This window comes from Pipra filicauda, unplaced genomic scaffold (assembly GCF_003945595.2).
Source record: "Pipra filicauda isolate LSUMZ 115617 unplaced genomic scaffold, ASM394559v2 scaffold198_size2598500_pilon, whole genome shotgun sequence".
In the NCBI taxonomy this organism is placed as follows: Eukaryota; Metazoa; Chordata; class Aves; order Passeriformes; family Pipridae; genus Pipra; species Pipra filicauda.
Window position 1 is genome coordinate 1,940,584 of NW_024104307.1, and position 72,089 is coordinate 2,012,672.

A 72,089-nucleotide genomic window follows, 5' to 3' on the forward strand; every position below is an offset into this window, starting at 1 on the left:
AGGAACGCGGTGGGGGGGCGACCTTGGCTTTTCCCCCCTCGCACTGCTGCCAAGGTGGCAGCCTGAGGCAGTGGCACAGAGGCCCTGCAAGGAGCTTGAATCTCCTGGAGATACCAGACCATCACGAAGCCCCCTGTGTCTCGTGATATGATGTGGTGAAACGACCTTGTCTGGGGTGAACGAAGCCCACGGAAGACCCCTCGGTTGGAGGCGATGGAGCCTGGATACCTCCCTCGTGAGTGCTGGCAGAGATCCAGCTATCAGCTGCTGCATGCATGTGAAGAAGACAGACTGCTGCCTTAGAAGGTGCTGCTGCTTAAGGACTGGAAGGGATCTGTCCTTCTTTCCCTCCTGGACTTTTATTTGGAGGGGAGAAGAGATCTGATCCATTGTAAATACATATGTCATGGTAGAGATAGTTGTGATCGTGTGTATAATGTGTTATAGTATTTATTTGTACAGTCATTGTAATATATTCCCTTTCCCCCACTTTGAGTCTGGCGTGTTTTGTCTGGAAAAACCCATCTCACATTAGGTTGAGATGTGGGAGGGGGCTTAGACTAGGGGATTGGATTTTGGGACTATCTCAAACCATGACAGTAAGTGAAGAACAAAATACACAAGTTATAATTTCCATCATAGCAGTTTGTTGTCTAAATGAAAAAGTTGCAATGGCAGAGATAAATACAGTAGAATTCCTATCTACTACTAAGACATCCTGTCATGCAACTTACAGTGCTCTGCTGGGTATTATAAATGATGTACCTTTGCCAGCTCAGATGCAGCCTGGGAGTTTTGCCTCTTACAAAATTTTGCCAAAACACTTTAAAGTGCTGCAAGTATTTTCTGTATCAAATGGTGACATATTTTAAAGTCAAGGACTGAATTCATCTGTCTTTTTTTTTTTTTTCAGTTCTCATCAAGTAAATGTAAACTGTTGGATGATTCTTAAGCATTACAAATTTGGGTTCAAAGTGATATTGCCAATATCAAATGTTAGAAAAGATGGTAGGCTTTATGATTTTTGTCGTTAATCATATTTCCACTCCTATTTTGTCCTCTAGGCTTAGTCAAATACTTTTATACGTGGGATCCAGATAGTAAAAGAAAAGCTTTGAATATATTTGAGCATTCTGATTGTGAATGTTATTTCAGTCAAATTAGATTGCCAGAGCATGACAGCAATGTCATTAGTTTATTATGTTTTGAAGTCCTTCCCAGACACATTTCAGTTATTTTGTTTTGTTTGTTTCTCCTTTCCTCTTTTTTTTTTTTTTTTTTTTTTCCAAATCTATGCTTCCTGGAAAGATTCTTTGTTTTGGGTTGGATAAAATTCATGCTGCACTGTGACCAGTGTCCCTCTGAGGCTTTGTGCAAATGACCAAATGTTTACAACCCCTAGACAAAACCGAAAATAAAGGGATACAGAGCTATCACATGAAAGGGTAGCAAGTCAGAACTTGGAGGGCTCTATGACATCAGAGCAAATTCTGCTGCAGCATGTATCTTTCCTAATTCAACTGCAATCAACCCACAACCAGAGGTAGATACAGATTGTGGTCCATAACTTACAGCAAAATGCCCCTTTTGTCCATTAAATCCTAAATTATCCTAATACATACTATAAAGTACATTAAAGTAAAATGGTGACAGACTGAACAGTGAATGCATCCTTCAGGCGTGAGAGAAAGAAATGTCTCAGGGAAAAGGTAAGTTAAAGAGCTTCTGACACCTCTGCTATGTGAATGCTTATTGGACTGGAGCAATGAACCAACATTAAGAATAACCTGAGTTATTCTTAACAAAGAATAACTTATTTTGCAGATCCCCCGAAGGTGTGGTGGCACATTCAAGGCAAAGTAATAAACAGATGCTCTGACTGAAGTGACTTAGAGAATTAGGGACCAAATAGAAACTAAAAAATGTCCAGTATGTAACAGGTTTTTTTTTTCCCACTGTTTAATGTCTCTGGTGGCAAGTACAATCTTTTGCTAATGCTGAGCTGTGAGGCTACATTATCAAGGAAAATTAAAGTTTCTGACTTGCTCAGATGAACTGGAGTTGGATTCCAACTTGAACACACTACGCAGATGAATATTCAAGTCTAGTCAAAATAAATTGCAGAGATCTTTTTTTTCTTGTTGAACCTTTCATATTTTTAGAGATACTTAAACCTGAATATGCTAGTCATTTACATGTCAGTCTTTTGAAGAATAATTTTCACTAGCCAAGATAATATTTCTGCTTATAAAAGCACCTGCTTACATTTCAATGACTTCAGAGAGATGTAAGTATGTAAGAAAACAATACAGCTCATACTTAAATAGTTTTTTTCCTCAAGTGAGAAATTCAATTAATTAGTGTTAGATATGTTCAAGAATACAATTAGACATGTTTCTAAATTTTTAACAAATAAGTTAATTGCTCTTTGATATAGGAAAAGGATGCATCACTGAAACTCATCCCTCGAGAACTTTGAAGATTTGTATTTTAGCGTTTCATAATACCAGAGCATTCTGAATATTGAATATGGTTTATACAGCATTTTTCCTTTTATTACTAGAAAGTCTTTATGTTAATTTGAAAAAAAAATCCAATGCTCAAATGATCTTCCTATCAAATCATTCATAAACAAAAAGAATAAAATTATCTTTTCTTTTTTCAAAGGACAATGAAATTTAGGAAAAAAATCATACTTTCTGCTTTTGAAAATATAGAGTGTCTGAGCAAAAGCTGCTTTATGTTATACTGAAAGCCATGAAGATGGCATACAAGGTAAACAATTGTCGCGATCCCAAATGGAAAAAGGGGTTTGCCACTCTCAGGATGTGTGTGGAAAATGGCACCTTATTAAGGGAGTTCTGGTTTTATATAGAGTAGTGATGGAAACTGCTAGAAGGGAAGGTGGGACTAGGGAGGAGCATGCAAATAACGACCAAAAAAGGAAGGTATGGGTTGCAATTACCCATAAATGGAATCATAACCATAAAATGAATTGCTGCAATGCAGCAAGCAGGAGCCAATCAGGAACAGGGGTTATAAGGGATACAGAACTGAGGGATTTTTCATAAAAACCATTTTGGGGTACCAGCAAAGGTAAATAACAATAAATCCCGAAGTGCAGGATGGTTGAACATCTCAGTAACTTCAAAAGGGGCTTTCATTATCAGGGGTGCCACAGATCTCCTGGCAGACCTCCTGTTCTCTCTTCCATTTCCCGTAGTTTTCTTCATCCACAACCCCGACAGACAATAATGCTTATTTGCCTTATTTTATATTCAGGCACACAGTATGGGTTTCACCATTAAAACAAAAAACTGTATTGCTGATGTTTTATTGTGGAACAGTGTGTTTATAGCTGCATGAAGTTCAATGATATAATTTGAAGTTCTCTGAATACTTGCTGTCTTGTAATTACTTATTCTATTTCATTAAATAAAACAAAAATAATCTCTCTAAGTTCCAGTGCTTTTAAAATTATCAAATCAATGAAACATTTTTATTGAGATGCTTGTTCTTAGAGATTAAGATTTACGTGTTTCAGCACTAGCTCTAGAAAGAAAACCTACCCTGTAGTTCAGCATGTGTATTTTTATGTTCATTTATAATCATGCAGAAACATCAGCCTGCAAAACAGTTTTCTTTAAGGTTTTAGTCAAACAACCAAAACCCATGCTTTTTTCTGTGTGTTTTTCTCCAGAAAACACACTAAGGTAAAAATGAAAGAAAACACATGCAAGCAATCCATTGATTTTTGGAAACATTATTTTCTAGTAACAGAGAAACAAAAAGTGTGAAAGTAGTCCATTCTTTTTCTTTTGAGGAGACAGGAGGGAATTTTCAAAAACATTATTTCTTTTGATAGGATACGTCGGTCATTCTAAAATGGCCATTTCTAAAAGCATGCATGCATGTGGGTTTCAGATATGTATTGTTCTACTAATACTGTCATACCTACTGGTAAGAAGGAACTTGACAGCTCAAAAGTGCTAAAGAAATAATTTTGAAGTGTATAAGACTTCAGTTAAATGTAATGAAAAAATAAACTAAAAATATCAAGATAGATCAATATAATTGAAAATACAAATGAGTAAGCTGTGAATCTGTCAACTTCTCTTTGTATGCTATATGACTGCAGATGAACGAAAACACATTTAAATTAAGAGAATAGTAGCTGATTTACACCTGTGGCTGCACTTCACAAGTCATAACAGTAAAGTTTACTGCTTCAGATAATAAATTAATTGGGAGCTGGGATCAAGAGGAAATTACTGTCCATGAAACATCACATTTAAAAGCATTTTGTGGAGGTTATGCTTTATGGTGTTACATACTACAAGAAATACTGTACTTGATTAGGTAGCCCACTTTTTTGTTACAGTCTAGAAATCCCAATTGTCTTGGTAATGGTTACCACAGCCATGATGCTTAGCACTACTATTAGAAAAAGTTTGATAATGGCTTCTTTGCTCTCCTTTCTCTACTCTGCCGCTCTGACATATAAACTGTGGAAAAGTGTGACTCTTGAAGAAACTTCTTAATGCAGTAATCAAACCAGTAGCGTTTTTGGCTCCTAGAATCACTTGATATTTTGTGTAGGCATCTATGACTCCTGGTTTTCTTTTTTTTTTCTTTCACTGAAGTTGTTTCATGGCAAGTAAAGTGCCTTCTAAGGTCTCTACTGAAAGATATTCCTGCTTTAGAATACAGCTTTCCTATCTTTCTCAAAAACAAAGGACAAAAAGTCTTTGAACTCTTAAGAGACTGATGTATATACTTACTCTGTAAGTAATGTGAATATTAATGAGGTGAAAAAATTTGAACCAATCATGTTCCAGTTGAAACAGGAACCTAAGTAATATCTCTCATGAGAAATTAGGAGGCCATTGAAAAACAGACTAATACATATAGCACTCAGAATCAACAAACAAGTAAGAGAAAAAAAATCTATCTGGAAAATCAGAAATCCAAACTACAGTCTCCCAACAGCTGCATCTTGATGCAGTCTCAGATATCAAAACTATCATCCTTTAAACAACTGCCACTCCTCAGTGTCCTTCAGTTTATACTAAAGATGCAGGCATTGAAGGTTGAAACTGGGAAAACAGAAAATAAGACCTTTAAATGTCAGACTATTGGGTTTGGAATACTTTACTCTTCTGGTCTCAGTTACTCTATAATTTTTTATTAGTTTTTGTTAAGTTTCTGCACCCTGGTATAATCCTGTTAGGCAGACCATGGTTATGAGGATACTCATATATCTGTCTGGGATACAAGTTTCTGGTCATTTCTAACACAGGATAAAGCTGATGAGAACCGCAGTCCCAATCAAAATTTGAAATCATTACTACTTTGTCATTTGAATATAGATTTATTTAGACATTTCTATTGAAAAAAAATGGGCTTTTTGTAAAAAGAAAAAAAAAAAAAAGAAATAATAAAATGAAGGGAGGACTCCCTTATGACAGACTTTTTAAAGAAAGAACATCTTGAAAGCATCTCTGACAGCTCCAGTAATAATCCTAACTCTGCCAGCATAGTAGAGATGAATCCTTGTGTTCTCACCAAGAGTTTCTTTTCAGACATGCTGTCATGGGAATTGGCATTGTTAAACTGCAGGTGTTGTGGTGGCACTTTTTCTCCTCTAACTGTCACAGTTCATCCTTATATAAAAGCAAACTCAATGGTTCTGGACAATTACTAAAGCTGAAGAGATACTGATGGCTGTTAATCTATGCTTTCTGTGTGTGGGAGTCTAACCTGAGCTCAAGCCCGGTTATATACACTGGAAAAGCAGTGAATGTTTCTGAAACAAATGCTTTGTGAGTTTGTTTCCCATTACCCTCTGAGGTCATGTTTGTGATTCATGATTTTGAAAGTTAAGGAAACCCAGGCTTGTTTGCATGCCATAAATTAAAGCCATCAGTATACAATCCATGACTCCAGTTTCTCATAGTGGAAAAAAAGGATGCTGTCATTGTTGCTGTCCTTTGCAGACTAAGGTTGATGTGTAACAGCAGGTGCCTTTGAAAGAAATGTTGTTGGTGCTTGTAAAGGCAGATTGCCCAAAACTGCATCTTTTTTTATTTAGGGAAAGGCCATTGTTTCTTTTGTTGTCACTCTGTCAGGGGAAATCTTTGTAGAAGAGCTCAGGCAGATTAAATGGTACAAAAGGTTTAAGAAACATGGCCATGCTTGAGTTCATGGACATTACAGGTCAGCGGTCATATTTAAATATACTCATACTTGAATACTGTCCCCATGATTATCTATATCTAGCAATCCTGAAACTGTAAGATAAGCTTCAGCTTTAATATTGTTTTAGTTGGTGTTTGAGTTTTTGGGGTTTTTTTTAAAATTATTATTTCTTTCATGTTTCAATGCATAGGAGTATTAAAAACTTTTAATATTTTTTATGCAGTTTTCGTAATAGTTACTAGTCATGGTGAAGCAGATGAAAAAGAAGAAAATAGCCTGAAAGAGTTAGCTCTAGGAATCTCTAGTACCAAATATTACAGAGGCTCTTTTTGGTTTTATCTTGAAATTTTGGAAACAAGGTAATGTACATGTCTAGTTACAGTATCTATGATTGTGTAACACTGATAGTTCTCAAATTTGGGAAACAGATTAAAAACCTGTGACACTTCATATGAAGCTGAATTATATCCTCTCATACACTAGAATTTCAATGTACCATTTTGTGGAGATTTGGGGTTTACTCCTGTGTTGAAACTGATGTCTCTAAGCAAGATTCAAGGTAATTATTACTTCTTCATGCTAAATCTGCAAATTGCAGTATTCAGTCTTCTAGGTGGCATCAATTAGAATAAAGTCTGCACGTATTATTTGAAAACACTAATAGTAAGAAAATACTGTTGTTGGTATTTTTTACTTGTGTCACAGCACTTTGTCCCAATAAAATCCTTCTTCACAACCTTTCCAATATGCTAAAATATCACATTTAATTTAAATTATAATCAAATGCAAAACATCAAATTTATACAAGTGCAATTAAATATTTCAGTCACATGAAAATGAAATGTTGTAATAGCTATATAAAATGAGAGATGCTAGATTTTTTTCATTGCTGTTTTTTTATCTAAAATTAACCCATTTAATAGGGTCTTCTGGCAACACTGGAACACTAGAACACAGAAGAATTTTTATGTTTGTAATTTATAGCTTGTCATCTAGGTTATGTAAGTATCTTTGGTGCTAGGTTTTTCAAGTTAAGAGTCTCAGTTTTTATCCTTTTGACTGTACCTTCCGTCCACCATTCCTTTCTGATCTCTCTACATCTTAAATTGTGTTGAAGTAACACACCAAGTATGAATGACACTTCTGATAAACAAAATGTTTAAAGTCAAATCATGGCAGAGGACTGTCTCGTTATACTGGAAGGAGAGTGTAAAACTTAGACCAATTTTTTCTGGATTCTTCTGAATGGATTGGGAGTCATTTTTAGCACTCAGGATTTGTGGAATGTTTTATTCCTTATGCACTGCTGCTGAGCTGCCTCTAACACAAAACTAAACAAAGAATCCTCACGTCTTCCATAATTAGGAGGAAAGTCAAATGTTCAGGCAGAGGGTGAAATATTTACTGGAAATGAAATTGTCAAAATTTTTTGACATCTCTATTTGAACAACACTTAAGTGACTTGGGAGACCACTTCAGAAAGAGGAATACTTTGTTGAAGAAAAAAGAAAACAAAAAGAAAAAAAAGAAAAAGCTCTAATCTAAATTAAACCCTTCTTTGCCTCCCCCCTACATTTGAATATTGAAAGGAGGGATAATTGCAAGATATATTCAATTTGCATTTGATTTGTTTGACTAGCTCCAACCTGCACTATTAAGTGCTTTGTGCTTTCATTCAATATTTCAGCTGTCAGCAGATGTTCAAAGGGAACTGAAGTTCCCTGTACATTGTACTTGACATCAGGGAGTATGTTCATAGCTATGTATAATAATATCAAACGAGAAAGTGATATACAGTGATTGCAAGATGCCCATCATTGCATAACATTAGGCTTTGGGAGACACTGCATTTGCTTGCTGATATATTATACTTCTCTAAATAAGATGACAAACTGTGAGAATTAGGTTGCCTAGTATATGCTAGGGCAAAAAAAAATAGTGAGTGGGGAGGCATTCAGATATCCTTCTTTCTCTGCTAGAGCTAGAAGGGCATTTAAGATTCTTTTTAACACAAGCCTTTTGTTAGTCAGAATAAAACATTTTCTAAAGCTAACTTTTCTCCTGAAAAGCACGTTCCTAGTTGGAATGCTGTTTTTCCTTGTGTAACAACTGCTTACATGTTGTGGCACTTTCCATAATCAGAACTGGACAACAGATTGCCATAATTTTAAACCAAATTCATGGAATAGCTGTACTTTATATCTGAAAGTGTAAAAGGAGCAGTGCAATGAGTCATTGGAACTGCAAAAGCATAGAGCAATCTGTGAGGTTCCGTAATCCAGCTCAGACCACCCTGACCTCACATTTATGCTGTGGTTTTCATTTGTGTTGTTTTGTGTTATATAACACATTATAATCAAACAGAAGATCCGATTTTGTACTTGATATTCCTGCAGTCAAGGAAGACATTCTGCTGAAACAAAAGTTGGAAGAAATTTTGATCTGATATTTTAAGGATATGGAAGTTGACAGCCCCCTGGAATCCACCCTGATGTGCTTAGCACAGGAGGAGTGCTCCTGCTGCATGCACCACTACCCAGCACCTTGACAGGGCAATGACTGAGGCAAACAAACATGGAGGAATTGGCTAAACAGTATTGCACATGTAGACCCAGATAAATGAAAACATACAGAACGTTTTGACACATACTTCAGCATGATCTTAGGTCGCAGCAGCAGAGAGCCCAATCAAATTACTGAAATGAGGGACTGAGATGTTTGATCAGTTTCTGAGTTCTTTCTCAGCTTTGGTTACATGTCTTGTCTTCAGGTACTCAACAGGCTGTGGTGTAGCCCCCGTCACACCGTGACTTTGCAGGCGAATACTGAAGAAAGTCCTGGCTTAAAGTTAGGATAGAACCCTGTGCTGTAGAGATAGACACATTCTTTCTCCCCAGTAACCTCCCAGACTGGGTCTAGTCTTGACTCTGAGGACCTTCGTTGTCTGGCTATTTCAATTTAAAGAAAAGATGGTGAGAAATACAATTTCATGTGTAGCCAATTAATGAAATCCAAGGCTTTTTGTGAATAGTGCTAAACTGTGACAAACTTGAGTTAAAAAACTTACCCATATAAAACAAAGTTCTGTTTACCACTACCACTACTGGAAAACTGGAGGTAGTGCCTGTTACATAGTTTTCACTTCCAGATCTAAATTATAAAATAGCTTTTTATAGTATGTGAGGTAGCATGAAAATATGCATATTGGAAATGTATACATTCTCATGCCTTCTAATGGTTGATGAAGATAAGACACCTACAAAGTATATACCAGACCACTAAGAGATAAAATGAAGAAAGAGGAAGGGTGAAGACAAAGTACTTTCATATGCATTGACTACTATAAATATGTTCTCTCAGATTAGTATTATGTCACCTTGTTATGGCAAGTAAGTGTAGCACAATGTAAAAATTAAGTGTAAAAGTATAGTTAATTTATAAAATAAATATATTAAAATATGGAAAATACTACAGAGACCTATACACAGAAAGAAAGAAAGAGACTCTTGTCTTACTTCTTCTTAAAAACTAGGATGCTGTTCATCATATGTACTATCCAAAAGACATTCCTTCTGTGGCTTTTAATATATCTACAACATTAGCGATTTACTTTTTACATATGCATCACAAATGTCAATGTTCTGGCATTGAAGGGATCACTGCTTTAGGTATGCATATAATCACTTATACTGAATAGAAGGTGAGTTTTTACTCAGGTTAAAACAACAGGAACTAACTAACTAACACCTAATTGATAGAACACCTTTATTATTCCTAATTTCATTGACTTCATAAAACTCATTCTCATATTAACTCTGTAGTATCTTACTAATCTATTGGAACCTGATGAGCTATTTTGAGACAAATTAATACTTTTTTTTTCTGCATTGTACTGTACTTTTGTACAGTTGTACTGAGCCTTACACTTCTTTTGAAATGTAGCCTGATCAACCTTTTTTCAGCCATGTAAATTGGATTCATACATGCAGTTTATTAATTACATATCAGCCAAAACCAGAGGAACTATCTGTTGATCAGTTTGGACAGATGAGAAATTTAGGATAACTGCTTTGTAAAACAACCATTGAGAGATGATATTATGATGATGTTGGTAATTTTTTTTTTACAAAAAAATATTTTTTTCTAAACAATCAGATACAGTGGTGTTCTTAGTCCCACAAAAAGAAAGTAAAACCAAAGAATCTGTTCTCAAATGAAAATTCTGCAGTATGCTATTAAAGAACAACCTCAAATAAAAGGCCATGCTAAATTACCATATTTTATTAGAGAATGTAGCAGTCACATTTTTTCAGAGTCAATTCAATATTTTTGTTCAAGTTTAAACTGATTACTCGGAAAATGAATGAAAAACGTTTTGTAAATTGAATTTCAAGACAGCTGGCTGCTTAACAGGAAAGCTAAGTATCAGACTAGTACTGCTTGAGAGGTTCTCCAGAATCTTGAAAGCATCCAAAAGTATGATGATTATAAATTTCTACAAGTTTTATGTAATTATGCATGACATTTAATAGAAATCTTCCAAAGTGGCTACATGAAGCTTATCTGAACTCAAGTGAAATTAACTGTTAAGAGTACACTTCAAAATGAAATCCTCCTTGTTTTGCACATTTGATATTACAACAGTAATTTTGACAAAGACAGTCAAACTGTAACTAAAACAAACTATGCAATAGAAGGTATTTTTTAATTACCTATTTGGAAGTTTGGTTTAGTTGTATTTTTTTAATCCTCATTTTGTGTTGCTGGAATCTTAGTCTTTAATGTAGGTATGTGTTTTGATGACATTCTCTTGATGCTTTCCTTTCCAAGCCTTTGATAAAATAAAACATGTTGGTCTGATTGGATCATTTTTTTAAAAAAAGAGTTGGTTTATCAGTCTTTGTTTTTGTTGTCTGAATGACAGTGGACCAGAACAAGAGTCTACAGAAATAAGTTTTACATTCAATATGATTAGATAACAGAACCAGAACTCTATTTTTTCATGCACATTTTGTTCCTGCCAAAATCCCACTGGGTGTTTTAAAACAGAGCTTCCTCTATCATAAAAAGAAATCATTTAACCTCAGGCAGGGCCTACCATTTAATGACAGATAGATGCTGCATAAATTTAGACAATGCTGAAAACACAAATAGATGAGAACTTCTCACTGACATCATTCTCTAATTAGATTGAAGCAGAGATTATGTACAAAAAACAGTAGCCTGCGTGGAGTACCTTTGTGAAGATTCTGCACAATCTTCTGTTCTGTTACAATGGAACAAGCTAAACTATTGGAAGTATTTCTATCCTCTTTTATCTAATATTTCCATAGCAAATTCTAAACCTAATTACACAGTGTAACCTGCTTATTAATGCTATTGATATTTCTTGCATTTGAAAAGAAAAAAAATCAATGAGAAAGTTAAATAATCTGACTTCACTCTTCTATTAGACAGTTTATTACCTTTGTCTCTTTAATATCAGCAGTAAACCTAAAGTCAGCAGTTGGAAAACAAAGGAGTATTAATACTGGAAGAGGTTTGAAGGTCCACAGATTGGTTTACTGAAGAAAATCAGAGGAGATTTTATTAAATTGTAACTAGGAATGGACTATAGAAAATATTACTGCTAAATGCTTTGACGTGAGTCATTAATAGAAGGGATTTTTGGTAATTATGTATCTGCACTACAGAGGAGCGCAACTGTGCAATTAGAACAGTTCTTACATGCATAATCATTTTTTTCCTTAGGCCTACTAATAGTAATGTCATTGACAGCTACCCAGCTAAATTTCCAAGTGTAGTGGTGAGGCAACCTCTGCTTGTGTGCACACTTACGCCCTACACATATGTCCAACTTGAGGAATTGCAAGAATACACACCAAGCGTCATAGGACTACAGGGTAAGACTCTTTGCAGAACCCTCCTGTTTCTCTTGTTTCTTTTTCACTCTATTCTTCCATAAACTTTGGTGGAACTCTGTTATTCTGGATATTTTGTCCATCTAACATGAGAATATGTTGCAAATTACAGTTGTGATTCCTACATCTTAAGGCTCTTGTGCTGTAATTTGCTGTAGCAGCAACCACACCTAAGAACAGAAGTTTGTTTGGGGCCTGTAAAAGGGAGTGACTCACATTTTCATCAAGAAGTCTAGAAGCCACATAGAAAACACTGTTCACTTCCAATTCAGCATTATCTTGTCTTCTCAGTCCATTCTCATTGAAGTAAAGCATATTGGGAATAGGGCTATTTTCTTCTTTCAAAAAATTGTTCTTCTAGACTTTGAGGTGTTGAGCCATAAGGACCTGTGAGTGTCAGTTGTTACATTTACCTCCATCAGCATTATCTGCAAGCCTGAATAAGTTTCTTCCAAATTCCAGCTCAGGACTTTGGAGACAATAAAAAAGTGCTTCTGAAACAGTTCATCCAAGGTTCTTTAACGCCTTGTGCAAATTCAAGACAAAGTCTTGAGAGATTAATCAGTGCAACACATATACTAAAGCAACACAATTCACAAGGATATCACTTGAAGATTTGTAACCTTCATTTAAGGTACCACAAATTATTCAAATTTAGCAGCTGCTGTTAGTAAATACTATGTAATCTCACTTAAATTCTCCCTATAATACATTGGCACAAGTCCCAGCTATTTTATTTGAGCCAGGTCTATGTTGTGGTGAAGATTAGCCTTCTAGCTGAACATCCCGGATATCATCCACCTCTCCAGCTGGCAAATGTTTTGGTTGGTGGGTGTTTTTCCAGAAGTCAAACATTTTAAGTTAATGTAATGTTATACTTTCACACTGTAAATTCCTTCCTTGGGGAAACTATTATTCCTTTGAAATAATACGTGCAAAGCTAAAATCTAAAATGAGTTTCATATTTTACAGTCACGTTTACTTACTTTATGCGGAGACTATACAGTCATGTTTACCTACTTTGTGCTTTGTGTAGACTTAAGACTGGAGGAAGACACTGAATAAAGAAAACAGTGGTGACATTTTAATGCCAGCTGTTAGGCTGTGTGATAGTGCTAACTCCAGTTGGAAAATGCAGCACTTACCCTATGTCGAGTCAAATGTAAAACTGAAAGCTTTATAAATGTCAAAATTTAAAATTTAAAACTACAAGGCAGCCTAGTGTCTGTCTGCACACTAATAGTGTGTGTATGACAGCGTGGGAGAGGGGGCAACATATGTGCAAAGAGGGGGTTGAAAACAGAAATCTCAAATTCTGTAAGGAAGACCACTTTCCTATTAAAAACATGCTTCCCTCCGTCCTCCTGTGTTACTGAAATGTATTCTATTTTCTGCCCTAAATATATTAATTTTGTTATTTTGAATGAATGAGTGAATGAATGAATGAACTGAATTAATATATCCCATCACAGTATGAGATTTTCTAGGTTAATTGACCCAGGATCTTTTAGGCTCCCCTTGCAAGAGAAGCTCTCTACTCTAGTGATCATCAGTGTGGCTCTTCTCTGCTCCCATTCCAGGTTGTGCTTATGCAGTGTTTTACAAACAGTGACTGCATTTAACAACACTTCAGTTAGATCATCTCCATAGAGGGAAAAGAGCAGGAGGAGAGTGGGAATAACTAATTCAACCTCATAGCTCATATCAGTGTCCTCTGACTGAAGGTTTCACAGTAGTGGTAAGTAGGCTTGCTAGCAGTGAGCTCAGGTTTAACATTCAGCAGAAATATACCTGACATTCAATACATCTTCCTCGAACATGATGGACCTGTATTATATGCAGCATTCCAGGTGATATATTAGGAGTGCCTGCTCCAATGACATTAATACTTCCATATTTCTTTGTGAAATACCTTGCCTGAAAAATCCTAGGATTGCTTTTGACATTTTCATGGCTACTTCAGGGAGATGGTTCATAGTAATCTTATAATTGACTAATACACCTAGATCTTGCTCTTCCTCTGACATTTCCAACTAATGACTTTCCACGTAAAGGAGAAAATTCTTGTTATTAATCCTCAAATGCATGACCTTGCACTTTGCTATGAAATCTCATTCCATTTCCTTGTTTCAGTCCTCAAGGTCTTTTTCTTTTGGTCAGAGCAAGATTCTGATCATTTCCTACACTGACAGTACATTTACATTACATAATCAACAGAATTATCAGGCTGAATTTAGTACCAAGGTCCTCAATGAGAATTTTTAAGTCAGACCTAAGACCAACCCTTCAGAAGGTTTGTTTGTAACTGTCTTTGAACCCATATACCATTTTTAATGTCAGCTATTGTTGTCTTTCATTTATTTTGTTCCCTTCCTAAGTTAAATAGATTTTCCTAGTCTCACAAATCCTTATCAAAGAAATATCCTTGATTTTTTTCAAAGAAAGATGTCAGACAAATGTCACAACCTACATGTGCTCAAACCATGTTTGCTTTTTGTTCCGCTTGTCATTTACTGATTCTTTCTTTCAACATTTGTTCTGTAGTTCTGGGTACTCAATAAAGAAGTTTTTAAAATCCAAGATCATATCTCTAACCTTTCTAAAACATTCCCACAACATAAAATATCATCCACAGTGTATTTTTTTCTCTAAAAATAGTCTTAGTCAGTTTTGCACAATTGGGTGTTAAAAAACATGAGGACCCAAACCATCTTGGAGATTATTTGCAGCAAAGGTTGCTTTTGTGCAAAAGTCAGGCTGGCCGACTACTAATATCATCTTTTAAGGTAAAAACCCAACAACTTTGCTCAGGTAGTTGTGGCATCTTGTGAGCACTTGAAGGTGGGCTGAGCAAACTGCTTTGCTCCTGACCCCAGGGTGAGTTCCCTTTACTTAAGATGTTTAGGACAAAAATCCCCATTTTTCAGATGTCACAACATGAAATCATATTAAAATTCAACAAGATTTTTGGTTCCTTTAAGAGTCTTGGATGTTCTTGATAGCTCCATTTATTATGCATACAGTTCCTATGTATGCCCAAAGGGAACGTTTTTATGGCAATTAGATTCTTGACCACTCACATCTTTATCTTACAGTCAAAGGAAAAGGAAACTCTGGCCTTAGTCTTATCACATAGAGGTAAATTTAATTGGTCCTTAGATGATACTGCACTAATCAAGATGAAGTGGAGCTTGTTTGCACTGCAGTTCATCTGGAATCATGATATTTGTGTGAAGTGAACCTGAAAACCTAGGTGAAATGTACAGGTTGTGAACTCTAGCTAGTGAGCTCTGAATCATTAAAATAACATCATTTGAAGGCATATATCACATTAAGTTATACTATGCAGGGAACTAACCTACAGTGCTCTTTCTTAGAAATGTCTGTATGCCGTATGTCCTTTGGTGGAAAAAAAAATACTCTGTATTCTTTAACAAGTTATTTTTGTCATAAATAATAACATCAGTTTACAATAAAATTCTGAAGAAACAGCATTTGTAAAATGTAATTAGACAGTAACAGCTATTAAAAATATTCAGTCCAACGCATATATGACATCAGCCAGTGGGGAGAAAAAAAAAAAACACACAAAAAACCCAAAAAACTATATTTCTTTGGAAATCAGGCAACTATGCCTCTTTAGAACTTGAACAGGCTCTAGTAGAGACAGAGTTTCTGAGCAGAATAAGAAAGACCCAAATTATCCCTAATTGTGGCTTGGTATGTAAGTCATTTAAGTACCTAAGCCACTCTTATGGCATAATATGCCTGTTTATGTAGATAATATATTCTTTCTCTAATAACTGCAGTGATATTTCTTAAACATAAGTTTTTTTAACAAGAAATACAATGGAAGAGAGCATATTTCATTACTGTTTTATTTTAAAATGTTAAGAAAAAATAAATAACTATATTCATGGAGCGCTTGCGTTATATCAAAGTACATCCTGAACAGGCTTTCTATTGAATATATAATTTAAATATTTTGTTATTTATTTATTACTGTTGGCTATGAGGCTTTTGTTAAACATCTCAGAAATAAAAACGTACGATTCCCCCTCGCTCCCCCTCCCCATCCGCCCCTAGGCATCTAGAGTTTTTTCCAGGCAGCTATTAGGATTATGAAGAATGACTAAGAAAATTAATTAAAAATTCAATATACACAAAGGGTTGTAATTTACAGCCCATCAGGTTAAAAGTATTTCTTTTAGTTCATAACATGTTCCACATGTGTTAAAATTCAAGAAAATTAGTCTCAGTCCTATATATTATATTTCATTTTTTCATTAAAAAGTTACTTAAATGCTTTCATTAAGTGGAACATTTATTTAGATATTAAGAGAAATTATTTCTAATATGCAAATGATCTATTTGACACCAAAAGGGGAAAGAGGCAGTAACAATTTTAATTAAAAATTCAATCCTTACAGGATTTGCCCTCGTCAACTTAGAAATATTGCACAGACACTTTATTAAATTGCAAAGCATCTGGTTAAAAGCTATTCACAATGTTATGTGACAAATCATCCCTCTCTACACTAGATCCAGTTCCTACGAAAGTCAGTGGCAAAACTCTGACTCTAGAAGGTAATACATTTGATGTATGATATCACAATAGTTTCCTCAATAGCATGAAATGGTGTGTTCTGGGCTTGTTTTAGATATGTCTAGATGGATGTGCAAGGAAGGAAGAGGAATGTGACATACACAGATATATCTGTTGTCCTCTGTGCCAAACTCTCGCTGTCCCTACCAAGGGAGTGTATATATATGACACATATGCTTTTTTCCCCTCTCCAGAGCAGGGAGATGGAGGTAGAAGGTGGAGCAGCTGAAGCACTTGCATTATTTTCTTTTTATGTTGTAATGTGGTTGTTTTGCCTGTCTTGTCTTATGGAAAGGATAATACTTTCTTAATGGGAAAATCCATCAGCAGCATAATGACTTGGAGTTAGGAGAGGAAGTTGACACAAACTGAAGAAGCTGTGGGGACATTTGGAAGCGTTTGAGTTTGCAGAGTCAGAATACAATTAATGACTGAGGCAGGAAGGGATCTCTGTTCCCTCTTGTGTTCAAATACAGCAAATACATTTCGGCTCAGGGTGCGTACCATGTGGCTCAGACTTAAAAAAGCTGCTTCTCTCCCTTCTTCTGTCATTGACCTTGGGGCATGGTCTTATGTAACTACTTTCATCTCTGAGTGTTGATTTTTTTCCTTTCTTTTTTTCTTAGCCTTTATCTCCCTCTCCATTTGAACTGTAAGGTTTAGGAGAAGTAGTGTCTCATGACAGGTGTAGTTACACTGCACAACGAAACTCACTTATTATCTAGGACCTATATAAGGAGCTGTAATATCAATAATTGATAATCATGAACAGTGCCTGGTTACTGATTCATTAAAACTAAAATTTATCCTAATTTTAACTAGATCCTGAGATCCCTGTAGACAGGCCATACAAACCTACTTACAACCCTGCCAGCCATTTGACTAGTTCATATTATCATTGGACTTAATCTTTCCAGAACTAAATGACCTCGTGCACATCAGCAAAGGAAATAGATTGACATTAGCAAAAACTAGGGCAGTGTGAGCTGTACCTGAGCTGGTAAAAGATCATCTTAGGAATTCCCAATTCCTATAGCAGTTTGTAATGTGGCATAAATCGCATAAAATTGTGACAGAACGTGGAAACAATTCTCATTTTTGTACTTTGAAGGGATGAACCTTTTTTTCTATACTCAAGCAGCCTACATATATAGTGTTAATGTTTCTTTTTGTCTAAACTTCTTAGGAGTAAACCTAAGAGCTAAGAAACAGTGGAACAGAGAAAGAATGTGGATATCTGAATCAGGTCATCTAACCAATCCTCCAGCTCTTGACTTGGGGAAAACTAATTTAATTTTTTGCCAATTCAAATAGTTTGAATAGTGAGAAACCTCTCCCCTCCCTCTTTTCCCAAGTTCCCAGCTCGCAGGGCTGTTTCTCACCCGGTTCTCCTCCCTCAACCCTGGCTGCCAGGCAGCGTTTTGCCCTCCCTTGCCCAGGCTTTCCCCGGGGCTCTCTCCCGCCCGCCCGTGGCTGAGGGGCTCAGCCCTGCCCTGCGCTGTGGCCACTGGAACCGGTGGGGTCCGGGTGGGGCACCCCGGCCGTCCCACACAGGGACACCCCGGCACAGCCCCCAGTGCTGCCGCCACCGCCGGGACACCTGCGCTCGATATAAAGCAAGACTCAGAAAAAGGTGCAAATCAATTGTCTGACAGCGTACTTTGGATAAGAACCCCAAATTTCAGAAAATTATATTTAATGACAAAACTCATTGAGGTTTTGGAGATATGGGCTTTGTCTTTTTTCCTTTCTTTTATTGGAGGCTGTTATTAAAATACAAGTCCCTTTCCTTTTGACTGCTTTTTATTTGATCTTGCTCTGTGGACGGTTTTAACATTGGGAAGGTCTTTTTATCTCAACCCAAGGAAAGGGCAACATGAAAAAGTATGTGTTTGTTCCTTTGAGCAAAGCCTGTGCTATCGGGAGCTCTGCCTTTTGGGAGATAACCCTGTCTTTGCTTCTTAAACTCCATCTGAAGGGACAGTGTAGAAGCCTGTGGTTTTACATGAGCTCAGCTTGTGCAGGCAGGGAGTATTCCCTCAGAGAGATGCATGTATGCCTCGTTGATACTGAGGTAGTGGAGTTGGAGAGCCAGTAACTATCTGGAACAAATGTGTGTATTTTGTTTTAGCTATTAAACTTGTCCTGTCCTGTCAGAAGGAGTCCTGAAGTGGCTGGTATTGTTTTCCTCAAGAGTGTAGCATATAAGCAAAGCATAAAACACACACAGAAAATAAAAGTAAAGAACAGAAAAAAAAAAAAGAAAACATAACAAAAGTGCCAAAAATAGAGCATGATTCCCCACTGTGCCATATTTTTGGGCAATAATTTACATTGATGCACTTTGGATTTAATTTTCAGGAGCTCAAAGCAACTGGTTCTCTAAGTAAATATCTGTAGATACCTTTTGTCTGAGAATTTTTGAAAACAGAGCCAAAAGAGAGCAAAACAATAAGCCTAAATACTGTACACTTACTTTGTAATACTTTTCTCTAGTTTCAAGTGCTATATGCAATACAAATCAGAGATCATTAAGGTTTTTAATAATTTAGTGCTTTGGTGCTTAATATGTACTAATTGAGACTGAGGAAATGGTTGGCATTACTTACCATTCTTTTTCTTTATAATTTTGTAAAATTACACTGCGTAGAAGGCTTCTAAATTTACTAAAAGTCCTGAGTTTCTTAAAATTCAGATCAGAAGTAAAAGAACACTGGTTTAGATAAAAATGACCTCTAGCAGTTAATAGAAATATGATCCTTTTATATTCCAGTATCCAAACATATATCTTAGTATTTCTACTATTTTCCTTTTTATAGTCTAACTGAAACAAACAAACAGTACCAAAACTTCTGTTTACTCCTTTAATATTTCTTTGGATAAATTGGATCTCCTAAAAGAAAAAAATAAAATTTGTGGCTTTTGTTCCTCACATAAACACCATTGAAATTCTGAGCATTTAGAGATCTTTATGCTAGTGCTTATTAGAGCTGGTCAGGCATTTGATAAATGTTTAAGAAGAAAACCAGAAACAGCAAAAAGTAACTGTCAGTGCAGTACAGCCATTTAGCTGTTGTTGTTGTTGTTCAGTCTTTTTGTAGCTTCAATTTCAGCGTTTCGAAATGCATTTTCATTATGAACTGGAATGAAAAGATAGGATTTGGAAAAATCTATTAAAAGTTCAGAGATACATTTGCTGAAGGCATGAAGAATTTTCATTTGTGTCAAGCTTAAACCTTATTTATTTATACAGTATTGTATATTAATGTAATAAACTTTTATTAGAATAAAAGTTAAATTGTAAGTAATTTAAACTGTGGATTTAACACATGCACTAATCAAATAAAACAATCATAATTATTAATTTGGAGTTTTTCCTACAAAATATTTAATCAAGATGATGATCAAAAAAATCACATCAATGTGATAAGTCTTCGGTGTTCGACTCTTCCTTCAAGAATATCTCAAGCTGCAGAAGCACACAAGCAGCACTTGAGGATGAGAATGGCTTGGCCTGTGGGAAGCACCTTGCTTCATATTACTGAAGCAACAGTGGAAAATTAATGTCATTCTCAGCAGTAGCCCAGTCAGCAACATGTGCTCTAAATGAAATAGAAGGAAGAAAGGAGTGTATGCCATGTATCACGCTGATTGCACTTTTGTGTAATGACTCACTTTAACCCCTGTGCTGAAACCAACATACATGAAATCTACCACAACTGAAATGGACTTTTCTTTCTTTAATACTAAACTATAATTACACTATCTGAGCCTGACATTATAATTACAACAACTCAACTCCCTTAGGAAAACCCATTCATTTTGACTTCAAAATGAAGTTCAATGGAGTTAACTTCAACAATGAACAAGAAGGGAATGAGAGAAAACTGAAAGGAAATGTTAATGTCACAGGGGTGTGTAGGGGAGGTTAAGGTTTATTCTGTTGTCAAAAAATAGCTAACAATTTTGCGTGTTTAGGAGTACCTAACCAGTAAATCTGTTGGGTTTTAAGGCTTTTTTTCCAGTGTTGTATGGTTTCAAACATATTGTAGTCATTCCAGTCATGGATGATCGTTACAAGGCACCAAACAATGAGAAAGAAAGGTATATCTGCACAGTCCTCTGCATGCTGATACATGTAGTCTGGGGCTTTCCAATGCAGATGAGTGTGAGTCAGCTCAAAATCCAAAGTCATAAGCCATTTTTAGAAAGATGCAGCTTGCTTAGCCAGGCTGCTTCTCCCCAAATACTGTGTGCTTTCGGAGTCTCTAGACAACTTGCTTACTCTGCCTTTTCTGAGAGCAGGACATTGGGGATGACTGGGGAAAAGGCAGGAGAAATCAGAGCACTCTAAACTTTCTTTGTTCTTTAGCATTTTTCTTAAGACTGTGCCTCTTAGGGGAATATGCAAGAAGAGGGAAATATTGCGCACTACTTTTCCTTTGCTTTCCATGTTCTTGGAACAGTCTGAAAGAAATTGTTCCTCCCTAATGGCTCCAGCAGAGGCAAGATGGTTATATCCTACCCTTAGACAGATTGTGACTCTGAATCTAGCCCATACTGGACAGTTTTGGAGATTTTAACAGACAGATGTAGACTTTGAAAAAAATACTACCTGCAGGGGCCAAAACTCATAAGGTGTAACAGGTTTAAACTACTTAACTTTAAGGAACAGTGATAGTTTTCCACATTTGAGAAAAGACTTAGGATTTGTAGCTACCTTAGTAGAGCACATGAAATCAGTTTTCCTGAGTAATGTTAAGTGGATGCGAACCGAGAAATGCAATGTTTATTTTCTTCCTAAACGATTGCAACATTAAGCACTAGGGATAGCTTCCTCACCTCCAATGGCTCCTAGCAGTTATACAGAGTCTGCATAGAGGTATTACGTTATGCTGTCTTTTCCAGCTGTAATGTCAAGCCCTTCCACCTACTCAAAGTTATCTATATATTGAACTCATGCCAGAAAAAAAAGAACACACAGAAAGGTAGTTGAAAGCCATGTTTGATTCCTCTTCCTCAGGCAGTGCTTCTGTCGTGCCAAAAGAGGTACAATAGGGTTAATGCTGTTACCACCACTGTAAGCAATCTTCAGCTGAGGCACCACAATGAAAAAAACAACTGTTCTGTCAAAAAAGTGAACACCTAAAATGGTATTTCAGTTTTCCTCATTTCTGCTAATAGTCATGAATTTTGAGGTATGTTAATATTGTTTAATGTAATTTAAAATAATAAATCTGTATAATCAAGCACCATATTTCCATGGCATTAGATTGTCTGGTTATGCTTTTATCACTAGCAAAAACATTTCACTCCCATAGAGAATGTAAGCGAAAAGTTTGAAAGGCCGTGCCATTTTTATGTTATTTTTTAGATTATTTTGGAGCCAAACATAGGAACACATCTGTTTCTGGGTGATAAACATATTGACTTTCTTCCCTTCTGGTTATGCCAATTCTTTAATCAGGTGACTCTTTCACATCATATTTCTTACTTCTTGTTAGTCTAATGGGGACAGAATTATTTTTTAATACAATTTTAATACAGTTAATTCTTTTAATAAAATACAATACAATATTTCTGTAATAGACAAGTTTACGATCATCTGTGTCTCAATATTTATTTCTCCCTCAAGTTTCTTTTCACAAAGAAATGTAGTATCTTGTTGACCTTCACAATCATTCAGGTTTTTATTTTGTCTTCTGCACATTTACTTCTGACATTTGTTCTGCTTAGTACCTTTGCTGTTCTTTCTGTTTTCTTTGTTCTCTTTCTGCCCCCTCTATATGCTTATGGCTTTAGTGATCTGGAAAAATGCTCATCTGCAACATTCCTAAAGCTTATACTGACGTTACAATTCCTCTTACTTTAAGATTTTAGGAGTTTAAAAAATTTTAGGAGGGATTTGCACATACATTTTTAAAACAATTTTTTCAGATCTCTCTTTGCCATGTTCCCATTAAAAGCCATTCTTCTATTTCTTGGATCACCACTCATTTTGGTTTTTTTTTTGGGGGGGGTTGACCTCGCTACATAGCTGCTTTCAGTGGCTTTTTGTATCTCACATAGCTATTCTCAATAATTCTAAACTTTCCTGCCATTATACTGAATTCTAAAAATAGCATTCTGTAATTTCACTGCCTTGGACAAGAATATTAAATTATTTGAAATTATCATGTATTAAGGGCAAAGGATCATAAGCTGCTGTGCTAGACAGAAAGTACCATGGTAAAATAATGTTTGACAACAGATGATGTGTTTGTTCATTAATAATGATCTTCCTATTACCTTCTTGTAGAGGTTTGGGAGACTAGGTAAGAACATTTTTGCTCATGCATGTATATATAGAAGAGGTATACTGAGTATACCCATATATATAAAAAAAAAACAAAACCAAAAAACCTCTGAGGCGCGGTAAGCAATGTCCCTAGGGTTTTTCCTGTCCTGGGTCCATGGAATATCAGTCTGATTAACTGCTATGCCCTAATGAAGACACAGGCATCCTGCAATCCAAGAGAAGACTGTGCCAACACTTTGTCTTGTTCAGCACAGTGCCTCCCTCTCTGTCGTGAAATGCTGCATGGCTTCAGTAAATCATGGACGTGGGTATATTTGCCGTGTGGAATGCAATATTTTCTTTGATGTTACATACAAAATAAAGTGTGCTGACTACCCACATTAGGTAAGGACTATATACAGCTGTGTAAATTAAAACTGGTTTTGATGGAGAGGAAAATGTGCAGGAGCAAGAAGCTTTCCCTGTGCCTTTGCTGGGGATACAGATTGCCCTGCATTAGAATAAAGCAGTGTCTTTCAAATTCAGGAAGATTTATTCCAGTTTAAGTAATGTTATTACACTATCAAAAGTATTTTTATCGCTTATGCAAAATTTTTGATTCCCTAGCATACTCCTTTTATTATCGCAAGGCCTTGCCGCGCATTTTCCAACATTATTTTAAAGTGGATTGACTCCTTCTTAAAGAATAGAGCAAAATTCTCGGTGTTATAAAAGCACTGGACATTGAAGTTTTATATTTATCCTTGGGCTTACTAGAGATGGCAGGGAGGTTGAGAACATCTCTATCCTACCCATGATTCAAACCTGATCTACAGGGATTGTCTTTTCTTTTTGAGAGAGAGATAATTCAGTCTGCAGAATTGAGCTTGACAGAAAATTTTTTGTCGATTATGTATGAAGCTTTGAGATATACTATTCTATCAACTAGGGAGCATGGATAAAAACTGCAAAATTCAATTGCTTTAAGGATCTTTAATACGTCAAAATTGGACTGAATATTTTTCTATTGAAAGTCTAAAACTTCATCCAACGAGACTCACATCTGTATTACAAATGATTTACTATCATAAAAGTAAATAAGTTTATTTTCATGAAAGACCAGAGATCAAGCACTCTGCTGACTTCTGGAGTTATAAGTCACTTCTTCCAGCAGGACTCTGATTATTTGGTGGAGTTTTTCAACTTGTTGATTTTAGTTATTGCAGAAGACCTCAGCAATCAGTCAAGTTTTTAGTTTACAGCCCTAGAAGCATGTAGAATACAATCATATAATCATAGAATGTTAAGGGTTGGAAGGTATCTTAAAGATCATCTAGTCCCCACACCTGCCATGTGCAGGGACACTTCCCACTAGACCGGGTTGCTCAAGGCCTTATCCAACTGGCCCTTAACAGTGCCAGGGTTGGGGTACCCACCACCTCCCTGGGCAACCTGTTTCAGTATCTCACCACACTCACAATAAAGACTTTCTTCCTAATATCTAAGGTAAATTTTCCCTCCTTCAATTTGTATCCATAAATCTTTGTCCTTGATCCAGAGCTTCTGGCAAAGAGTTCCTCTCTGGCTTCCCTGTAGGCCCCCTTCAGATACTGGAAGGTTGCTGCAGGCTGAACAGCGCCAACTTTTTCAGCCTGTCTTTGTAGGGGAGATGTTCCAGTCCTCTTATCAACTTTGTGGCCCTCCTCTGGACTTTCTCCAGCAGTTCCATGTCCTTCTTATTTTGGGAGCACCAGAACTGTACACAGTACTCCAGGTGGGGTCACACAAGAGCAGAGTAGAGGGGTAGAATCACCTTCTTGACCTGCTGGCCACATTCCTTTCGATGCAGTCCAGGATCCCATTTGGCTTTCTGGGCTGCGAGCACATACTGCTGGCTTATGTCGAGTTTTTTGTCAACCACCACCCTCAAGTCTTTCTCCACAGGGCTGGTCTCAGTCACTTCGCCACCCAACCTGTAGGTGTGTCTGGGATTGCCCTGATGCAGGTGTAGGACCTTGCATTTCTCTTTGTTGAACTTCATGAGGTTTGCACTGGCCCATCTCTCAAGACTGTCAAGGTCTCTCTGGATGGCAGTCACAGACATAGTGGAAATGGGAGCAAATACCGATTCTTTGATATGATTTTTTTGGAGCCCATGCATTCCTGTGTTCCTGCTGTAGCAACTGCGCAGGGACTGCATTTTCCTACATTAACTTTTTTTGAAAAGTGGATGGTTCCTAATATCATTTTCCCCCTCAGTAATATTTTAAGATAAAGAGGAAACTGAATATGGATGTCTTTTCTGGGTAGGAAGTTATAGAAGAAATAATTTCTCTCTGTCTATGATCAAAGTACTGGGAAAAGTACAACCAAACAAAGGGCATGAAAGCCTCTGTATGTTTTGAGCTTCGAAATCAATCATGCACAGATAGTCATAAACAGCAGATTAAAGTAAATGACTAACAAAAAGCAAGTTAAACTCTGACCTTTCATACAAAACTTTCCTAACATGCAAGGACTCAGACTGAGTCAGGAGCTAAACTGGTATAGTCCAAGGATATGCTTTGTAGTCCTGTCTTCTTTAATTACTGCAATGTCAGTTCAATGGTTCTGTGAATAAAGAAAGCTTTTTTTTTTTCTTTTTTTTCCCAAGCTAACTAGCATATCATCTTCCTTGGCCTGTTTACCCTCAGCAAAGAAAAACATGTTGGAGACTTCAGGCATGAAGTGCATGACATTTTGATGCTTTGATCTGACTGCTGTACACACAAGTGGTTAGGGCAGAAGTAAAACGTCTGGAGTATTCTAGCAAAACAATGTCTGTTGTGCCTGAAAATATGTGTGTTTCTATGTAGATGATCATAGGCACGCATATGTGCATATTATCTTCAATATCTTTTATTTTTCTTTTATTTTTCACATCTTACATATCTTTTTGATCACTATCTGTGGAGTCACATCTCCTTATTTGATCCATTGCCCCTCTCAGATTATCATTGGCCTGAGTTTTAAAATATATATATGGAATTTTTAAAGCAACTCAAGACTAGTTCATGAATTTTCTCCTTTTTATACAATTTCCATGGGTTTGTCCGCTGATGCATTGTTTTAACAGAATCCTGTATGAAAGCTTCTGTGTAGAAAGTTAACAATAGAGAAAGGATAATAAGCTTTCAGTCTATTGTACACTAAGGGTAAGAAAACAGTGAGTGATATTCACCCCTCCACAGCCACTCCTGGGCCTCTGCCTGCAACCGTGAACTAAGGAAGTTCACAGTTGAAAGTCTTCCTAAAAACTGTAAAAAAGTGTAGCATCTAGACAGGTTAAAGTCATGATATATCAGCAGTTTTTCAGCTGCACTGCCCAGCATTTCATAGGTGGTCAGTATGAAATTCACAAATAGACTTCAAACTGTATTATACATGTTTATACTAAGATTAGAAAGGAGTCCAAGATAAAATATTAGATTAAATCCTACTGTGCAAATCAGGATAATCTAATTAATAGTTAATGATGATCTAAAGCCTTTAACGCTGTCAGTTTATTTCTCTTTAGATAAAACACAGCTCTCATCTCTGAAATAAGTAGTAGGTTTTTATAACCTTATGCTTGGTTACTAAAGAGACACTGCAATGCATTAGTATCTATTAATAATATTGTCAACATCATGAACATTAATCAAATAATTTATGTAGGTGACTATATTTGTGAAGAATTTAACACACAGTGTGCATCTACACCCACACAGGTTATCACAATGTGATACTTTTTATTAGAATATATTTTGGGTTGAATTGAGACTTTTATACTCAAATAACATCAGAGTGGATGCCCTAAGTCTTTATATATGTGTTAAACTTAAATATAAAAGTGAAGTAAAATGAAAACATTATAGCCCTGGAAAAAGTAAGATAGAATTGGAATTGTATGAATAAAGAATAAGAACAGTTCTTTATCTGTTTGCAGGCATATCCTAAAATTCAAAGAGCAAAATATTGTGTTCCATCTGAAATATAATGGTCATGTGCAAAATTGAAGAACAAAATCCATTACCATGCTGATTTGTACAAATTAACAGAGTTGCCAGTTTAAGGAACTGGCCATTATTAATGCATCTTTCTAATTGCCTCCTTTAAATTTGACAGTCGGACAGCAGTTACCTCAGAAGAACCTTTTGCACTTGGCTGCTGTTTTCCACTTAGTAAACATTTACCTATTGATTATGTTTACTTTCTCCTGTTCCTAAGATGGTAAGTCTAATACCCTAAAATGGACAGGCATGTTTCTCACAGTCAGCATTATTATTTACAAGATTTTGTGAAAGTATAAACAGTGATGTTGTGTTTCCTTTAGTAACAAATGACTTATGCTGGGACATTTTAATAGCTTTGTATTACTTTCTGACATGAGATCCATTAAGATGTCACAGCTGCAACTGAGTGCTTATAATCTCTTTCACCTCAATTTGTGTTTTGGGGAGGGGAAGGATATTGGATCAGGCGTGCTCCCAGGGTATGGGATGAATTTGTTATTATTGGCACATACATGGAAGACATTTCATTCACTGCTTGATCTTCAGCCTATTGAGGTCACTAGAAGAACTTCTATTGACTCAAGTGGTGCTGGATCAACCTCTCAGAGAGCTGATAAATGTTATCTAGTTCTCGTCAACAGTAAGAAAAGGAAAGTCAGTGTGAGCTACAAAAACTGCACTACTTTTGTCTGAAAAGAAAATATCTCCTTCCAACTTGTTTAAAACAGGGAAAGTTTCAGCAACCAACAATAATTAGAAAATAACGACAAAGAAATCCTTTTTCTTAACTGTATTTTTGTCCTAGTTTCTCCTCTTGCGGTTTCTTATTGAATATTTTTTGCTGCCTCTTTTCTTTGTCACATACCAGGCTCTTCAGCTAACTTTCAGGCTCCTAAACATGCCATTCAGTATTTTTTCACCCTTCACAAAAGAGTTTACTCACCTCCCACCTCGCCACCTCTTCACAGAGTTTTTGGGGTTTTTTTTGCTATGACCTCTGTCCCATCTGCTTCTACTGCTAGTTTTGTGTTAAATTGTCTGTCCTTTCTTTGTCAGTGGTCACATCAGGTCTCAGGAGTAAAATGTCTTTGGAACACTGAATTTTTCAAATAATTTTGTAAGTAACTTAAAAGCCCTGCAACTTCCACTCCCTGCTAAATCATTTCCCCAAACTATTACCAGACAGTAACAGACAGCACCCTTTTTTAGAAATCTGATGTAAAGGAGCTTTCAAGAAACTAAAAATATTAAGAACAAATTCCTTCTTGTCTCTACCAAAATAAATAGGCTTTTGGTTCTGTGATTATGTATCAGATTTAGCACTGTAAATATTAGCTATGAAAGTGAATTAGCTTGTCTACTCCTATTACACTTTAGTTTACAGTAAAACATTCTTATGTCTTCTGTTTAGTCTAATCTAATTTCCCATGAAAACTTGAGTTGTATCCTTAACCTGAGGGAATTTTTTCCAGTCTGCAAGAGTTGCTTTGTCTTTCAGTATCTACTGAAACCTTTTAATGAATGTTAGAGTCCCGTAACTTGAGGTTACTATGCATAACAAGTGAATCCGCAGTATTTATCGGTGGTGTCCTAGGAATTAATTTGGTATGCACAGATAACTGTCCCCAAGTTAACTTGGACAGTGATCAAGAGATAACCCAGTGCCATTAGTTTTGGGTTCTTGAAGCCATGGGCCATTTGCTTACAAAGAAAAACATCAAGACTTAAAAGCACACAATTACAAGATCAGCATGCAAATCCTGTGAAATCTCACAGCATGTAAAGGTTACCAAGGTGCATATTACAATTTTCTATGAACATGCACACACACAAACACAGAGGCAGAGGCAGATATATATGTTCATTTTAAAGGACTTTCCTGTACACTAGCAAAAAGGAGAGAAGAGGTAAATCTCCTTCTGTATCACAGCCTGTAATGTTCTGCACTGCTTGTCATCACAAAATGGCAACTGGACTGCATGCTGAGATGGTTTACGTAACTTTGGATGCTCCATTAACAAACAGAAGTGTGTAACAGTAAGAGTCCGATTTCTCAAATATTGTGCTGTTGTGATGCTGGAACACTTCATAGTCATTGATTTTTCTGTCTTCAGCAAGTATTAATATCTGAAGAGGGTTGCCTAGCTACAGAAAAATTAAGTTGACTCTCAGTACCAGCTGGGTACCTTGGCCCATGTAAGAACCTTGGTTCCCACAGGATTAATACTGGGAAGCTGTCAGAGTACATTGCTGTTCCCTTCCAGTCTTGACAGGCAGGCTTTCCTTTCCACTTTCAAAACCAAGGTACAGGGATACAGAGGTAGAGATATGGGGAATTGCATATGTGGGCTCCCACTTCAGATACAAATTTACATATAATTCTTGGGGATTCAAACCAGATGACACAAGGTATGTTGAGGATGGTGGGAAATTGGATGGGTCTCAATTACACAGCTAGCCTTCCTACTTCACTGGTAGTCATTGTCTGTAACATTCTAATAACAGAGAATAGTTTAATGTTAAGACACATTCACAATTGGAGAAGACTTAAGTTTTCTGTTACATTATCATTTTAAGTTAAAGTGCAGAGAAATTCCTACAGAAGAAATGCCAGGCTTATCAACTTATCAGTTTGTCATGAGAATAGGAACGTGGAGCTGCCTGTAGATGCAGCAGCAATAAATTTTTTTCTGAGATTTGAATCTTTATTTGAGATTTTAAGATATCTTAACATGGGTTTAGTGTTCATGAAATAGAAGAAATGGCAATGTTCAAAAGTTTCTTGCACAGCTCTGCATGCATATCTCCATCCTGATCTTCAAAAGATGCTCTTGGTCATTTATTAAAGGGAGTCAGCCAACAGCATCAATATTTTGTGACTACTGCAACTAATAGTAAATTGAAACCATCAAACTGATTTTCACTAGCAGAAACTGAATATAGATATCCAGAATGTAACAGCTAATGTGTTTGTCTTCTGTTTAACATCTTTCAGAGTGTGTGTGAACTCTTGTACTTATGCATCTTTCTTTTTGTATATCAGCATTCATAAACTTCTTTGGAAAGCAGATAAGAAGCAAGATCATGATAAGCCCTGCTTTGGGTATTGGTGATAGAAACTGATCATGCTGCTAATATGAAGGTATTTAGAGCCTGTGCACCACTGCAGTGCTTATGTTTTCTTCCTCCAAGAAACAGTTGCATGTAGCCTTAGATTACTGGGAATATGAAAATAGCAACCTTAATTTTATGCAGCTAATATTTCAGAAAATATCAAAGCAATTGATATGGTATCGAATGAACTACAGAGTTACTTTTATCTTTCTATACACATGAGAAATTACCAAAACTATCCCACTACTTTAAGATAAGTCTCCTAAAATGATTCAACAGTACACGTAACCATCTTATGAAACTCATTTAACACTGTTGTCCCTGGACAGGAAATGAATTTCAATAAGGTAGATAGAATGAATTAATTTTTAACTGTTGCCATGATACAGGTCTAGCTGCACAGCTGTTGTCCTTTTGTTCTCTGTAAGCGCATCTACTGAGGCACCAATTTTCAGGCTTTTGCCAGTCCTAAACTAGAAATTATCTCAAACACGGTGCATGCATATCTTCTGTACTTACTCATATGCAGAGTCCTGTGGGCATCAATGAGTGTAGTGATTAGTAAACTTTTTCTAACCAGACAGTATTTAAGTGAAGAAAGCATAAAGACAAAAGTGATTTCAAAGAAAGAGACAGCACACAAGACCCTTTAAATTGATGAATCTTTTACAGTGACCTGAAGTGGACCATAATTTTCAAAAAGCATTTAAAAACCTTTGTGATAAAGTCCCCATGCTTCTGTCTGTTACTCATCTACTTGAGAAAAAAGGAAATGACACTAAATTTCAACAGTACTTTTGTTTCCCTTGTTCTGGGACAGCAAGTGGGACAACAGGTGGGTGTATGAATGGATGGGTGGACAGATGGATGGATGGATGGATGAATTGCCGGATACAACCTAGAATTCTGAACACTAAGAAACCAGCTTTGTCTAAGTCAATTTGCTTGAAGACTGGCTTACCTTATCACCACTCAGGCATTAGCTTCTGTTTTCTTCTATACTTCTCAAACTAACCCCCCCCCAACAATTTAACCAGCATCTGGTTTTCACAAATGTTTTAAGTGTACACTTAATTCCATGACAGCTATATTCTTGATGATAAGTTATATTCCTCAATATATTTTAACTAGATCCCAAAACAGTGTTGGGTTTTTTTCAATATAGGTTATAACTATTGAAATTTTAATAGTATGCTGTACATTATTTGTCTAAAATCTTATCACTGTTTGAGAATATATTCATGGCATGTTCTATATAATATGGATAAAGTTGATACCAGTGCACTCACTTCAAAGTGCCATTGATTTTTTTTTTTTTTAAGATTCCCTGACCCTCAAAGGACTTAGGTATGTGTTTAGCTTTCTCCTTTACGATCATGGACTTTCAAGTATGTGGAACTACAACACAGCTACATTTAAGCATGGGAATTTCTGTCTTTGTAGTTGGGCCTGGTTTTTAATCTCATCCAGGGCAGAAACTTTGGTCTATTATTCTATAACCTTATGAAAAAACTGATCAGAAGCACGCAAAAAATGATCTAATATTTAGTTAAGTCAATTTCCATGTGTCTCTTGATTTTTGCGACATTTGGAAATTAGGTTATAAAAACTATTTACTTGTCATCAAAGATTTGTTTCTTCATGACCTGTCTTATTCTGTTCTATAACTTGAAAAGGAATGCATAACGCTGAATTATTTTAGACTGTGATGTTCAAAAGAGCAGGATGAAGGTTTTGAATACAAGACTGAGCTGGAAGAGAAGCTGGGCTGAGAAATATAGTGTATTACATGAAAATATTAACACTGCAAAAGCAGAGCAGAGGATTGTAGAATCACAGAACCATTCAGATTGGAAAAAACCTTTAAGGTCATCAATTCCAACCACTAACGCAACACTGTGTAGTCCATCACTAAGCCAAGTCCCCAAGAGCCACATTTACATGTGTTTTAATTACCTCCAGGGATGGCGGCTCCACCACTTCCCTGGGCAGCCTGTTCCAGTGATAGACAATCGTTTCAGTGAAGGAATGCTTCCTAACTTAAAATCTAAATGTCCCACGGTTCAACTTGAGGCCTTTTCCTCTCTTCCTATCGCTTATTACCTGGGAGAAGAGACTGATCCTCACCTCGCTACAGCCTCCTTTCAGGTAGTTGTAGAGAGCGATAAGGTCTCTCCTCAGCCTTCTTTTCTCCAGGCTAAACAACCTCTGCTCCCTCAGCCTCTCCTCATCAGACTTGTGCTCCAGATGTTTCACCAGCTCCATTGCCCTTCTCTGGACAGGCTGCAGTACCTCAATGTTTTTCTTGCAGCAAGGGGCTCAAAACTGAACACAGGATTTGAGGTGCAGCCTCATCAATGCTGAGTACAGGAGGACTCTAGAACTTCCCTAATCCTGCTGGCCCCACTATTTCTGGTACAAACCAGGATGCCACTGGCTTTTATAACCACCTGGGCATGATGACAACTCATAATCAGCTGGTTGTCAACCAGCACCCCCAGGTCCTTTTCCTCCTTTCAGCTTTCCAGCCACTCTTCCCCCAACCTGTAGTGCTGCATGGAATTGTTGTGACCCAAGTGCAGGATTCAATATTTCAACTTATTGAATTTCATACAATTGCCCTCAGCCCATCAATTCAGCCTGCTCAGACCCCTGTGTAGCCTTCCCACTCTCCAACAGATCAACACTTTCACCCAACTTGGTGTTGTCTGTGAACCGACAGTGTACACTCGATCCCCTCATCCAGATCATTAGTAAAAATATTAAACAGAACTGGCCCCACTAATGAGCCCTGGGGAACCCCACTTATGACCAGCCATCAGCTGGATTTAACTCCATTTACCACCACTCCCTGGCACAGACATAATTTTTTTTATCCATTGAAGAGGAGATGAATCCACCATGTGTGGAGCTGAATATAAGGGAAAATATATTTTGTGGGTTTGAATTTTCTGAAAAACATCCACAGAAATCAGGAAGCAGTTGCATAATCCATCAGTCAGTCTGTGTTATCTGCCACCACTGTGCCCATCAGAGATTGTGACTTTTATTGTAATTTTAACAGAGACCCTGGATTTTCAGCTTTAATCTCATAGTGTAATCCCTTGAAGTCTTCCACTGTTAAGCATTGGTATCAATCATCAATCTTGTTGATAGCTACTAAAACCATAGTACCTTAAAGATTATGACATAGTAGATGCTTCTTTCTAAAACATGTTCTGAATTCTTTTGTTGAGAAGACACAGAGAGAGAGAGACGTGTGTGGTATGTGTATATATGCACAGAGAAGTTAAAAAGGACTGAGTCTCTAACTGCTCTTTATGTAGGAGAGACAGAAAAGCAGAAGAGGAGGCATTAACAGAGCAGTAGTGTGAGGAAAAAATCTCAGCTCTACTCAGTATTCAGCACTTTGAGGAAAGAGTCTGCACTAGAATTCAGTGGACAATTAGATACAAGTTAATGGAAGGAGTTACTGACCCACATTTGTGGTAATTAAATGACATGAATCTGATAGACTGGCTATTGTGGACGGGAAAAGTTTCTTCTGTGATTCTATGATTTACTCTTTTAGCATATTTGCAGGCTGGGGACTGACAGATTTGCTCATTCTTATCCCCACAGAATTTCTATTCAACATTTTAATAGTTAGGCTGTGGGTAAAAGGTGAATGAATGTCATCATTACTGAAAATAGGCAGACACAAGGGACAGGACTAAAGGCAAAGTTACAACTGTAATACAAGAAGCTTGGACTGAACTTTTCCCAAATTTGTAGCTACTTGGGATGATTCTAATCTTGAGTTTTGTAATTAAAACAAAGCAAAAACACAGAAGCTTATAAACATGTTTTGTACAGTTTAGCTGCTATGCAAGTACACATGGCCATGAACTGCCTAAGCTTGTGGAAAAGATTAAAATCAAAAGTCATACCAAAAGCAGAGAGGAGCAAGATGAGATTTAGTCCATCTGACTTTGCTCTTCCTCTTATTAGTTCTAGCCAAACTCACATCCATTCCTGAGTCGTAGATAGTTGTAGAGCCTGGCTTCGTCCAGTCATCCACTCTGGCAGTGCAGGATCTTTTAACTGTGATCATAAGAAAATTAATTCTTCCTGACTAACCTTTAGGCTACGTGCTCTGCTGAATACAATAAAACAAAGGGCAATACTTTTCTGTGAATATGGGTGGCTCTATGCTTTGACAATTGCTACTAATAGCTTTATCTTTCTATAGGATATTTTAAGACCCTAAATTTCTGTTTGCTAATAAAAACCTTCATAGATAATATATACTTTTTTTTGTAATCGTGAAATATTTCAGAAGGAGGTTCTGAGCACTTGCTGTGCTTAGATTTTTTCTTCAGATTTCTTACAAAGTGTAATGCTGAGGCCTGAAGAACTGGCCCTGAGCCAAAGTTGACCTATAGGTAGACCCTCCAACCTAATATTATATTTAGGCTAGTATTGCATTTAGCCATATATGTGCTTATTAACCAAGATGCTGCATAATCCTTAGTAATGCTTTAAGAATACACATCCATGTTTGTTAGCACAGCATATTATTAATAATTAGTAAGGTTTGTATGTGTTATAAATATGACTTTTCAGCCAAGGCCGTAAAAACAGTAGGCCTCATATGGTTGCAGCTAGTTCATATTTGAGATATCAATGTAGCCATAATTCTGTATTTAGAGACTAGTCAAGGCCACGGGTCGTTTGATAATAGTCAGTCCAAACTGACTCCCTTGGTCTCCCTCTGGGCGTTGGCCAGGCCTCAGGGGAAAACCAAGGAGAAAAATAAAGACAGATTGTTTTTCCACACCAATTGAGTGATGTAAGCTGGTAGGTTTAACACTATATAAGCTGGACCCTCTCTCAGCAAAGATGAAGGCTTCCCCTATGGGTGGACACACCGTGTAGGATTTCCCAGTTACCGGGAAGAGGTTCTACAGTCCTTCAGAGTGATAGGGGCCTTCCCAGCTGAAGTGCTGTATGAATGATGATAATTACTTAGGGTAGCTGATGATGTAGCTCTTTCTTAATCACTATAAGACTTTCTTTGTAGTAATGATTAGATGCATTACTAAGTGTATCCTTTCATAAGCCACTGCTTCTTTTGTAATTCTTTACTGGTTTGCACTATCGTAAACTTATACACTTAATCTTTAAAGTTAGTGACTGTGTTCCTTAAACCCATCCTCATTGCCCAAGGTGGGGCGAGGACAAAACAGATTGGCAAAACACAATTGTCTGATCAAAATGTCTAAATTTTTCTGGAATTTTCACATCATGTAACTACTCCAAAAATTTTTAGGTGCTAGGAGTATTTGCAAAAATTCTATTTCAGAGAATAGGACTAACATCAGCCAATGTCTACAGAACCCAAATACATTCATTTAAAAACCACTGCCAATTTATTTGTGCAATAGAAATGTACAATACTTATTGAATTTTTAAGCTAACCTGTAGATCTTAAAGGATTAATAAAATTTGTCTATAGATTTCAACAGATTTGAAGTATTTATCCTGTCAACATTTTCTGTAGTAACATTTTCTGTAAGGGAAGCATTTTGCAGACCCTAAATTTTAAAATATTAAAGTTCAAAGTTATCCTATCTATTTAAAGTATTACCGTGTATTTTTGTGGGTTTTTTTGGGGGGGATGAGTGGGTGATGGTTTTATTTTATTGCTTCCTGGACTGGATTCAATCAGTTTTAAATGTGATTTACATGGGAGTTTTTTTGTTTTGGTTTGATTTTTTTTCCTACTTAGTGCTACTTTTGGGATTGATACTGACTGCTTAGATGACTCTGAAGCTAGTTAGAAAATACCTAAATATTAAATAGATGCATGAGTGCATCTGGGGAAGGTGGTATTATGGATGGAGAGCTGTCATCATATCCTTTACAATTACTTTATCATGTGCTCCTGTGGTGTACACCTGTGGCTTGTTGGCAAGGCATTTAATTCAAAGGACTATTGAACACCATGCATTTTCATACAGAATCAGTGCAGAGTTATTTAACACAGGTGTTTCTGTAAAATTGTGATACATTGGAAGATTCACAGTGTTCAGTAGCCTTCAAAATTACACCCACCACCTGTGTGGTGAAGTAGTTTAGAAATAATACCTCACTGATGTCAATAATAACCTCTGTTGTGTTACAGTTAGGCATCTGCATGCATTGATGTTGAACCATGGTTCAAGCATATGACAATGAAATTTCTCAGGTATTTAAATGTTACCGATTTTTCCAAATATTCATTCTCTTAAAGCCACAGTACTTAGATGAGTCTTTCTTTTTTAAACAGAATGTTACCAACCCTCCTGGCTGTGGACTTTGAGAAGTCAAACAAATTTTACCACATTCTAGAAATATTGTATTGTGAAACATTGGGATGACTTTAATTCTCTATAAGAATAAACATTTTGACATGTATATAATTTTAGATTATAAAGGTACCAGCAGTGCTGAGACTGAAGGTGCTCATGTCACTTTTTTTTAATGTTTTGGGGGGGGTTGTTTTGTTTTTTTAACATAAAGGTGAGACTCTTTCCATTTCCGTGAAATGTTTATATTTGAAATGCCAACAGGGTTTCTAACCACACTGCCAGCTTCACAAAGGGGAAAACAAGTGCTTCCCCTGAGTTCCACCGAGCACTGCAGAGTGAACAGTTGAACTGGCAGGTAGAATCTGTGAGAAACAGGATCCTGATGTATCATTGCTAGAGTTGGTAGCTCACATCTCACCTGCAGGGCAGTTAGCCACAGGGAACTATATACTTTTGTAGGCCCTTTGTGGGATGATGGATAGAGTTAAAGCTAGAGGCAATTCAGAATTTTAAAGTAAAAAGCAGCTGCAACTCCCAGGATGGACTGAAGTCAACATGCTCCCCGGTACAATGATAAACATCTGCTCAGAGAAACAGAATGGACTGCGGAATGAAGTGAAGATTACGTGCCCCCCTCCATTCTAATCCCAGCAGAATGGGAGAATATTGTGGTCCTGAGACCATACAGTACCTGTCTGACAAGAGAGAATCAAGTTGTTCTCCTGCTGAAGCCAACAACCATGTCGAACCCCCTCCTCAGGTGCCAAACCACAACCACCACCCCCCCCCATTAAATGCACCAATCATAAATAAAAGATATTTATGACTAGAGCCACTCAAACTTCATCCAAACATAAAGAAAATAGAATAAAAGTAAATTGGGAATAGGGGGAAAGTAGGAGAAGACCTCCACCGGAACTGCTAGGATCAGTTGACAGGCTGAGTCCATCTTTTCCCCTCCCAGAGGGATGCCTTGGGTGAGAAATATACTCTCCGCATGTTGAATGCTGGTTTTAGAACTAGAGCTTTTGCTTGTGCTTACCCCATAGCATATTAGTAGATTGCTTTGTATTAGAGCATAATATATGTATCAGTAGAATGCTTTAAAACATATTTTTTCAGTGGACACTATCGCCGACAACCTTCGAACCTTATTAATCTGTCATAAATTGTATTAATAAAAAGTGTTATTCTGCAAACTGTTCAGCGAGTCCTTGCAATCATTGGCAGCACATAACACCAGGTGCAGGACCCGCTGAGAGGTCTTGGCTCTGTTGAGCTCCCCCTAACGAGGGAGGTCGAGGTACCCTGCAATCTTGTAAATCAGTTGATGAAAGGTCTCACTGGGAGACTGTTGGGCACCAGGGTCTTGACTCTCGTGGGGATACCAACAGACAAAATCTAAATTCCCACCTTTCACATGACACCACTGCTTTGTAGAAGGTGTTCCTGGGAAGCTATACCTTGCTTCTGAGTAATGTGATAGATTCCAGTACCCAAGTGTTTGGAAACACATTTAACTTGAGTTTTTCCTCGTCTCAGTTATGTAGCTTTTGCTAGGTGTTAACAATGGAAGGGACAGCCTGAATTATGAGTTCCAGTACATACTACTCAGTTACTGGCAATTGTTTTTTTCACTCTTCACAGTGTCTGAATGGATTTTGGAGGGAGCAGTAAAACTGACAGCTGATAAACCACATATATTACCACAGTGGTAAGTCGTTCAAAGGGAAGTTTGCATGTATATCCTTTTTAGGAAAGGTTGGGGATTTTTTGTTGTGATTTTTTTTTTTTTTTACTTTTTCTTTTTTACACTTTTTTTTAACCTTAGCCTTATTTTTAGAAATAGTTAAAGTATCCCCAAAACTTTCACCAAAGGTTGAAAGGTTGGAGGTTTGGTAAATTTTATTTTGCTAAGCAACAAGCCATGAGAAATGTCAGGCAATCATAAGAGGTGGTGCTAGCTGATTTGTTCCAGTTTTACTTCTGTTTCATAATTGTGTAACTATTGATTTCTCTGTAGCTAACCCAGTAGCCAAATTAAATTAGCTGCAATTAAAATGAAAGTAAAATTTAAAAAAAAAAAAAAGATGAAAAAAGGAAATCAAAGGACTGTGAAGAGGTAAAATTTAAAAGAGTTGCAGAGAATCTGGTCCAATGTGAGAGCTGATATTTCAAGGACTACCATAGCAAGGATGGCAGAAGGCCAACATGGATCAGCAAGTAACTTCTGATTGAGCCTAACTAGATAAAGGAAGAACACAAAAGCTGGAAGCAGGGATACAGTAGCTGGTAGGAATACAGAAGCATTGCCTAAGCATGCAGAGATGGAGCTAGGAAAGCCAAAGCTCAGCTAGCTGGAATTGGAACTTGTGAGGGATGTGAAGGACAGCCAGGAAGGCTTCTATATGCACACTGGCATAAAAGGAAGGTGAAAGAAATGTGGTACAACTTCTTGGTGGGGCTGGAAAGATAGTGACAAATGTTATGGAGAAAGCCAAGGTACCAAATACTATTTTACCTCATTTTTTTCACTGGTTAGATTTGCCCACATACCTTCTAGGTCCTCATTTTTTTCACTGGTTAGATTTGCCCACATGCCTTCTAGGTCCTTCAGGCCTGTTAGCAAAGTCTGTGGGAGAACAGTATTACCAACAATAGAGGTAAGATCAAGGGAAGATGTACTTAAGCCATACAGACAAACACAAGGTCAAGGGGACACAAGGGTGCTGGGGGACTTAGCTGCTGTTGTTGTGAGGCTGCTGATAATTTGAAAAAGAGAAAATGATACTCCATCTTGAAGATGAGGAAGAAGGAGGATCCACAAAACTACAGGCCTGTCAGCCTCACCTCATGTCCTACGAAGTCTTCACTAACAAACTGGATGCTTATGCAGAGTACACTTCCCATACATTTCTGGACAACAGTGGTCTGAAGTAAGGCTGGAAGATGGGCGTGCTGTTCAAGGGACAACAATCCAGAGAAAAGGAATGAAAAGAACTGAAGGAAGTTCAGCTTTGGTAAATATAAATTTCTGCACCTGGGATGGACTAAGCTTATGCAAGACTGCAGTCTTAGTGTCATCTGGCTAGAATGCAGCTTCACAGAATGCAGGACCCGGGTTTCTAGGCAAAAAACCAGATGAACTGGAGGAGTGCACCATTGCATCAATGAAGGCCACCCTCCCATTTGACTAGATTAGAAATAGGGCAGCCAACAGTTCAAGCAGTAAATTTTGTGCCCCACTCAATTCTTATGTGATCAAAGTATTGTATTCAGCTTGGGGCTCTTTGATAGAAAACATTGACCTAGCACTGGAACAATACAGAAAGATGGACCCACTGTTTTCAAAGGTGCACAGTGGAAGAAGGGGAAGCAATGGACACAAACAGGATAATTCTAAGTAGATACAAGGGAAACATTTTCATCATAAAAGTGGTGGTCATTCAGGTAGAGCAGATGCCTGAAGAATCTGTGGGATTTCTTCTCTTGGAGATATTTTAAGCTCAGCTGGACACTATCATGAGTAACCTGATCATAGTGTGGTAGGGTAAGAAGTTGGGTTAAATGGTCTTTGGAAGTCCCTCCCGACCTATGTTTTCCTGTGATCATATAGAAATGCTTAAGACAAACTTTATATTCTAAGGAAAACAGTCATGGTGGTAATTGTACTGTAGGGTGTAGATTTACTTTAATTATGTTGTAAAATTTATCTATATTTTACATATAGATATATTATACATATATTATTATATATCATAATTCTCTTGAGCAGAATGCATCTCTTTAACTCATAGATACCTAGATAGCATGAAACCTTTATGACATTAAGGTCTGCTAAACTCTTCCAGAATGCTGACCATCTAGAAGCTAGTGTCTGTATAGAATATATTTGTTCAAATACCCTGTGGAGACAATATATCTATCTAGTCTTAAATGATGTTTTGCAAAAAAAAATTTACAAGCAGCAGGCATAAAAAGAAAGTAGGGTGATAAAAAAATCTAAAACACAGAACCATAGATGAAAGTGTTAAACTAAAAACAAAAAAAAACCACCTAGAACATTGCAATAAAACAGAAACAGAAACAAAACCAAAAACAAACAATAAAAATAACACAGCAAAAAACTAAGCCAATGCCAAACACCTTCCTAGGCCTTTTGCAGCAGAAAGAGAAAAAGCCAAGGAGTATATTTTTCACGGAAAGGAAAATTATTGCAGAATATTTATTCACATATTTGAGCATAGTCCTCTAAGATTAGAATTAATCTTGATGTAGTTCAGCTGAAGGCCCTAAAGTTGCATCAAGGAACAATAGGTACATTCTTCCAGCACACCATCCAGTTGTTATTTTATTAATTTGTTCAGTCTGTTAAAAAAAGAAACAATCCTGACTCCTGAGCCTCCTCTAGTGTCCTAAAAATGAAAGCTAGTCATGTATACTCAAATCAAAGCAAAGTAAAGCAAAATACAGAATCACTGATGAATCTTGGCAAGGAGGTATTCTTAAGCCTACACCTTTTACTTCCTTCTTCTTAATTTTCATGGTGCAAAATGAAAATTTCCAATTTCTTTCACATACCCATGTGTTTTCTTGTGTTTTTTGACTGGCAAAAGATGTAATAGCTCAGCCCTGCTTTTTCACAAATACTAGCAACAGTGTTTGAAAATACAAGAAGCAAACAAGCAGATGCCCCACTCCAGTTTTCTGTCTCTTAACAATTAGCTAGTTACATTTATCTTGTTCATGTCCATGCATCAAAATTGAAGAAGCCAATTATTAAGACAGTCAATAGTTATACCCAAGCCCATTTGGAAAGCTGATACTGCAGCATTTTAATGACACCCTATGTTTTTAGGCAATTATTTTAATGAATATTCTGTCTGATTTTGCTAAATACCATGCTCCAATATTTCCTTCATTTTTCATTACATATCTCATCAGTGTTTTGAATATTTCTTTTCCAGTAAGTTGTGTGTGCAGTGCCAGCAGTATTAAATTAATACATCATTTTATGACCTTACACTTTTTACTACCAACTGTAAATCTACTTTTTTTTTAAAAAAATGCATGACTTCAGTTGAAAAGCACTCAAATTTTCTTAGGTCAGCATTAAATTATATATATATATGTAATTCATAAGGAATCAACACGAAAATTATGTTCCTAGTATGCTCACTTTTAGTCCTTGTAACAAAATACAGAAAATATGAGAGACTCTGTTTCTTGGAAAATGAGGAGTGTTTGCAGACTACTATTCATTCTATGTAGTTTTGATTAATTCATTTGAATGAAGACTTATTTAAAAGCCATCAAACTTGATAAAAATACTTTTTTTACATTCTTTAATTTCAGTTTTGTACACCACAACAGATGTTGGTTTGGACTCTTATATGATTTATTTAAATATAACATTTTACTTATCTAGGAATTATAATTCTGCGTTAATTTGAATTTAGAAGAAATTAACCCCTTCACCAAACCCCAAATCCAACTAAGAAATAACATAATTATAGAGGTATTCTCCCTTGCTGTACGGTGGGGAAATCAATATAAATACTGCTGAAGTATTTTCAGCCAAACTAAAGCAGGAGTAACACCACATAACACATGTAATAAAACAATCATAGTCACATTTCTTATGGCAAAGCTACAACTTTCCAAAGCAAGAATTTGAAGAGGTTTAAATAATTTTCCTTCACCCTATATGCTGATAATAATGAAACTAAATGTTTACTTTTAATCTACTTCCATGTAAAAACTGATTCCCTAAAGTCAGACTTCCTAAGAAATAAAAACTGTATCTTGTTTTTTTCCCACCAGGGAAAAGAAAGGAGGAAGAACAATATTCAACTGCAGCTTTAATATTGAAAGTCATGTGAACTGAAAATATTTCATGGTTAATGAAATGTGTAGTCAAGGTCAGAGTAATGATGTCTTTAGAGTTTTAACTATGATGAATTTACTCTTCTTTGTCATCTCCTCCCAAAATTCAGAAACAGTCTTACATTACCTTGAAGTAGCAATGGTGTTACTCTTAAAACAAGAAACTCAAATGTTGTCTGTTCTGTCTGAATTTTAGGCCAGGTGGCCAAAAAGATAATGTGACAACTTTAGGAAAGTCATGTTTTCTGAGCTGATTCATTGACTCTTCCTTAAAAGCTGACAATGAACAATACTGAAAAAAAGAAAGTAGAGACAACATTTTTATGCTACACGGTGTCGTATCAGAAAGAAGGTTCAGGTTCACAACTTTAAATCCTGATATGTCTGGGGAAGGGTGAGGTTTTAAACTTCAGGAAAGATTCTCAGACCCATGACAGAGTCATGATAACTTGCACCTCCCTCAGAGAGAAGTCGGGGTGACTAAGAAATGTCAAGCAGCTCCATAGTTATAGTCTATCTCATTTATAAATTCCAAATCAGATGTTCTCTTTGAATATCTAATGCTTTCCAAAATCTGCTGGAATTTTTAAGTATACTTTATAAATTTTTAAGCACTTTGTAAAACTTTCCATGACAGCTGGAAAATAAAGAATCAGCCTTTGCTTATGATATTAAGGTAGCAATTTTCCATCAGAACAAATTCATCAGAATTTATATGAGGCAAGGAAATAAGTCTTCTCTTATACCTCTCAGCAAATACAGATACAAAATTGATATTTATATAAGTATGGCTATTGGTTAAAATCATGTTTTCATATTTTGTTTCTCTTTTATCTCAAAAATGGCTTGCAAGAAGCTCATCGGATTTTCTCTCCAGGATAAAGTCTGGAGTTTGTTGCATTGTGTTCTATTATGCTGTTTATTTCAATGAATAATTTTTGGCTGAGTTTTGATGTTTTATTGCAGAATTAAATCTTTAATAGTGGAATAAGGAAAAGAAATAATGAGTAGCAAACTGTGTATTTCCAACGTGGAATTTATGAAAGTTTGGACACCTAATAGTAACATTCAACTTGAGAACACTAGGTGATTAAAGGTGGATCCAAACCAATGCATTAATCAAGGTATGTAAATCAAGAGAAATGGATCTGAGCAAATTGTTCTGCCATTTCTGTTGTTTACCAGTTATAAAATAAACAGAATAATGACCTAATATATGTGGTAAGCACATCTCTTATTGTACCTGAGAACTGAAAATGAAAAAAATGCCACAACTCTTATCAGAGTCGATATGAAAAAGACTGGTTGATCTATTACATCTTGGTAGATAATGATAAATTCAGTGACCACTGTGAGCTTTCTTCTGCAAACTTGTCATCACCCACATTGCTCCTACTTTGTAACAGTGTAAAGCCAGTCCATTTGTTTCCACAGCTTTTTCCCCAGCCTATTGCAATGAACACAAATCATTAAAGTCAAGTTTTTCTGAGAACTTTCAATGTCTTTATTCCATCTTCCCCTCTCTCTCCCTTGCTTTTCTTTTGTTATTTGATGGGAAATTACATATTTACTGAGGTTGTATTCCTAGAATTTCTGTGTTTAGGAGAGCAAAAATGGTAGCAATATACACTGGAGTAATGAAGCCCATATTTATTGCTAGGGAGGTAAAAGAGAGGAAGGGCATGAGCATGAAATGTTCTGATATGTTTGTGGCAACTACAATCTACTCTGCAGTGTGGTCATCTACCCCACTAAAAGAGCTCATGGAAATGTAGTCAGACAGATACTGGATTGGAAGGAAGGGGTAAGGAATAAACTACCCCAGGCAAAATATTTTCATTTAAATATCAACACAAAATTTAAAATAGAATAGACTATTTCAGTTGAAAAGGACCTACACTGGACATCTAGTCTTTTGCATATGCAGCAAATGCAACCTCTCCACTCAAAAGGAGGTCAAGTCACTTTAAAGTGAGCATGTAAGTAAAAACAGTACATTTTCCTTTGTTTAGCTCTCAACAGAAAATGAATTTGGTTTCTGGCTGGGTGATCAGTAGTAGACACCCACCACACCTCCTTTGTTTTCCATTCCCTTAATCCTCACCCAGAGGATCTCAACCCCATCATCACTAACTGTAAAGGCTGTGTAATCAAACCTCTCCCTTAACTATGGTGTGATACCTCCACCTCACCTGCCCTGCCCATCCCTGCTGAACAGCCCGTAGCCCTCCATCTCAGCATTCCAACTGTGGGACTCATTCCATGAAGTCGCGCTAATACCAATGATATTATAGCTCTGGAAGCTCACCAATGCTTACAATTCATCCTGTATGTTTCTCATGGTGCATATGTTGGTGAACAAGTATTTCAGATATGCTCCTGAGCCCTCTGTGCTCCCAGAAGCAGTGTGAATGTTCCCAGTGGCATTGACACCCCCAGGCAATGCAATGGCAGCCCTTGGCCTACCTACTGTAATCCTCAGTATCTAGCTTAAAGCCCACTCGATCAACCCTGACAGCTTATGTCCAAAGATCCATTTTACTCACCAGGACAGGTGGATCCTGCCAAACTCCAGGCATAACTTATTCTTTGAAGTCTCTTCACTGGTTTAAAAATCCAACGTTTTGGTGGAGATAAATATAACATCAGCCACCATAGTAATGGATGATGATGACTTAGGCTTCCTCATACAAAGGTAATACTTCAGCAGATAGGACTATTATAGCTGGAAAAGATAGACAATGATGCTTTTCCTTTCAGATGATATGCTGGGCTGAGACAGTGTTAACAGCCTTTTGCATTTGACAAAGTAAGGAAATTACGCTACACTATCTAAGTAAAACTACATTTTCTGTAGTTATGAAATCCTGTCACCTGCAGAGATACATGCTATTTGCACTGTCTTAAAGTGCTGTCCAAACTTTGGGCTTTTCATGGTGGAGAGGACAGATTATTAAATAATTAGATTTTGCAAATATTCTTGTATGTGAACTGCAAGAAAGGAGCCATCCTCACATTGCCCATTTACAGGAAAGGTCAGTTGAAGTTTGCATCTGGTGTTTGAGTAGTGCTTGGCATTCTTTTCTTACCCTCTCTCTGCTCCATAAATCATCACACACAGAAAGGTCAGGAACAGAGAGAAGGTAAGATACCAGCTAAACAAGGAGTAAAAAGTTCCTCTCCTTCTGGAAATCATCAGAGCTGAAAGGGAATTTCTAGAATCCTTTTGGGATAGGAAAGAAGACCTGAGTAGTTGAAATGTTTGGATTACACACTGTACAATTCAACTACTTGGATTCAGCTCATACCCTTGAATAAATAAAGGAATTAACTTTGTGTAAATCTGTCCAAAGCCAGAGAAAAGTTGCAGCTAGCGTTTTTTTCTTTTAATCTGTGCTTATTTCTACTTACAGTGTGTGGTTTTTCCATTCCCACACTCTTTTCCTTTGTCCAATCTAACTTTTACTTGTGTTCTTGAATATGGGAAAGGACAGAGGAGAACTAAAAAGAGGACAGTTTTTGCCATTTTCTTCACCTGTCACAATTTTAAATCTTATAGTTTTAGACTTGCACTTTCTTCAAAAAGATTGAGACAAAATTAACCTCTAAATTTTATATCACATAGCAACAGGTTACCTTCAGAAAAAAAAAATGGTAAAGAAAAAGAGATTTTCTTTGTTTGTCTCCCTACTTGTTTTGGTTGGATATTTCAGATTACTGAAAATTTTACTAAATAATGTTTTGGACAGTTTGAAGCTGAAGTTGATACCAAACTCAGGATGATTTCACTGAAGCTATGAGCCTGAAACATTTTGCTCGTACAAACTGGTTGGCTTCCTATATATTTTTGTAGTGTTGTGTGAAATTTGGCTGATTTCCTGACCTTTTACAGACATTTGTACAGTTCTATGAATAATACCAAAGTTGTCAAATTAGAGCAACTTTAAAGAAATTATTATGTCTAATTCATGAGTATTTGAAAAAAAAAAAAAGGATGAGTTGTCTTAAATGCACAGCCTTTTCACAGTGACTTTTATGGGCAATCTAGCTCATATCCAGCAAATACCAGTGTAACCTTGACTAGATCTTCATAAGCTTAAGTACAGGGACTTGCCATTCTTGATCATTCCATTCATGGTTTTATACCTTTTTGTCATGAAATATCCTTAGCCCTGCTCAAGGAATTTATGTGGTAAAGGAAGAAAACATTTTTAACATGGTTAGACTGTGTCTGATGGTAAGGTTGGGAGTAATGAAAGACATCTCTCTGTTCACATCACTACGACAAATGCCCTACCTTATCATTTTGGAAAAAATCTGAAACACTTGTGAGAGGTGTGGACCTGGTGAGAAGCCCAGGATGACTTTTATTTGCAAATATGGCAGAAAATTGTTTTTTCTTCTATACAACTTACAATAATTATAAAATAATATGAATGTTTATTAACATTGTCCCTTTTTTTTTTACTTTAACAAAATACTTATTGTTGCTTCAGAATATAAACAGCCTATAAGAGTCCAAATTTGGAACCTGTTACATTGAGTGTTGAACAAATATGTAATGTGAAGAGAACACTGAAAATACAGAAAACAAATGTTTCTAATATAAAATTTTAAGACCTTCTTTCCAGAATGAGACCTGCAGAGTTCACACAGAACTTGTCCAATTGTGTATGTTCTTACAGAGACCATGCATGCAAATTAAGTACTTGGAATGTATACATGCCCAGATTGGTAAAATATGTTAAGACATGTTCTAGATGAGTTTAAAATTGGTACTGATGAACGCAGATTTTTTCAGAAGATTTAATTGACTTTGTAAGTTATGTTCCCTGACCTTCTCCCTAGAAGGACTTCCTTAAAGAACAGCAGAGGCTTGTGAAGAAACGAGGTTTAATTAGAACATAACCCGGAATACTTAAATTCTTACATTGAGAGAACTCATAAAAAGTAGCTGAGGCAGGGCAAAAAATTTGAAAAGGAAAACTTACAAACCACTCTTTTCCTTCCTCAAAGTCAGGTTCTTACTTTCAGACTTAAACATTTCCAGATTACAACAAACTTTCTCAGTGCTCTCTACTCCCAGAAAAAAGCTTTTTCATCCCCTCCAAGATGCAGCTGTGATCCCCTTGCCAAGGTCCTTGTCTGTAAGAACCAGGCTCCTAGGTCCTAGACGAGATCATTTCTTCTTAACACTCCTCGAAGCAAGAACGTCCTCTCCCAGAGGGTCATTTGCCTTCCCTCTCATTGTCAGCAGCATCTCTTCTTCCCTCCTATCAATACTCTGTTGGGAACAAACAGAATAAAGAAATAAATCCACTAACACCTTCCACTGTAGACACAAACATATTAAGAAAAGTATTTCCTTACTTCCTTCTGGAACATAAACTCAGGAGACTGATTTAATGTGCACAGTTTAACTTAGGCAAGCAACTCTTTCTTAAAGGCATGTGAAACCCAAGCTCAAATGAACTTTCCCTTGTGAGCAGTCTTCTTTAACAGGCTGACAAAAAGTTAACATACTTAGCGAATATCATGGTAAAATTACGTTTGACACTGTTATTTATACTACGTCTTAAGTGAGGAAGAATTCTGGTTCTGTAACAATATTCAGCCAGAGGAGCAAATCTGCTAATAGTTTCTTTCAAGCACCTTCTTCTTCCTCTCAAGCAAAAAAGTTGCAGAGGCACTGAAGTAGTCACAACGCTGGTCTGGGGATTTTCTTTTTGTTGCTTGGTTTGTTCGTTTCACTGGCAAGAAATTATTTATCTGCTAAGTTATACTGCAGAATATAAAGCAGTTCAAAAATTTTAGAGAAGCACAGATGCCAGTGCTGTAGGGCAAGTATAGTGATTATCAGATACTCAGCTAAATGATTGAGGGTATATTAAACAGCCATTCAGCTAAAATTAAAAAAAAAATCCAAATTATAGTCTTTATATTTTGCTGGGGAAATTAGAAGCAGCTAAGGATAAAAGTTGGAAAGAAGACTTGCAGTTCCTACATTCAACACTGTTTTTAAATTTTCCCCTCTTAAAGCTGTAAAATATGAGAAAATGATAAATCTAATCCCTTCAATCAGTAAAGTGTGTGTGATTGAATTTCTTGGGGGGGGGGAAGAAGATGCAACAATTAGGCAACTCATTTTAACCTCTTAAGCTAAGATCATTTATGCAAAGCCATTGCCTGAAATGAATTTTCAAGGCTGACTATTTGAAGATTAGCAGTAGTTTAAAAATGACAGAGCCTTTGCTGCACAGAGCACGAGTGATGATACAAATAAAGACAGGAAAAACTCAGAGCATTCAAAGACATTTTAAACCAAAACAGAGGAAACAACAGCTTGAAAGGATGGAAGTGCATTTTAATGAGTATTACTTAACATGTTTGCACTTTTTCTTTTTTTTCTTTTACAGTTCAGTGTCTTACTCTTCCCGTGTTGTTGATGGCAGACCATAAAGCCATCTCAGAAGTATGGCACAGCTCACAGTAGCCTGATTTGAAACCCTAAGCTTCATAAGGGCTAAGACTGAATCAATAAATCGATCACCTCCTTCTGGTTTCTTTGTACACTCACATACCTTGCTACAAATAAAGATCTAGCATGGGAGAAAATGTTCTCTTTTCCATTTCATTACTTCACTTGTTAAAGGTGGTACAGGTAAACTATTACACAATTAACAATCTCCTACACTTGTGCATGGTAAAAAGGACACTATGTTAATGCACACATACTTGTACAGACCAGATTTCATCTCTGTGATTTTGTCATGGCAGGGCTCCTCCAAGATCAGCTTTGTCAAATGAAGGGATAATTAGGAAATAACAGTGGCATTGTTTATATAGATCAGTGGTATTTTCTTATACATTTTAGAGGGGAATTCAACCAAGTTCCCCTTCAGAACAATATGAAAATTTTGGGGTTTATAGTAGGCTCCCTTCAAACACAGTAGAATGCTAAATTTCATTTTTTTATTAATTTTATTTACTTACTTTAAAATATATTCTTGAAAATATAAGAAAATATTATTGTTTGGTTTAGGTTTGGTTTTTGCATTTTAAAATAGAGAAGATAAATTAATGACTGTTCTATTCATGCTGTTTCTCTTTGATCTTCTACTTTAACTTCTTGTAGCAAAAAAAGAAAAAGAAAAAAAAAAAAAACCACTAGGGTGTTCCCAAGGGGTACAAAAGCTTGAAAAGAAGCAACAACACCTTGGTAATAAAAAAATTTCAAAGGACCATTTCAAGTTGTGGGAGTGCAAGGAACATCATTTCTTATATGAAATGCACATCACCTCTTGTGAACAGCAGGTCAGGAGACTGCGTATGTCCTTCATAGGAATTATCTAGCAGATACAAATGAAGGCAGTTTTGATAACTAACCTAATAAATTCCAAAGAGCAAGGGTGGGCAGTTCAAGCTGACATTTTAAGATTTCTTGACAAAGGGTAATGAGTAAAAGAAGGAGGAATGTCAGTTTTGCTACAGAAAGAAACTTAATTTCCTTAGTTTGGATGAATTCCAAGCAAAGCTAAAGCATTTTTACAATCCTTCTATTTCTTACACAAAGCAAACAGTTTTCTTCTGTTTACTTAGTCACATTGAGATGAGAAAAAATCCAGAGGCTTACAAGACAACAGCTGTCTGCTTTTCAAATACTGGTTCGACTCTTTGATGAAGGGTAGTGTTGTTTTCTTTCTGTGCATTGCAGGTTAAAATGAATCAGGCTGTTAGCAGGACATAATTTTTCTAGGAATGGTGCTTTCGGTTTGAACTAAAAGGTACATAAAAATGCATAGTTAATTTATTTTTACCATTTCCCAAATACTTTGCTATTTAGTCTAAATCAGGGCATTAGTCCAGAGAGTCAATCTGATTCTTCAAAATTATAAGTAATTAAGAGTCAGTTTATGTCAGGTTAAGGTCTCTTTTAATTTCCCATCTTCATATATTTTAAAGACCTGATACTCTGAATCATTACTTTCATCACTTGTCATATACACCCAAGTGTGTAGTCCTGATACAGATGATCTTAATTCATGCCAGAATTTCCAGTTACTCATTAAGATTACGTGATCAATTAAGAGCTGCTTACATAAATAGGGCTTGTAAGACCAACTTGTGTCACTGTCAGTCACCTCCCTGTTTCTTCCTTCTACACTCTTTGTCTTCCTTATCCACAAGAAATTCTGTCTCAGTCAGCATAGAAATGTTCTTTGCAGCACTGTTTACTCATCTCTACAGCCTAGGTGTAAGGAAGAGCCATGTGGGTGATAGAACACTAGCACAGCTTACCTGGAAAAGTTGTGGATGCCCCATCCATGGAAGTGTTCAAGGCCAGGTTGTATGGGGCTTTGAGCAAGCTGGTCTAGTGAGAGGTGTCCCTGTACTCAGAGGAGGGGTTGGAACTAGATGATGTTTAAGGTCCCTTCCAAGCAAAACCATTCTGATACTGTGATTCTGGTTTGTGCAGCTCAGGACCTGTGCAACAGTAAGCTTAAATGAGACTATCCTGTCATTTGCATAGAATATAGTATTTAATCCCTGCAAAAATTAGGTGAAGAGAGACCAACCAACCTGTCCAAACTAGACCAGGTCTGTGATCTTGCAGAATGTACCACCATTCAAATGATAGCTTGAAGTATAGAAGTAACTATACAGCTCCAACAAATCTTATACCCAAAGAGACTAGGCACTCAACATACAGACCTATTTCTTTACAATTTCTCTGGGTTTTTCTGGAAAAACAACGTCAATAGGGAAGTGCATATCCCATACTTACCCCCTCCTCTGCTGCAATGAAAGACTATCCTCAGTTGAGTTGCTGTGGACACTTTGTATCTCAAAGGTTGGTGTTAGTAGATATTTTTATTGTAGTAAGAGTAGGGGTGACAGGTGGGGTAAAGTTTGCAATAGCAGAGTTTGGAAGTACTATCATTCTGTATTGACCTGTATAACAGATGCACCTTTTATCTGTAAGAAATGCCAGTATCAAATATATATACTTACATATACACTAACCTACATAGATATTGGCATATATATTGATGGTATAAATTCAAGGAAGGTGCTTGTACTACACATAATCCCATAAATGAGAAGTTAGGTAAAAAATACTGCATTTAGTTTTTTGTACGATTCATCAACAACTGATTTTTTGTTAGGGAATGGTGAATCTGAGCCAGTCATTTGTACACTTAGGAAAACTATATGAATTTGAGCTGGTGCTAGGAATTGTACTTCTGGAGAATGCGGACACTGAAGTTCAGCAACCATGATTTTTTTCACATTAAATGAAGAGAAAAAGTAAGTCACAGTAAAGATTCAGCAGTCTCCTCAGGAAGTCTGTTGATGACATCCTCAGAACACATACATCCCTTTTTTGTAGACCAGCAGGTGTGAAGGACATGTTGTGGAGCTCACTTATACAACAGCATTTATACCTAAAACTGCTGGGTAGACTGGATTGATGTGAAGAAAAAGACTTTCTGTGCTCTTCTAATATCATTATCTTTTCTGATTAGGTTATCATGCAAATATTATCATAGACTCACAGTTTATCTGTAGTATTGACATTCCCAACAATGACATTCTCAGGTCAATATACTAAAATTATAATACACTTCCTGTGAGTTAAGAATAAAATTAGCATACTTTTTATACATAAACCCTCAAAACCAACAACAACAAAAAGATATAAAACCTAAACTTCAAAAAAGCACTACGTGAAAGCAAGTCCTTGGATAACAGGTATCTTTACACACCTGCAAATAATTGGAGATACCAAGTCTCTTGCAATAGAGGGAGAAGTCTTTGGATATGTATGAGACTATTGGAAGGCAGGAAGAATGCAAGGGGAAAACAAGTATTATTTGATGAGGGGAAGATTTTAGGCATATTGCTTCTGAAGAAGTTCTTTTTCAATATATGAGATGACTGACTGTGTACACAAGGAAAACAGTGGCTACTGTTTATCTTGTGTTAGGGCATCTAGTCTGTCCCTTTTGGCACTGCACTGGGTCCAACAACCAGGGAAGCAAATTGCACACATGGGGTACAGTCAGTATAGGTTTGCTGCCCTACTGCTGGCCACACTGATAAGGTGCAGGGCTCTTCAATGATTCATCAGTGTCTTGAGTGCACCAATGGGATCTGCAATGTTTTCCTTCATCTCTCCTCTCAAGGCTTTGGCTGCCAGTGCTCAAGGCCAACTCTGATTTAATGCAGCTGTGGAATCTTGGATCAGATTGTTGGGAAAGATCTGGATGACAATTTTGAAAGAAGCAAGGGTTTTGCCTCCCATTGTCTGGAGCAGCATTGAGGGTTTCTTGCCCAAACTGTATTGTCAATATATCTGTACCTGATCATGTACCCTGTTCATCTTGATCCTGCCCCACAGTCCTGACTTTCCAGCTTTATCTCAGATCTGGCTTGTCACCATGGACATATCTGGACACTTGGCTGGTTATCATCCCTAGTTCTGCTTTGCTATTCTTGTTGAGGTTCTGTGGGACTGCCTTTGTCAATGAGGGCATAGCCCTGCCAGCTTTGTCTCAACTCCCAGTTCTCCTTCCTATCTGCAACAGAACTATCCTTGCTTCTCTTTAACATCACTCTAAGACAACCCAAGCAAATGGGACTTTTCAATATTCTCTGGTTTTTTTCCTTTTTCTCAACAAACAACCCTTTTTACTCTTTCTTTGCTTAACTGGTTTTGCAGATTTTTTGACCTTATATGGTAATTTTGGTCTTAGACATTGACCCCGGTAAATCTGAGCTTCCCTATCTTTTGACATCTTCCACCCAGAAGGAGTCATAGAGTCATAGAATGTTTGGAGATTTTAAAGATCATCAAGTTACAACCCTGCTGCCATGGGCAGGGGTACCTTCAGCTAGATCGGGTTGCTTAAAGCCCCATTCAACTTGGCCCTTAACATTTCCAGAGATGGGATATCCACAACATCTCTGGGTAACCTGTGTCAGTACCTCGCCACCCTCACAGTAAGGAATTTCTTCCTAATATTTAATCTAAACTTGGTATTCTTTTTCACCATTCATAATGTATTGTAATTTCTCACATTCATTCTTATTTGTTTAGATTCAAGTTGCGGTACACAAACCTCTTTCCCATTTTTTTGGGTTTGCAGTGCCCAACAGTTTCTCACATTTCTATCTCACTCATTGGATTTGGGGCTGGAGCTGGCTCCCTGCCTGTATAGTTCAATAACTTGCTTAAGAAATGGTTTTAACATAGCCTTTCACCTTGTACTTAGAGTCAAGTTTGTGAGATATAAGATGGGTTGAAAATTCACTGTATCCCTGTGCTCAAACTGTGGTGATCAACCATGGAAAATTTGACAGACATCTGGTTATTTATTGTTGCTCTCTCCAGTAGATACTGAGGGTACTTCTGTTTAATGGGTTTTTAGTTAATGACTGGATGATGGAATACATTACACTCCACACATTTCCAGCCAATACCAAACTGTCTAATCATCAGAGGGCAGAGCAGGAATGAGGATGTAAGTAAGGTGGAAAAATAGCCTGATAGGGACCTGAGGAATTTCAAATGGAATTGCCAAGATCTCCACTTGGGAAGGAACAACCCTGTGTACCAGCAGAGACTATGGATCAAGTAACTGGAAAAGAAGCTTTGTAGAAAATGCCCTGGGGTTCCATAAACCTACATTGTCTATGAGCCATCAATAGACAGTTGCAGCAAAGCAGACCAACAGCGTTCTGATCTGCATCAGGGAGAGCGTTTCCAGCAGGTTGAGGGAGCTGATCCTTCCCCTCTGCTCAGCTCTGGTGAGACACTTCTGGAGTGTTACGTCCATTTCTTGGCTACCCAGTAGAAAAGAGATATGGACATAAGTAGACAATGACCACAAAGACAGTCAGGAGACAGGCTGAAGCACATGACACATGAGGAGAATCTGAGGTAGAAAAAACTGTGGAGGATCTTATTGCTGTCTTCTACTACACAGGGGAGAGTGTAGATGAAACCAAGACGGAATCTTCTCAGAGGTACACAATAGAAGGATGAGAGGCAACAGGCACAGGCTGAGACATGGTAAATTTTGAATAAGTGCAAGAAAAATATTTTAGACTGTGATAGTGGTTAGACACTGCAAGAGGTGCCCAGAGAGGCAGTGGTATTGCTATAGTTGGAGATAATAAAAGTTCACTGAACATGACTCCTCTGACTGGATCTAATCTGAATAGTGGGGATTGGACCAGAAAATCTCTAGTGGTTCTTCCAACCTGTATGTTTGCATATGTTTGTATGTCTAACTAAAGGCTACAGACAGATGTATGTTTTTGAGTAACAGGTATCTCACCCAAGTGAGCCAGAATCTTACATTTCTTTGATACATTTTTTTGTGTGGGGTTAATTTGAAACATAAAGGCCTTCATTCTGATTATCCTAGCAGTATGAAATTTTATTAAAATATTGATTATAATAATATGTACATGGATGTAAACATCTGGTATATTCCATTGTAACATAGAGTATTATATCTTAATCATTAAGTACTAAAACTTGAACCTGCAAATATTTATGCACTTGTGTAATTTGTAGTCTTCCAGTTTACCACTTTAATAATAACCTTACAAAAAATGTGCTTCTTTTTTTTTTCAGTCTGAAGTTAGTAGTTTCTTAATTGCCGAGTATTTTCAGCAGGACAGTACTTAAGCAGAGTGAAGGCAGTGCATACATTGGCTTATGTGTAGTTCAATACCATTGTTTAACAGATGTCTGATTTAATTATAGGCACCTCATACACATTTTCATTGGTGTCATGAACCTACCTCTCTCTATGTATCAGGATTTCTAAGCAACATTGCAGCCAACTAATGCAGTAGAATCACACAAAAGACCTGTTTTTTCCTACACTCTCCTTTCCTTTCCCCTTACAGCTCTGAAAAACAGTAACACAATAACATGCCTTTCCCTGTCAGCTACTAATATGTCCATCCTTGCTAAGTAACAAGTTATACTTCAGTAGCTATTCTACTACTTCTGATCAGGTAATATTTGATATTCTGAGACACTTCAGGAAAATAACAGAGGGATGTGTTTCTGTAGGCATAGAGTTTAATCAAGAGAGAACTACTAAGAGAGTTTTCACTACCAGAGAAAAAGAAACTACTCATTACTCAGGAAAAAAACCACACTGATACTGAGGAGATGGTGAAGGCTGAGAGGTGGAAAGCAAATAATTTAAAGTCCATTTTATTCAGTTCTCCTGTATAAGCAGATTGAGAGCCTGAGCATCATGTAAATCACAGTGTTTTAATGAAACTGTAGAAAGGAAAAAATAAACCAGAATAAATATCAGCAAATGTTTATCTAATAAGAGAACTAGAATTTGTTATATTTATAGTATTTGAGAGCAAGAATTGTGAAGCCCAGAATTCAGGTGGCATGAGAATATGGCTGTTTCTTTTCCCTCCTATCCTGTATCCTCTTATTTAATTCTTCTTGTACCCATAGAATCATAGAATATCCTGAGTTGGAAGGGACCCACAGGGATCATCATGTAGTCTGCAAAGAAGAGGGATGTTAATTGGATAAAGTGACTGCAGCACGAGATAATAAAAGGCTGAAATGCAGCATGGTGCCTTGTATGAGGATTTCAAAGGGACTGCCACTATCTAAAATGAGTATGTGAAACTATGGTTCACAAGTATTGGAAAATAAAATGCTAATGCTGCAGCCTACAGCTCTACAGTGTCAACCTCATTTTTGGGGGTGTTGGAGTCTCAGAAGACACTACCACTTCAACTAATTTCAGATACAGTGAGTGGAAACTACACGTAGCTGAAAAAACAAATGACACAAAACCATGTAATTTAAAAATAAAAGGACAGACAGTCAAGTAAAGGTGTTTACTGTGTAATATCTGCTACAAACTCTCTATGTGAGTCATGCAATTTAACACAAATTCCCTGTTAAAAGAAACAAAGAAACAAACAACCCCCCCCAAAAACAAAACAAACCAAACCAACCAAACAAAAAACCACGCACACAAATACTTTCCTCCGCTGTGTCTGTTCCACTATTTGTCCACATGAATGTGAGCTCTGCCAATCCAAGACTATTTTATGTGTTCATTCAAAGTGCTATAAATGAGTTCTTGATTTTTCTTTAAAAGACCTTTACACATCAGTCAAGGAAGACCACAACTCATTATTTGCTTTACCAGCACTTATAACACAGTAGTGATGATAAGTGTTGTATACTTCATAATTCTAAGGGAAGTTGCACCAAAATGAAGCATTTATTAGAAGTCAGACAAGGATATACATTTAGCCAGAAGTATCAGGAAAGGTAAAAGTTTGCTTATACCTTATCCCTAAATTAGAAATGGATGTACAGATTTAGTCCTCTTTTACTTTAGTGCTTCAAGGTTATAGAAATGTGTTTACATGTTCACTTAGACCACTGGCTTAAAATAAAACAACATAAAAAATGGTGTCTTGCATGCGATACCAATCAACCAGGAATTTGCTTAATTGAATTTGTAGGTCAGACCCTTCTTCCACTCAAGTCAATTCCCAATTGATCACACTAAAGTGGGGAAGGGAGCAGAGGGAAACTTTCACATTCAGAGTTATGTGGAGACGTTTTCACTCAGATTAAACTGGGACTCAAAAGTGGCTATTTATATGCATGAGACCAACACAAAGTGCATATTCTGCCTCAGGATTAAAGCATTTAGTTTTTCAAGAGGGAACAGTTCATTGATCAATGCTTTATGCCCACATTTCTCATTTTGATAGAGCTTTGCCCATGAACTCTCATTAGATGTCCTGATTCCAGCTTAAAACTTCAATTTGATTTCAACTCCAGCAGTAAGATGTCTTGAAGGAAACAGATTGTTCCATATATTCACCTAAATACAGGTCAAAGCTAGGTATATATCAACAGCATTTCGTCATCAATAATATGTGCCACCAAAATGAATTGATGCTGAGGGCTGCAATTTCTAATCTCTTGGTATGTTTGCAATTAATTGCATATACAGTTAAGTGTATCTTAGTTTATTTACTAAGGCAACTTTGCTAAACCAAGTAATTTTACTGCTAAACACAGACATCAGAAAAGTGGTACCCATTAACATGACTAGTTTTACAAGTCTAATATATCACCTCATAGTTAACCAGTCTGCAAATTTAATGTCATGTTACAACTGCTTTACACTGAATATTTGATATAAGCCAGATTAAAAGGTTGACTTCAGAAGATTCCCTCCCAACGTATTTCATTTTCCTTATCACCTTCTGCCATAGCAATACAAAATGGCATTTCCAGTAATTTTTTTCTTCAAAACCAAATAAACGAACAAAAGGAAACATAGAACTCATTGGCTGCAAAGTTCCAAAACAGCTAAAAGGTTTTTCATCAGACGACACTTGATTTAGTGGCAATTCTTACAGAGATCTGATTTAACTCCTTTCATTATATGCCCTTTTAACAAGTTCCTGCCAAATCCGATGTGGATAAGTTGTAGAGTTGTGGTTCAGGAACTAATTCACATTCGTTATTTTCATGAGTTACAGTACATGTCATTTCACCCTTCAGAAGATGTGTATTTAGACTACTTTCAGAGCACATTCTAGTCTGAATCCCAAATCTCTCACTAATAAACACTAAAATATGCTTAATGTACCCAATATGTATCTTTCTGCAGTTAGAGGCTCCCTGCCATATTCTAAAAGTACTGAACCTGTTCCCAAGTAATACTTTCAACTCTGCAGTGAATCACTATCATATTCTGCAGCTAATCCATGAGGTGCTTTCGACTTTGGTACCTGAGAGCCACAACATTTCACAGACACCAGCTCTGAAATCACTCTGACTTAAGGTATTAATCTTGATTTGTTTTATTATAAAGCACAATGTTAGAAGTAAGCTACCTTTGAAGAGTTTTACAGAAGGTTAAATAGTGTAAATAGATCTGTATTTTTAGGACAACAGCACTACATCATCAGAAACAATTCTGACAAATAAAAAGCTATTAGTCTACCAAGACTGTAATGAGATCATGATTAATAAACCCCTCTGAAAGGTCTGCATCAAAGTCAAGGCTTTTCTTTGATAAATGTAAACATTCAGACCTTACTTTGCCAAAAGCTGTGTGTTCCAGTTATCCAGCTCTACTGATTGATTTGTTCATTAGACTAATACATAATTTATCACCTTGAAAAGGACAATTCATTATATAGATAGCATGAACAAGTAACTTTAAACAGCCAAATCTTTAGAAGAATTAGCAGTGCTAACAGTGCCATGAAGTCTGTTTTTGATGCAGAATTCAGACCAGCATAAAAACAATTAAATTGCTATAAAAATAGATCATTTCAGATAACTTCTAAGCAATGTGAATTCACAATGGAGATCTATCAGAAATCTCATGTTACCAAATCTCCTTAGGTCCTTTTAACTATACTCTGCTAGATATTATGATAAGCTTACAAGCAGCTTTCTTAAAAATAGGCATAGAAATACAGTACATTTTGTAATATACCCCATTTTCTAAATTAGGGAAGAAGTCTGTAAGATTTGCAGTGCTGGTTATTTTATTCTATGATTTGCTCTCCAAAGTGCCTATGGGATTTTGCCTAGCAACAAGTGATAGAAAAAAATCATATAGAAATCAGGCAGAGTGAGTAATTTCTCCAAGTAGGAAATATCATTGCAGGAACTAAACTGTAACTCATTCCAGAGAATTGCTTATGCATTGAAAGTTAAAATATGTGGAGATAAGGACAGTTGTATCATGGCAACACATCAGGACATAAAGTAGACACCATTATTCATCATACTTTCCCCTAATAGGAACACAAAGAATTATCATTATATCAATTTTATTTTTTTTTTATTTTGTTTTAAACCTTTAAATGGATGTAATACTCTCCTTTCTGAAGAAGAAAAAACACATACAAATGAATATCTTTGTAATTAAATATGTTACATATGTTTATGAAAAAGGATTGTTCAACTTCATTCATAAAATTGATGGCAACACAATCTAAAGTCATTTAGCCAAGTTTTCTCCCTCAACAATGCACAAGGAGAGATGTTTTGTATTTCCTTTTTTTTTCTACATTATTTTATTTTCCCAGGTAACAAAAGTGCACTAAATCTTATGCACTCTACTGCAAGAGAGGGAACTGGGAGCATTTAGGGAATGATCTGCTGTGTTTCATCCACTGTGACAGTCCATGTTTATTTGGGAATTGGTATCTACAACAGCAAGCATATCACCAGTCTTGGAATACCATCCTGCTCCTTGAAGTCTAGTTCAAAATAACAAACAAGACATGTTTTCTGTCATCACTTAGACACTACTTCATGAGTCTAACAGGTATTTCCTTGAAGAAATTTCTCTGTACAGCATTATATTGCATTCCGTACTGCAACACCTGTGACTGTGATAATCAAAGATTGTATCAGGTTCTTTGAGCCCCCTGATTTGTTTTTTTTTTCTTCCTTTTTTTCCCCCAGAATCATGGATCTGGCTTGGGGAAGCAGGGCATGATGAATACTGCTTTTTCTACTTTGTCTGTCATTATCCTAGAATTTGATCTGCAGTTTCAAGTGCAGTGTATTCCTTTCCTTTGCTGTAGTAGAAGCTGATGAGCTAGTTGTTGCATACTCAAAGCTGTGGCAGGAGGACCCAAAATTAGGATATTTCATACAGAGTCGATACTGCCAATTATATGACTTTTACCTTCATTCAGGAAGACTCATAAACAAAATGCCTCAAAAGAAGATGCTGCAGCAGCATGATTTGCACAGTAGCCAGAAAAACACTGTCAGGAGAGAGCTAGAGAAGCCAGGTGATAGCAGAGAAGCTGATAGTCTTCAGATCCAATGGAAACTTCACAGAAGTGAATCCCTGTCTTTTAGTACAGGGCTAGGTAACTTATATCTGGTGGAATTATTCTAGAAACTTTATAACACAGAGAACCAATTTTTTCCAAAACCAAAGACACTTCCTCCTCTTCTGTATCCTTATGGAAAATGTGGCCTCCAGGAATAATGCATCCCATTTGCTTATGAGGGTCTTCATTGACTTTATGAATGTCAATAGGTAGATATCATGCTCTAGGCAGGATCTTATAAGAAAAAGACAAACATATTTAGTGGCAATACTGAAAAAAAGAACCAAAACAACTATTGTATGACATTAGGTTGAATTTCCTCTGATGTGCTTTAACTAACTAAACAGAAGAATTAACATTTTTCCCATTATAACAAAACACTTCATGAAGCTGTTTGCTAGGTGGATGTACTACATCAACAAATGTCTTTCATAGTGTTTTATTTCCATATACTCCTTCTTAGTTATTAAATATATAGAGACAGAGAACCTTATATCCAAGGGATGTGACTATGGAATGAGCAGAATGAATTAAACTCCAAACAAAGGTTTCCTCCAAATAATCTACAGAGCAAGAGATAACCAACAAGAAATAGGATATGAGCTGATAAGAAGAAAGCTTGCTTATTGATTTTTTTCCTCTACCCCAATTAGGTTAGGTAGATTCTATTCTTCTGCTCACTTAAATAGATATGAATGTGAACTCTCTGAGGTATTCCTGAGAAGTTTTTAGTAAAAATGTTTCCATATCATTGCACTAAGAGGGTTTGGAGGTAGCTGTCAGCTGTGGGTATATAAATTAAATGGAAGATTATTGATGTATTTGAAAAAAACAACAGCAACAACAACAAAAAAAAACCCAAACACATTTTTTCCTCAAACTTTAGCTTTCCAAAATAGTTCAGTGATGTAAAAACAACACTCTATTTCATATTGCATAGCCCCATATCTATGACAGCATGACTGTAACTCTACAAAGTAAAAGTTATTTGGTTTTAGAATGATCCACATATTATGTTCTCAGTATCTTATCAGCACAACAAGTATCTGAAAATTTGTCTGTCTTTCCATGAGAGATCGGGTTTTCTTGATGAATTTGTGAACTTGTCCCTGAACCCAAGTGGGCAGCAATCCATGACAAAATTATTATGGCCACATCTGGAAACAGGAAAACCTGATCAATGAGGCCCTGATCCTAGAGGGAATGGTGGAGGAGCATGAAGTACTTCTTACTGTTTGGAAAGTTTCTACAGAATGGAATTTTAATTTCCTTCTGTGGTGAGGAAGCTCAACAAAAGCTAGATTTCTCAGTGAAAATAGCACAAACTGATGCCCCAAGTACCCCGATATCAAATTACTTCATAGTGAGAAAAGATGAGTCACTGTTTCTGCGTGCAATATGATAGGCACTTCAGATGCCCCTGAACAGCAGAAACAGGCAAAATGCTCCTCTTAGCCATGCCAATGTGTGTGTGAAGGCAGCTCTGAGACCTCGCTTGGGCTGGCTTGGCTGTAAATGAGAGAAGATGGTGAGGTGGGGAAGGTAGATCAGTGAGAGCCCATCATGGTCTAAAAGATAGAGGTTACCGGGTCAGCAGTGATTGCTTTGTGCAATGAGGTAGACAGTGGAGGTGGCAGAGTGTTCTCCAGAGTCCCTCAGAGTCATGGTATTAGGAATATAACTAAATTAGAGAGGAAGAAAAAGGTCTGAACACTGTCCTTGGTTGGGACTGAAAGGAAAATATCACAGTGAAAGGCAATAAGGGCCCTTGAAAAATGAAAGGGCAACATTTTAGAAGTGTGCTCATGGGAACTTTGCCACTAGAATGTAAGAGAAACTTCACTAGATCAAATTAACCCCTTGAGTTCCACAGGGAAGAGGGCAGGCTGGGTGGGAACAGCTAATAATCTGCTGAATTGCTCTGAGAAAGCACTGCAACTGGTAGTTTCATAGAAATTTCATGAAGCATAAAGGGAAAAGGGAGGATAAGAAGAATCAGTTTAGAGAACACCTTCCCTGACCATTAATCTACCAGTTTCCTCAATTTTACATTACTGCATCGCCTCCTCTGAGGTGCCCCTCCACTTTTCTGTGGTCAGGCTGTAGGGGTGGTCGAAACACCATCGTAACATACACTGGCATTTGCTTTTTCTGTGCGATGAGTATTGAACCAAAAGAATGTCTCTTCAGTTTCACTCTGTAATATCTTTTAATAGCCTAATAATAACAACGATGTGACAGCAATAGTTGTAGTGTTTACTACTTTCATGGACAGAACAGTTAACTACAGTAATCTGATAGTCATTACAAACTGTACTGTTTGTACAGTTTGCAACAGCCAGCTGTCATGTCATCATTTCACTGGTGCCAGCTGTGCAACTCTCATATCTTAAAATACTTACAGACTTGCATACTTAACATCCACTTACACAGGCCAATGCATGCTCTATGTTTTTTATTTAGCAGGAATTTTTGACATCAAGGATAAAGGGAATTATTTTCCTTTGGTTTGGGTCAGACTTTGGGTCTTGAAAAAAGGCTGTCTGTTAATTTTGCATGCTTGCTAAATTAATTCTGAAAGCGAGAATATAGTATTATTACAGCAAGTTTGCTGGTGAAATGTGATAAGGGAAATGCTGCTCTTCCAGTTATCTGTCAAGGACTCTGGACAGTAAGAACATGCCCAATGTGCTGTTGCACAGGCTTAGCAAAAAAAAAATAAAATTTTTCTTTTACTCAGTGGTTTACACAGCTTGTGGGAACGAAAGCACAAAGGTTATATTTCTTGGTGTTCTTCCATTTCTTAAACATGCTCAAAGCTCCTTCACTGTTCTCTTCTGAGGATGCATTAATAGTAGACACCCAGAGAGTGTCTATCATAACCAGAAAACAATACATTTAATTTAAAATATTTAGTTTTGTAAGGGTTTTTATTTGCTATATTGCAATCATGTCTACTATAAATGGATTACACTGTAATTATGTTTAGATTTATCAACCACTGCATTGAATGGGAGATCACGGAGGTCACTGCATTGCAACCTTTGGGTATTGCAAAAGTTTTAAACATCTGTCGCTGCATTATTAGAACTGTCACAGAGAACTAGAGAGCTTTGAGAATCTATTATTATTCATACAGGTTACAATTGATGAGATGAGACATGAGTGGGTTAAAGAGATTATTCTTTTTTTTTCCTGAAAGAATATAGCCCTATAAACATTTTGTACCTTTGCTGTCAATAAAAGTTTGAAATTAAACAAGCTTAAAACATAAGATTTTTGATACCTAACTATAAATTATACACCATGCATTATCTGATGGGCTTTTTTAGGCTGGTTCAATAAATATGAAAACTGCATAAAGCATGTAGATTATAATCTTTCTTTTCTTGGTTGCACAGAATTTCATACCCTCAAATGACTCCTCTCCTCTAGGGATAATAGAAGATTTTACATGTGTGTATACTTTTTTTTTTTTCTTCTATGTATGGTTTCTTCTTCATATTATATATGGTTTTTCTTTTTCTGTTACATGTATTTTTTCATTAACTTCATGGAGTTCATAGTGTTAAATTACTGTTGACTTGAAAACTATTTCCAGCTTCAGGATTTTTGGCTCTGTTTCAGGGAAGTTCTTAAATATGTGCTTAATTTTATACCAGATTGTAGAAACTAGGTCTGCTAATATAGTTCAGAGGACCTGTAGATAGTCTCTTGAGTTGAGGTTTTTAAGGTCAGCTAGAGAGAACAAAACCAAAAAGTGTTTATGGCAAATGTGAAGATCATAGGTTTCTAAAAGTAAGAGAAATAAATGGATGAAAAATTATTGAATATTAATACAATTTAATTAACACAATTTTCATCTAGATTACTCATGTTCTTCCATTATGCATATGTTAGGGTCGATTGTAATTCTGAAACAAATTGCACTTACTTACTCTAGTTCTAGGAAAACCTCAACTTACCTTTGGCCACAGGTTCCAGCCTTTATTTCAGGATCCAATTTTCTCTGGGAGGATGTGTGCAATTTGGAGGTAATGGACATTGTATAACATTCTGCATAGAACAGAGTTTGCCTCAGAATTTCTGTGCTGTGCCAGAGCAAAAAGGGGAGATAATACACATGTGGAAATACAGATCAGAGAAAACAAAAGAAAGGAGAAGAGATTAAAATGGTTGAAAGAATCATATCATAGAATTATAGAATGATTTGGGTTGAAAGGGACCTTAAAGAGCATCTAGCTCCAACCCACCTGCCATGGGCAGGGACACCTCCCATTAGACCAGGTTGCCCAAAGCCCCATCCAACCTGGCCTTATATATCCATATTCAAAGAAAAGCATATCCTTCTATTTCTCTATGTATTGAGGTTTATGAAATCTTTTGTAAAAAAAACCCCTTTTTATTGACACTTCTAGTTAGTTTGAACACTTACTATGAAACTAAATGGTTTAGATACACACCACTGAAGGAGAGGAAGAGAGTTCAGTATAAGTCACTGAATTTTTATGTCCTATCTTCCTACTTTGAAATATTTCTCTATATTTATTATAATCAACATGAAATATGTCATAAAATGTCTGCAGGGGGTTTTTTGGGGGGAGTAAGGAGAGGTTAAGAAAAAGAAAGCAAACAAAACCCCTTGTCTAACTCAAGCCATTTTTTCCTATTCATTCAAGAACACAATACAGAAATGCCCAACCTTTTCTACATCGAGAAAAAAAAACACAACAAAACAAAACCAAAAAAACCAACCCAGGTTAGGTTATCTATGAGTTACAGATATTACAGAGCTACCTACCAGACCATAGTCTGGACATACAGATATTGTGTGTAGCTGGCACAGACTTGTGACAGATAAAGGACCGCAAGATCAAGGGCCAGGAATTTTTTACCAAATCCAGAAGAGAAATACGGAGAACGGGGTTACTTGAAAAACATTTCATTGTGTTATATCCACAACAAATTATTTGCCTTTGGGTCTTATTCCACAGCTCAGTAAAATCACTGGCACAGGGCTTGAAGTCAGCACTGGTCTCTTCATGTAGTTTTCAGATTATACTGTATCAAGAGATGGAAGGCAGTTCACTGAATGCAGTACAAGACTGAGAGGCTGGGAAAGGATCTTTTTTTTTATTTATGTAAGATTTAAAAAGTCTTTTTTCTGTTAGAAATACCTCTGATGAGATTTCAAAAACCAGAACTCACAGGCTCACTGATTTCTTACGGGTCAAATGGGATCATGAAAAGAATAAACATAGTCAGAAACGAACAGCCTACTCCTTGCACAGCTGTCCAAGGTGACTGGGGAGAGCAGGGGCAGACAGGACAGGACAGATGGGTGCAGCATCCTGATGAAGAAAAGAAACTCATCATTAGGCATAGGTTATGCACTGACTTCTTGATTCACAAAGCAGGGAGAAATTGCTAGGTAGTACATCTCTCTTGAGTGCTGTTAGCAAACAAAGTCTGTTATGTTGCGGTATTAAGCCCATGTGAGGCAGTGTGTGGGTGCTCCTGGGGTTTTAAACTGCAAATTGCAGGGTCATACTAAACTGGTGTGTGTCTACACAGGTAGTTTCACTTAATTTAACTGTCAATCTAAATCATTTTAACATCATCCCTTAAGTTAAGCTGTTCATTCTTGGCAGCCTGCCTTTAAGATGTAGTCTTGCAATGAGTCCCTGGTTGAAGCTAATGGGGTTGTATGTGGTTCTTGGATACCAATTGCACAAAATTCATTAAAGGGCTGGGACTTATTTGGGTAAGACGAGCTCTGATACTTATGCTTACTGGGAGTTCTTTACACAATAATTATTCCTCTTCACTTCAGTGGGACTATTTATGGGTTAAAGCATAGCTCAGCAAGAATTTGGTTGCAGCCAGGTGCAGGTGAAGAGGTTTTTTTACCTTGCTGATGTTCATCATCCCATCAAAATCAAGGTGACTATTAATATCTGTGGATTATTTGAATGATGAAGGGTTTGCAGGAGTGGGATGCTCCTTTACCATGTGAACATGAGACATTTGTTTTCAGAATCCCAGAATTTCAACCATAGGAAAAAAAAACAAACAGCTTATAGAGAAAATAAAAAAAAAAAATCTATCGGACTATGGTAATATTCCTAGAAGAACTGAGAGTAGCTCATTTATGATCTTTATTTCTGGGTTAGAGAAAACAGTTATTTCTCTGTAGATGAACCAGGCTACAAGTCAGATCCTATTCTAGTCATATACACTTGCATTTTGGAGAGGAAAGTGCCCCTGTCAGAAATATTCACACTTTATGACATAAATGCTATACAATCTTCATAAAATTTGGATCTGGGCTTTTCTGTCCAGATACAAAGCAATACAGCTGAGCTGATTAATGCCAATACCCAACCTACCCATTTTAAGAAGCTGACATATTATGCACAGCAGCACAGTGAAATAAATGGAATTACTTCTGTAAGTGCTTTCCCACATAAAGGTTGCAAAACTCAATCTTGCTGTGATTTCTTTCCTAGCCCTGCTTTGCAATATCAACTGGTGAGTCATGTCTATCCCTAAGATGTACTAACACGCTCCAGTGTGGAAAAACAGTGGACTTCTCTTTCTGGAGCAAAAGAGTGCTCTGCTTCAAATAATTTTGTTGTCACTCAGATTTCAGCTCAGCTGCTTTTGAGTGAGTTAAATCATAATGAGTGATAGAAATTTAAAAGGAAAAAAAAGCATAAGATGAGTACAAATAACTATGAGAACATGCACTCACAGCACATTTGTAGTACAGACCATTAGACATGGATTCATTAGGTGTCTCGCCTTTAAATTTTGCATTTCAGCTCCTCTTAGACTTAAAATGCAGGGATATCAGAATTTTCTTAACTGAGATATATACTGTTCTCATTCATATTGGAAAAAAAAATCAGAGAAATCACATTGGTTTCAGTGGAATTACTCTAGATTTGCCCTAAATAAGCTACTTCTTTTCATGCTCTACAAAGCAACCTGGATATAAGTGGACCATCTTCATGACAGATGATCTAATCCTGGTATCTGTGGAGGGTGTACAGGGAAAGTTGATCCAGGGGATGAATAGCTCCAGGACTACAGATCTTCTACCTTTGAGAAAGAGGAAAATCCATGTACTTTAATCTCATTGAACTTTATTCTTTGATTTTCCATCAGTGCATAAAGGTAATGAAAAGCATCAGAGTATCTGTTCTGCATATTACTGAAAAAGTTTGTATCTCACAAATACTTTTACTTATCATTGCACAAAGCCTGCTTAATAACATGTATGGCTATAAGAATTCAAATCTTCAGGTTTCCATGAGCTTTTATGTATATTAAACAAATCTTTCTGACAAAGGAGGATGTGTTTTCATAACACAGTAAAAGATTAATGGTATCTGGCCCTCAGTAAGGAGTCACTTAACATTTTAGAAAACTTACCTCTTCATCATGCAATGAAAATTAATCACAGCATCAATGTTCAGATGCTATCCTGAAGTTTACTGATAACACAAAGGTGAAGAAAAAACAAAGGGGTGATCTTTGATTCCTGAACACATTTCATCTTACACGAGAAAATAAGATGAGATTTCACAAACACTTTCAGTAAGTAAAACACACATAGAGGAAAGATGATTAAACTGAAGTTGTATCAAACCTTGAGTAGGAGTATCAACATAGAAATTCATCATGGGAATCAATTGTATTGTATGAAGAAACAGAAGGATGAAATATCAAATTGGATCGCCTACTCCTTTTTCTGTGAGAGCAGAGGAAAATAGCAATGCATTAACTTCTGGGATTCAAGGTATCTCAGTTCTTTGCCTTATCTTTGCTGCAGACTTTCAGAAAAATCAAGGGATTTTGTCACTGAACTTCAGTTTTGCATCTGTAAAATGAGAATAATTACCCATTTCTTGTCTAATTGGGCTACACAGATATAAAAGGAAACATGGTATAGTTCTCATTTCACTCAGAACCTTTTAGTATTCCTGTAATAAACATGAAAAAATATTGTCATGCTCCTATTTTATCTGTGGAGAGGAAAAGAATTTCCAAACAGCTGAGCTGGCATTGTTTGTGCTGTTCTGATTGCCTATCTTTGCTAGACAGTGCAGTTACTATTGGCTCTGTACAAACCTTCTGGTGCCTCTTTTGCCCATTTGGACACATGATCACCTCTTCTGTGTTTGATGTTAGTATTTTAACTTGATTCTATGTTAAGCCTGTTTATTCATCTTATATATTCAATGACAAAAAGCCAAAAAGTTAAGCAGATGGACGGTTTTCTGGTGTATTTTCTGACTTTTCAGGGTGCTGATTTCTGAAAGCCAGGAAATACACAATTTCTGCCTTTCCTGGAGCATTCCATAGCCAATGGGAATTATCTGCAAATGCTCCAGAGGTAAACACCTTGTTAGATACAGCTGTATTGAACTAATCCGGGGATTAGTTGCAACAGATTGACAGAGCTGTGCTTATGATAGGAAAAAAAAAAGAATCTGAGAGGACTGCAGGAGGGAAGGTGAAGAGAAAAGTGAAAGAAAGGAGCATGTACACTCTGAAATACCTGATACTCCTTATTTCCTGCTCTGTTGAGTCAGTTGTGGCAGTAAAGAGGTAAGAAAGTTTTCTTGTGTGGGGAACTGTCTGACTTTTTTACCCATAATTCACAGGATGACAAACACCTTAAGTCTGCATTTTATCTTTTCAGAGATATTTAGGTTACTTTCTGGAACTTCCAGAGTCTGATTTATAGAGAAAGTGAGGAGCATTCTGTATAACTTTCCATGTAAAATATGAAATACACGCCCTCCAAATCTTATCACATATTCAGGGACTTGAAAGGGCACTCGGATCCCACTAACGGAACAGTTACCTTGTCCTTGCCATATACTGGATCACAAACTTGAAATAGAGTTTATAGTCTTTCTTAGATGTATTCCATCATATGGGTCCCGGTACTCACAAGGTAGCATGCATAACTCCATATACGCATAGGAGGAAGGGCAAATACAAGGTAATACCTACTTTTCTACTATAATCTAATAACTATTAGTTCAGTCTAGGTCCTCCCAATGCTTTGTCTTTCCTATACTACTGACTTCCTTCTCAGCCTGCTTATGCACAAGTAATTTATTTTCTTTACAAAATTTGTTGGTCTTTTTAATTTCTGAATTTTACCCATATTTAGTCAGATGATACTTTCTTTTCTTCCTGTAACTGCTGTAGGAAGTGGCACAATCCACTTCTTTCCTCCTCAGTGAATACAGGTGAGCCACGACTTTCATGTGTCACTGACAAGACATAGGCATAGTTTCCCTTAAACTACCCAGGTGATATGAAACACGCCATAGAAGTCCCTTCAATCTGAACATGAACAATGCAATTAATTTGATATGTAAGATTAAAGTCTTGTGGTGTATCAAGAATGGTCAACAGTAGCACTCTTGTCAGTATTCACTAAGTACAGTTTTCAACTGTAGAACAGTCTTCCATATATATTTCATCTCAGAGTAAAAAAGAAATCTGCTTAAATTATAATAGAATATATATGAGCTGTAACTGTCTAGGGAATGTGGGACTTATATATATAAGGTTGCTGACTACTACTGTGTTAATTGTTGCATATAGAAATTGATTTTTAATATTTACTTTGTTGGAAATGTTTTGGGTTTTTTATTTGTTCAGTAAGTGCAGATTAACTCTCTTGTCTGTGCAACTGAAAGATTTCTCATACTGTAAGTTAGCTTAAGTAAGTGTTGCATATTTTGTGTCTATTTTCCCCTTTCTGATTTTCTCCTCTAATGAGACCTAGTGAGAGATCACAAGAAAAAACAGGAGGAGTAGGAGTATAAAAGAGAGAGAATGCTGATCCCAAGCAGTATAATTACAAATGTCTTCTTGTAGGAGGAACCTGTCTTCCCTTTGATTTCACGGGTGGTTGGGATTTTCCATTTGAGGTGATGGGAACAAATGTGCTGGCTTGTCCAAAAATGCCTATTCCTCTTGACAAGGGCTTTGTCCTAAAATGTGCTAAAAGGACTTGAAAAAACATCCTAAGATTCTATTTTTGGCTTCTGTTTTAAGCCATTAAAGATGATCTATCTTGCACCTTTGATGCAGTGTGGCTATTATTTATACATGAAAGAAAATTGTACAGGGCTTGCATGGAGAGGGGGAATCTTTAACTTTCTCTGCTCTTGTGCTTTAGGTCAGCACTCTCAGCCTTTTCTCTAAAGTTCTTTGCTCATGTTGTGAAATCTTACGTCCTGACCCAGAGCCCACTGAAGTAGAGAAATCCGTGCTATCAGTACTTTGTACCTAAGGATGTGTCAGTTTAGGATCATCCTGTCTTTTCTCCAAATTCTTAGTATTGTGCTCTACAGAGAAGAAATGTGCCAACCCTTTCTCTGATGGGGCAAGAGTGTATTCATTAAAAACTTTCCCTCTCTTTCCTGTATCTAATTAATTGCTTTTACTTAAAACGTGGGTGGTTTGAATTGATATTTGAGAGGAAGTTTACCAGAATTCCCAGAGATGTTTAAATAACAGCCAGATCATTTCTAGGGGGAAGCTGCTTGGTAAAATTAAATATGAGAACACAGCCAAAATAGTTCTTTCCTTCTTCCTCTGTTAGACTTGCTTTCTATAACTTTAAAAATTGCAACCATATTAGACAAAACGGAACTGATAGCCCTTCTGGAAATGACTAGAGACTCTAATTAGAGTCGACACTAGATGGTTTCTCGTATGCAAAAATTCTCAGCATTAGGGTTCAAGCACTTAAATATTGGCATTTACCATCTCCCCTTGCTTGTAAATGAAAGGAGGCTGGAAGCTGACTGCAGAGCGTAAAGCATGTCCTATTTCGTTACAGCCATCTCCTGGCTAATGTCACATAGGGACGTTTTCATTGAATATACAAATACCACTATACAGAAATTCCCATTTAGTGATTGACTCCCTAGTTTATGTTTCTGTTATTTCCAAAGGGTCCCTTTGGCTTACCTTCCATTATGATTTTCATTGCTGACTGTAAGAACAGCATTTAGCACTGAGAAGCTGCTGGCTCTGCAGCTGAACATCTTTACACAAAAATACTGATAGTCATCCTATGTTGAGTCACACAGAGCAAGATTCAGTTCATTAAGTGCTTGTAGATTCCTCTTTCATCCATACAAACAATACTTTCTTTAGACTTCACTGTTAATGCCGTGTTGCAGTCACTGCTATCACTTCTTGTTTCATATAAAAATCAAAAGTTTTGTTAGAACACTGCAGGTAACGATTCCAGTTGCTTCAAAGTGCCCAGCCTCTTTCTAGACATCAAAATGTTTTCAGGTAGTATAATATCAAACCAACAAGTCCTTAAAATAAATTTAAGACCAAAATAAAATACAAAAACAAACAAAAACAAAATAAAATACAAAAAACCAAACCAAAAAAAAAAAAAAAAAAAAAAAAAAAAAAAAAAACAAAAAAAAAAAACCCAAAAACCCCAAAACCCCAAACCAAAAAAAAAAAAAAAAAAAAAAAAAATGGAAAACGGGCAACCAACTCAAAATAGAAACCCAACCAGCAAATTCAGAAGAAAAACCAAACACAGAAACAAAAAACTAAACCCCTAAAACTACAGCCATTTCTTTAGATAGGTATTACCTGTTCTTATCTGGTCAAAACCAGGTAAGAACTAATTATAAAGAAACCTGAGAGAATCAGAAAGTCAGAGAGGAAATGAAGAGAAAGTTAAATACTTGTCCAAGATCATATAGTGGATTAGTAGCAGAACTGGCAACAACATATAGTTTCACACCTCCAACCAGT